This window comes from Zalophus californianus, chromosome 17, assembly GCF_009762305.2.
Source record: "Zalophus californianus isolate mZalCal1 chromosome 17, mZalCal1.pri.v2, whole genome shotgun sequence".
NCBI classification, from domain to species: domain Eukaryota; kingdom Metazoa; phylum Chordata; class Mammalia; order Carnivora; family Otariidae; genus Zalophus; species Zalophus californianus.
Genome location: NC_045611.1, coordinates 47,631,828 through 47,689,642, shown reverse-complemented (window position 1 = coordinate 47,689,642; position 57,815 = coordinate 47,631,828). Strand labels below are relative to the sequence as shown.

General features: G+C 45.7%; 2 protein-coding genes across 3 annotated transcripts; both read left to right on the top strand.

Annotated features, from left to right (window-relative positions):
- Positions 1 to 17,010: 17,010 nt before the first annotated feature.
- LOC113936131 (cytochrome P450 2G1) lies at positions 17,011 to 25,475 on the top strand. The gene is made up of 9 exons (XM_027619102.1): positions 17,011 to 17,190; positions 17,771 to 17,933; positions 19,268 to 19,417; positions 19,599 to 19,759; positions 20,010 to 20,186; positions 21,144 to 21,285; positions 22,769 to 22,956; positions 23,073 to 23,214; positions 25,294 to 25,475. Exons 1-9 carry the CDS (start codon positions 17,011 to 17,013, stop codon positions 25,473 to 25,475), a joined length of 1,485 nt encoding a protein of 494 aa, XP_027474903.1.
- A 14,990-nt stretch (positions 25,476 to 40,465) lies between these two features.
- Positions 40,466 to 53,625, top strand: LOC113908484 (cytochrome P450 2A13-like). 2 transcript variants are annotated; one of them, XM_035725101.1, is made up of 9 exons: positions 40,466 to 40,664; positions 40,945 to 41,107; positions 41,926 to 42,075; positions 42,323 to 42,483; positions 43,630 to 43,806; positions 51,378 to 51,519; positions 51,915 to 52,102; positions 52,770 to 52,911; positions 53,444 to 53,625. In XM_035725101.1, the coding sequence occupies exons 1-9, from the start codon at positions 40,485 to 40,487 to the stop codon at positions 53,623 to 53,625; spliced, it is 1,485 nt and encodes a 494-aa protein (XP_035580994.1). In that variant the 5' UTR covers positions 40,466 to 40,484. The 2 variants fall into 2 exon arrangements, with proteins under 2 accessions (XP_035580994.1, XP_035580995.1); XM_035725102.1 differs by lacking the exon at positions 40,945 to 41,107 and having other exon boundaries at positions 40,485 to 40,683.
- Positions 53,626 to 57,815: the final 4,190 nt, after the last annotated feature.

Below are 57,815 nucleotides of genomic sequence, written 5' to 3'. Positions count from 1 at the left end.
ATCGGCAAAGAGGAAGTCAAACTCTCACTCTTTGCAGATGATATGATACTTTATGTGGAAAACCCAAAAGACTCCACCCCAAAACTGCTAGAACTCATACAGGAATTCAGTAAAGTAGCAGGATATAAAATCAATGCACAGAAATCAGTGGCATTCCTATACACCAACAACAAGACAGAAGAGAGACAAATCAAGGAGTCGATCCCATTTACAATTGCACCCAAAACCATTAGATACCTAGGAATAAATTTAACCAAAGAGGCAAAGGGTCTGTACTCAGAAAACTATAAAATACTCAGGAAAGAAATTGAAGAAGACACAAAGAAATGGAAAAACGTTCCATGTTCATGGATTGGGAGAACCAACATTGTGAAGATGTCAATGCTACCTAGAGCAATCTACACATTCAATGCAATCCCCATCAAAATACCATCCACTTTTTTCAAAGAAATGGAACAAATAATCCTAAAATTTGTATGGAACCAGAAGAGACCCCGAATAGCCAGAGGAGTATTGAAAAAGAAAAGCAAAGCTGGCGGCATCACAATTCTGGACTTCCAGCTCTATTACAAAGCTGTCATCACCAAGACAGTATGGTACTGGCACAAAAACAGACACATAGATCAATGGAACAGAATCGAGAGCCCAGAAATGGACCCTCAACTCTATGGTCAACTTATCTTTGACAAAGCAGGAAAGAATGTCCAATGGAAAAAAGACAGTCTCTTCAACAAATGGTGTTGGGAAAATTGGACAGCCACATGCAGAAGAATGAAACTGGACCATTTCCTTACACCACACACAAAAATAGACTCCAAATGGTTGAAAGACCTAAATGTGAGACAGGAGTCCATCAAAATCCTAAAGGAGAACACAGGTAGCAACCTCTTCAACCTCAGCCGCAGCAACTTCTTCTTAGAAACATCGCCAAAGGCACAGGAAGCCAGGGCAAAAATGAACTATTGGGATTTCATCAAGATAAAAAGCTTTTGCACAGCAAAAGAAACAGTCCACAAAACCAAAAGACAACTGACAGAATGGGAGAAAATATTTGCAAATGACCTATCAGATAAAGGGCTAGTATCCAAAATCTATAAAGAACTTATCAAACTCAACACCCAAAGAACAAATAATCCAATCAAGAAATGGGCAGAAGACATGAACAGACATTTTTCCAAAGAAGACATCCAAATGGCCAACAGGCACATGAAAAAGTGCTCAACATCGCTCGGCATCAGGGAAATCCAAATCAAAACCTCAATGAGATACCACCTCACACCCATCAGAATGGCTAAAATTAACAAGTCAGGGAACGACAGATGTTGGCGGGGATGTGGAGAAAGGGGAACCCTCCTACACTGTTGGTGGGAATGCAAGCTGGTGCAACCCCTCTGGAAAACAGTATGGAGGTTCCTCAAACAGTTGAAATTAGAGCTACCATTCGATCCAGCAATTGCACTACTGGGTATTTACCACAAAGATACAAAGGTAGGGACCCGAAGGGGTACGTGCACCCCAATGTTTATAGCAGCAATGTCCACCATATCCAAACTGTGGAAAGAGCCAAGATGTCCATCGACAGATGAATGGATAAAGAAGAAGTGGTATATATACACAATGGAATATTATGCAGCCATCAAAAGGAATGAGATCTTGCCATTTGCAACGACGTGGATGGAACTGGAGGGTGTTATGCTGAGTGAAATAAGTCAATCAGAGAAAGACATGTATCATATGACCTCACTGATATGAGGAATTCTTAATTTCAGGAAACAAACTGAGTGTTACTGGAGTGGTTGGGGGTGGGAGGGATGGGGTGGCTGGGTGATAGACATTGGGGAGGGTATGTGCTACGGTGAGCATTGTGAATTGTGCAAGACTGTTGAATCACAGATCTGTACTTCTGAAACAAATAACGCAACATGTTTAAAGAAGAAGATAACAGGAGAGGAAGAATGAAGGGGAGTAAGTCAGAGGGGGAGAGGAACCATGAGAGATGATGGACTCTGAGAAACAAACTGAGGGTTCTAGAGGGGAGGAGGGTAGGGGGATGGGTTAGCCTGGTGATGGGTATTAAAGAGGGCACATTCTGCATGGAGCACTGGGTGTTATGAACAAACAATGAATCATGGAACACTACATCAAAAACTAATGATGTAATAATATATGGTGATTAACATAACAATAAAAAATTAAAAAAAAATAAATGGGATTTACTGATTCTATTTTCCTGCACTTGAACCTAGACAAGCAGTTGGCATTAGCTCCAAAGTAAAGGAAAACAAGGCAGTGACTGAAATAACAACATACAAACTAATATCAACATCAGTGAAATTCACTTGCCAAACTCACCCAACATAATAGTTTAAAAATTATTAGGTCCTTGAAAATAGATGTTCAAACCAAAGCTTTCCATGAATGTTTGTAGCAGCTCTATTCACAACAGCCAAGAGGTGGACACAACCTAAACAGCCATTGACAACAAACTGTGATCTATCCATACAATGGAATAGTATTCAGCCAAGAAAAGGAACAAAATTCTGATTCATGCCACAACACTGAAATGTGTCAAAAGCCTTGAAAACATGTTAAGTAAAAGAAGCCAGTCCCAGAAGATCATATATCACACTTAACCCGTGAACAACTTTGGGGTTAGGGGCACCAAACCTCTTTTGTAGTTGAAAACCCAGATATAACCTTGACTTCCCCAAACCTAACTACTGATATTTACTATTGACCAGAAGTCTTACTGATAACATAACTGATTAACACATATTTGGTGTGTTATATGCAGTATATATTGTATTCTTACAGTAAAGGAATCTAGAGAAAAGAAAATGTTAAGAAAATCATAAGGTAGAGAAAATACATATGCAGCACTGTACTATATTTATTGAAAAAAATCCACATGTAAGTGGACATGCAGTTCAAACCTGTTGTTCAAGAGTCAACTATGTATGCTTTCATTTACATGAAACGTCCAGAATAGACAAATTCATAGAGACAGAGCTTAGACTAGTGGTTACCAGCGGCTGGGGAGGGAATTGGGGAAGGGCAGCCTGATGGGTTTGGGATTTCCCCTTGGGGTGGTGCAAATATTCTGGAACAAGGCAGTGATAATGGTCGCACAGAATTGTGACTATAGTTAATGCCACTGAATTCTACACTTTTGAGTGGTTACAGTGGTAAACTTTGTGTTATGTATATTTTGCCAAAATAAAAAAATAAAATGATATTAAAAACTTACTGGGTCCTATGGTAGGTAGTCAAAGCCTCCAGCACTCGTCCCCCGCTGCCCCCCTCAGCCTCTCCCTTCTGTCTCCTCATGGCTTCCCCCCGGGTACCCAATGGCCCTATCACTTGGGGGAAGGCAGAGCCCAGAGAAAGAAGTCGGGTATGGGTCTTCTAAACATCAGGGCACCGCAAAGACGGTGGTGCTTGCTCAGGGAATTCCTGGCAGCCCAGACCACCCCCGCCACCCCCGCCACCCCCGCCACCCCCGCCACCCCCGCCACCCCCGCCTCCTCCTAGCCGCCCGGGCCCTGCGGTTGCAGCCCTCCTCCTGCAGGGGGCGCACGAACACCGCCCCCCGCCGGCCCGGAGGTCCTCCCGCCTGAGCTGCTTTCCCACGCACCTCGCCACTCCAGAATCCGCTCTCTTCCCGGCGGGCCCAGATCTGTGTGTGGGTGGGGAAGGGGCCAGCCTCGGCCAAGAATGACTGTTGTTTTGTTTCTAAAGGAAACAGTGTCGACAGCAGGAGCCAGAACTGAGATTATGAAATCAGAGGTCCTGCCTTGCCGGGAATGGGCGTGGGGGGTGGAGTAGGATGCGAAGAGATGAAGGGGGTGCGAGGGAGCAGGGAGGCGGAGCAAGGGGAGGAGGGGGAGGAGGAAAAGAGAGGGTCAACTGCCTTCACCCCCGCCCACCTCTCCAGCCCCAACTCAGGCCTCCTCACCTCTCCCCTGGAATGTTCCAGTAGCCTGCTGTCTACTTTCAAGTTGTCTGACCCTTAGTATTTATTGTGGAGCAGCGGGGACACAGCAAAGACTGAGACGGGCCGGGGTTCGTGTCCTCACAGAGCACACAGTCGGGTCGGAGGGACAAACCTGCCCTCCAGAGCAACAGTTCAGAGGGGTCAGGGCTGGGACCGGAGGCACAGGCAGAGGGCTTGGGCCCGGATAGTGAGATGGCAGGACGTTTGGACAGCCAACCTCTCCCTGTTCCTCCGTGCCCTCCTGTCTCGCGCCCTCCTGTCACTGTCCATCTCTTCCCTCCCCTGGTTTCCTCAGAGGGGTCTCCTGAGCTGAGTGGCAGTTTCACTCCCTTCCTCCCCAGCCATGCCTCTCTCAACTGGGAAATGCGAGGTTGGGAGAGCTGAGGGCTGGGATGAGAGTCCATGAGCCTGCATCAGCAGGAGCAAGACTTGGAGAGAGGGCCCCCTGCCCCGGGGAAGAGCTGTCCCCCCACCAGGAACACTGAGGGGAGGTGCTGGGCTGCCAAGGTCACTCTTGTGTTCCCAGCACCCAGCACTGTAATATTCTGGTGAAATCTAAGGAAGGAAGTTTCCCTCCCAAAAGTATTTCCAGCCTGGCATCCTTTACTCTGTTAATTCACCATATTTGGGGATCTGGTTCTTAACCTTGGTTCCGTGTTTTCCTAGCTTCTGTATTTGTGCCTGAGTTCGAATCATCCAGTGCTGCGAAGCGGAGCAAGTTTCTTAAGCTCTTTGTCCCCATCCAGTCCCCTCCTCCAAGGCCTGTGGGGAGATTAACTGCCTTAATACTTAGGAGGAAGGCAGATAGAGCCTCTCGTGGTCCAGGGGGAGCTTACACAGGAGTCTGTTGTCAATACCAATCGACAACGATTTAGTGAGCACAGACTACATACTAATGTAGGCATAGGGGCTGTAGTAAAGAACATGAAAATCAGGGGCGGCTGGGTGGCTCAGTCGGTTGGGCAGCTGGCTCTTGATTTCAGCTCCGGTCATGATCTCAGAGTTGTGAGATCTAGTCCCACATCGGGCTCTGCGCTCAGCGTGGAGTTGGCTTGAGAGTCTCTCTCTCCCTCTGCCCCTCCCCCTGCTCACAGGCATGCATACTCTCTCTTTCTCTCTCAAAAATAAATACATAAATCTTAAGAAAAAAAAACATGAAAATCAAAATCCCTCCCCTCGTGAAGGCTGTAAATGCTAGCGGGTGAGGCCGATGAAAAGCGAACAGCCCACTCAATCAGTACAATGATTCAGCTAGTGACAAACACCACGAAGAAAATTAAACAAGGAACTATGCTGGATACAGACTGATGGGGGCTGCTGGAGATTGGGTGGTCAGGGAGGGCTTCTTGGAGGAGGTGACTTCTGAGAGTCGGCTGTGGGGAGAAGCATTCCTGGCAGAGGGCACAGCAAGGGCAAAAGGCCTGAGGCACGAGCACGGGATCAGATCAATGACTCTTCCCACCCAAATAACATCTCCGAGGGCAGAGATTCTCACTGACTTATTCATTGTTGTTGCGATTGTTTGCTTTGGTCTCTGTGGACCCCCATCCTTTCAACAGTGCTCGACATGTAGTAGGGTTCACAATAACCATGTTGGGAGTCAATTAGAGCTATACCTTCTGGGGGTACCTTCTAGCTGTACCTATCCAAAGTACTTGAACTCAGTTTCTCCCAGTGGGCATGACAGATCCCCACAATGCATGATCATTTGGGGGCTTTCAGAGGCTCCTTCCATCACTCTTTGGACTCCAGGCTGAAAACTCTTCTTCAAATTTAGGGGCCACATCTTTAGGGTCCCCAGCTCTTTCTTGGGAGTGGAGAACTTAAAATGGCAGATCGGGGCCAGACTGGGTGTCGACTCCTGACTCCTAGCTGGTGACCTTGACTTAACCCTCTGCGTGCCTCAGTCTCCTCCTCTGTGAAATGGAGATCATAGCTGTCCTTACTGGGTGGGGTTGCTGTGGGACCAAATGGGTGTGTGCAGAGTGCTTAGACCATCCCGGGATGTAGTCAGGGTTCTGTAAGCGTTAGCTGGTGCCCTTGTCATTGAGGCCTGTGGTTGGGACTCCAAGGGATCTGGTCTGTCAGGGCCCGACACGTAACACGGACTAGAAAAAGAATGTCTGCTGGCTGCTCACAAGGCTTGGCCAGGGCTCCAGCCCTTTGATGGGATCATCTCTCTGGTCCCTGATGTCCCTCTGTTCCTGCTTCAGGCCGGTCTCATCCCTTCCCTGGACTCCTGCAGCTCTTTGTGTCCCTGTGTCTCTCTCCCTGACCTTCTGTCTCAGCCCCCCCCTCCCCCGTATGTGTCTGACTCTCTCCTCTGCGGCTCCACGTCTTGCTTCTCTAGATCTCTCCATGTGTCCAGCTTTCTCTCAGTCTACACATCTCTGAGTGAGTGGCCCTTAGCTCTAGCTCCTCCTTTCTCTGACTGTGTCTTTCCCTCCCAGGCTCTGTCTCTATCTTGTATGTTTTTCTGATTCCTTCTTCCTGTTGTTCTGGGTCCTAGCTGACCCCTCTCTCGGTCCCCTCCTCCCCCCATCTCTCTGATATGTTTTCTCCCCTGCTTTCTGTCACCTTAAGATCACTTTCTTTGTTCCTTTCTTACTGACACATGTCCTTTGCCCAGATCCCTCCCCTTCCGGCTCCTGCTGTTTTGGATGGGGCTGATTATGTAATTGTTTGTTACAATAGTGGCCCTTGGGGGATGAAGAGGAGGCCAGGAAGAACATTTTCTTTCTTCTCACCCTTCTTAGCTCTCTCTTTTTTTCTCAGTCCACCAACCCGGCCTCATAGATGCTCTCCCAGCTCATTCTTCCTGGATTGGGTGCAGAGATCAGATAACTGCCTCCCTTACCTAGAAACAGAATAAACAGGTCAGAGGCTGCAGTCATGGGGAGCTTCCCGGAGGAGAGAGGCAGGCACTAGGGCTCTCGCCCAGCCCCTAGAAAAAGTGCCAAGCAGTGCAAAAAAGGTGGTAATGGAAACTTCGGGGAACCATCCAATTCAGCTGAGCAGAGGACTCTGAGGACAGAAGAAAGGGTGGCTGGTGTCTACCCCAGCCCACTGATTTGGGGCTTCAGCTAGGGAGACAGTGCTTTGGATTCTCCCCCCTCCCTGGGGACTCTTGGTCACCATGGTGCTCCTGAAAATTCAGTAGATCATGGCCCCACCCACTAGAGAAAAACAGTAAGCAGCTACCCTCCCAAACCTCTGTTTCAGCAGCAGGGACTTCTCACTCCACTCAGTCTCCCTCATTCTTACCCCCTCTCTGATACCTACCAGCTGGTCTCATCCCCAAACCTTCCCCTAACATGGAGAGGACCCCCCAGACAAGTCACTGGTGGGAAAGAGTTCCTAGAGGGGCAAACAGGCATGCTAATTCTAACTTTGCCCTTGAGAGCCCAGTAACCTGGGCGAGCCTCAGTCTGTTTGTATGTAAAATGGTAATGATGCACAAAGATGTGAAGATCCCTGAGAGTATGACAGTCAGGAATTTAGCACAGAAGAGGCTCAGGAATGGGTAGCCCCCACCTCTTCTCTCTGCCAGTCCAGCACCCATTGATAGTCCATCCTGTAGTCTGCTCACGACCTGCCACCTACCGCAGCCTGCACTCAGCCTTGCTCAGCCTCCCTGCCCTAGCCATGGGCCCCACTTACAGCAAATTCCTCCCTAAGAACAGATTTCAAAGGGCTGAGGAGCCCAGGTTAGAGAGTTGGTTGTTGAATGACAGTAATGACACCATGCTGCTGATGGCTTTAAATACATTTAATCCATACCAACCTCCAGGTTTGGCAAGGGAGGTACTGTTATGGGTATTCTTATTTTATGGAAGTGGAAACCAAGGCTCAAAGAAATTAGGTGTCTTGTTCCAGATCACACTCCCCCAAAAAAGGAGCAGAGGCAGAACGCAAACCTGGTTCTCCCCCGACCCTAGAACATCCATGACCTTGGACATGTTCTTGGAGGACAAACGTGGAGGATGCAGATGTTAGTGAAGAGGGACAGAAAGGATGAAGACACCGCAGTCAACAGCGAGCTCAGAGGGGACTAGAAGTTACATAAGCTCCACAGCCATGGAGAGCTCCCACGTGGGATCCAACCCCCAGGGATTTTAATCCAAAGGTATTCAGGTTACAAGAACCTGAGTCCCAGGATCTCTGTAGCCAGGATCCATGGCCAAGGACGGTTCCTTCTTCCTGGTGACCTGGAGATCTGAGAGGTCCTCACCCTCTTCCTGTTTACCACGTGTCTGTCCTGGTGAGCTTCATCATCTGGAAGCATGTGAACAAAAGCAGCAAGATGCCCAAAGTATTCATCTCTGCCATGTCCAGGAACCTGTCTAGGACCCCACTCTCTATCCCAGACCTTCATAACAATGAGTTCGTGAGCTTGAATATCAACGGTGCTGTTTGCAGATTGTTTTTCTTTTGTTTCCTTATCAGCCCCGGGGTCGATCCCCATGGCAGATGCTGTTAATTGTTCCCTTACATCCATTTACCCCTTCTTCCTTTAGTAATAGAATCTCTGATGGGCTTGATCAAGCCCATCCAAAATAAGACTACATTTCCCAGCATCCCTTGCAGCAAGGCATGACTTTAAGACTGTGCCCAGATGAGATTTGGGCGTGAGAGGGTGATGTGTGACCACTTCCAGGTTGTGCCTTCCACTCCCGTTTCCTACTGGTCCTTTCATTTATTTGAATTTATTTGTTTTTTGGAGTGAAAATTTTGAGGTCTGATCTCCTTGTCCAATTTTAGAAGAAAAGAGGAAGGGAGGGAAGGAACAATGAGCTCGGCCCTTATGGGGAGAAGGCACAGAAGGAAAAATTAAAAATGGGCTTCTGGGAGGTTCCAGATGACCCAGGCTGGGCTCTTCATCACTCATACACTGGTCTCATCCCAACACATATGCTCACTCCCTATCACTGACTGAGCCACCACCCTATGTTCTCCACTGGAAGTGCTCCTATCCTGGGTTTCAGCCTCCAGGGCTGTGAGAGATAGAATGAGGGTAAAGAAGAAGGGGCCTCACAAGGGTCTGGTGCTGCCCCCACTCCACTCTCCCTATAGCATGGCTCGCCATGAAGCTGGACACATGAAGGAAAGAGGGAGCTCCTTAAAAGAAGGATCCAAGACATCTCCTTACATGTCTCCAGTCCTGGCCTATGAGTAAGAGGAAGCAAAACCAGACCTTAAGGTGCTAGCAGGTGCGACAGGTCAACAGGGAGCATGGGAAGATCTTGAATTTTCTGCAAGACTTAAGGTTGGGGGAAAAGAGCAGATCCAGGAAGAGGCTGGCTTCCTGTCAGAGGCATCCCAGAAGACTATGTGCATGGGGTGTATTAAGGGTGAGAAGAAGGATATGGTATTGTACTGGGTTGAATAGTATGTACCCCCCAATTCATGTTCATCCAGAGCCTCAAAATGTGACCTTATTTGGAAGCAGGGTCTTTGCAGATACAATTACTTAAGATGAGGTCCTGCCGGACTGGGGTGGGCCCTAATCCAATGGCTAGCATCCTATAAGAAGAGAAAACAGAATCACAGACACAGAGAGGAGAATGGTATGTGAAGTCACACACAGACACACAGGAAGAATGCCATGCGATGATGGAGGTGGAGATTGGGATTTCTAGAAGCCAAGGTACACCACGGACTACCAGCAATCACTAGAAGCTAGGAAGAGTTAAGCAGTAGTTATCCCCTAGCACCTTCAGAGAGAACCTGGCACTGCTAACACCTTGATTTTGGACTTCTGGCCTCCAGAACTGTGAGAGAATAAATGTCTGTTGTATTAAGCCATCTAGTTTGTAGTACTTTGTTACAGCAGCCCTAGGAAACTAATATGGGGATTATGGGTTCAGCCCTGAGAAGCTTAAACCACATGCTAGGGGTCCCATTGAGTCTGAAGTGGGTTGGTCTCCTTGGGAAGGTCTGGGCTGGTGTTCCTGGATATAAGCTAGAACCCCTGGTTGCCTCTTTATAGGAAAGGTCATTAATCTTAACCTAGGGTCCATAACTGGGATTAGAGGGTTTCTGCAAAACCCGTGAAATGGTGTGCAAAACCCCCTTAGCAGAAATATCCATGCAGTCTAGTTTGGAAATAGTGTCACATTCGGGAAGGCATAGTCCTGCTTCAAAATTAATTAAAAGCATGTTGCAACTGTTATTTGTCTTTATATCAGGACAGTAAAAAGAGATCGCAATGAAAAGAAAAAGAAGGGTGCCTGGGTGGCTCAGTCAGTTAAACATCTGACTTCGGCTTGGGTCCTGATCTCAGGGTCCTGGGATCAAGCCCCGCGTCGGGTTCAACATGGAGTCTGCTTGTCCCTCTGCCCCTCCCCTTGCTCGTGCTTTCTCTCTCAAATAAATAAATACAATCTTAAAAAAAAAAAAGAAAAGAAAAAAGGCATCGTGACAGAAACTGGCTAAGTGTTCGCCAACCCTATTTCTTTCTCCTGGGCATACAAGGTTTACATTTCCTAATAACCCTTGTAGCTAGGTTAGGACAGGAACATCAGCTTGTGTCTCATGTAAGTAAGAAATAAACCTTCTTGCATTAAGTTAATGAGATTTCAGGCTTATTTGTTAGAGCAACTAGCTGAATAACTTGCAGATCCAGGTACATAGCCCTTGGGATCAAAATTAACATTACTTCCCACATAATGGTTAAGATATTTAAAAATGTAAGTTTTTGCTCAATTAAATTGAATCATTATTCTGAAAAACTGTATTTCAATAGTAATTATGTCTTTTGTATGTCAGTTTTTAAAAATTTTTTATTTATTTGACAGAGAGAGAGACAGCGAGAGAGGGAACACAGCAGGGGGAGTGGGAGAGGGAGAAGCAGGCTTCCCGCGAAGCAGGGAGCCCAATGCGGGGCTCGATCCCAGGACCCTGGGATCATGACCTGAGCCAAAGGCAGACGCTTAACGACTGAGCCACCCAGGCACCCCTATTTGTCAGTTTGAAGTAATTTCCAAGGTCTTGAAACCTTGGACTTTATTAAAATTTAATCGATAGTCACAATCTTGCAATAGTGGTGACTAAGCATAATTGTAAACATATATAAATTTTATTTCTATTTTTACATGCTATGGAGATATCCTGACTTAGAGTCACATTAATGAACATGTTCGTTTTGTCACTTTTAATTTTTTTAAGCAGGCTCCATGCCCAGTATGGAACCCCAACGTGGGACTTAATCTCAAAACCCTGAGATCAAGACCTGAGCTGAGATCAAGAGTTGGATGCTTAACCAGCTGAGCCACCCAGGTGCCCCCATTCTGTCACTTTTTAAAAGGTGTAAAAGGGATGTACCAGTTTTGTAGGAAGTTGTACTGAAAATTTTGCTGGTCTGCTGAAATGCTGGTATGAGAGAGACAGTTCTTAACTGTCTCCTTCCCCACCACCAGTTTTCTCTGTGAAATAGATGCTAGTTACTTTGGTTAAAAATTAGAATTAGTATGAGTGGTTCGGGGCACCTGGGTGGTGCAGTCAGTTAAGCAGCTGACTCTTGGTTTGGACTCAGGTCATGATCTCCCTGTGGTGGGATCCAACCCCATGTCGGGCTCCGTGCTAAGTATGGAGTCTGCTTCAGATTCCTCCTCATTGCCCCTCAGTCTGCAACCCCCTCTCAAATAAATAAAAATCTTAAAATTTTTAAAAAAATATGAGTGGTTCAGACTAGGATAAATAATGACAGAGAAATACAATTGTGTGTGTGCTTTTGTTTTTTTAGGGAATAAAGTAATTTTGTCCAAAAGCAGTGGTTCTCAGTTTACTTTTTCTCTAGTCTTTTATTGAGGACCCCAAAGAGCTTTTGTTTATGTGGGCAAGGTCTATTTATATTTACTGTAGTGGAGGTTGAGACTGAGGAAATTTTTAAATATTTATGGATCCATTTGAAGATAACAATGATGAGAGCATGGTATATTTGCATAAATAACATCTTGGTATTGTTTTGACCTGTGGATCCTCTCAGAGAGACTTGCTGTCCTCGGGTATAGTGTCAGTTTGCTTTAAAATATGAAAAAGCAAAATAAAGGATAACACTTGGAAAGTGAATTTTACTTGCCTTCATTTATAATTGCACAGTCTTAAAGGATGCTATGAAGTGTGTTAAAATATTAGCAAAGTTCATTCAGGTTTGATGGGCTTGCTTCTTGAGCTTATTCATTAATGGCTTTGTCTACAATATAAAATGCTGTTCTTTACTTTCTGTGTAATCTGCCTAGACAGAAAAGATTCTGTTTCTTGCCAGAATAATTTTCTGTGCTGGGGCACCTGGGTGGCTCAGCTGATTAAACATCCATCTCTTAATTTCTGCTCAGGTCATGATCTTAGGATCGTGAGACCCTTATACATTATGCTATGGTCACTACATGTATAGCTACCATCTGTCACCATACATCACTATTACAATTTCTGCTTTACTTTTGAATGATGTCTTTGCTGTATATAGAATTCTTGCTTGACAGTTTTTTCTTCCAACATTTAAAAGATGTCCCTCCATTTTTTTCTTGCTTGCATAATTTCTAAGAGAAGTGTGTTTTGATACTTATCCTTGTTCCTCATAGGTAAGGTGCATTTTTTCTTCTGGTTGCCTATAAAGTTTTCTCTTTGTCTTTGGTTTCCTGAAGTTTGAATATAATATGCTTACATGTGGGTTTTTTAGTATGTACTCCATTAGTGTTCTTTGAGCTTCTTGGATCTGTGGTTTGGTGTCTGTCATGACTTTTGGAAAAAAAACCCAGCCTTTCTTTCTTGTAATATTTCCACTGTCCCATTATGTCTCTCTTCGACTTCCTCTGGCATTCCAGTCACGCACACACCATTTGATGGAAGGAGGGATGGAGGAAGGGGGAGGAGAAAGGAGGAAAAGAGAAAATACAAAATGAGGGAAGCAGTGAGATGATAGAGAGAAAGAAGGAAGAAAGAAAGGAGGGTCTTTGAAAGAGAGAAGAGCGGGGGAGAAGGGGGATAGAGAGAGAAAGAGATGAGAAGAAAAGCGAGGGGGAATAGAGGGAGGGGGTGGTGAAGAGAGACAGGAAGGAAGAGAAGAAGAAAATGAGGGAAATAAAGGAAGGATAATTCTCCAAATGATAAAAAAAATAATTCTCAGAATAGATGTATATGTGTCAAAGATTATTTAATCCATTAATGAGGGAGCCAGATATAAACAAAGCTGGTTCAAAAGACAAATGAAACAGTAGGATTTTTTTATAGGAAAAAAAAGAATTTCTGAGTTAAATACAAAACTGGCTAATGTCTGATTTAATGGCATTATTATTTTTTAAAAATTTTTGGTTGAAGACCACCTTCTCTACCAAACAGAAAAGACTTAGCAGTTTTGTAGAATTGTAAAAAGCTTAGACCCTGATTAACTGTATAAACAAAGTAACATTCCGTTTTTGGAATGAGATTATCTTTAAGTGGACCTGTTAGAAAATATGCCTAGCTTGACATGAAAAAGTCCCATAAATCATTTTTTCTTTATTTGTGTTTTGAATAATTTTTCTTAGCAGAAGGAAAGAAATTCAGAAGACCCATTCACTATATTTCCCACTGTCCAATAGAAAAATGATCCCTATGCCACATTCACCATCTAGAATTTGGATCCTAAGATTCTACAAGTTTATTTTGGTTGTGACTGAGAGCAACAGGTATGTGCCTGCTGTACCTTCCTGCTCCTGATGAAAACATCCAGAAGAAGGTGAGAGGTCATCCTGCCCCTCTCCCCACAGCTCTTCCCTCTTTTAAAGCTCACCCCCACTCCCAACTAGAAGAACCTGTAGATCCCTGAAAGCTGAAAATCGTAGAATTCTGGAATCCTCCAACATTAGAACAACAGACTCTGAGAACCACAGAATCTTAGGAAAATGCCAGCTTGGAGAGGCTGTTTAGCTCAGTCTTGGAATGATCCCATAAAACAATTCCCATAATGGGTCTTCTTAGACAATGCATAAAGATCTCCAGATCCTTATCTTGCCTTCTTAGAAAAAAAATATTCAAAATTCTAGGTATTCTCAGCTCTACTTCAGCCAAAAGAGAAGCCAGTAGACTTCTCCAGGTTTCCATGTCCTTTCTCCACTCAGCTTTTCCAGGTCCTGGCTCTGTGCCCACTGGCGCTCTACTTTTCATTTCAACTGATATTTATTAAGTGCTTGTTGTGTGCCTTAACTCACTGAATAATCCCCCAAACCCCAAAAGATCAATACAATCATTTGCCCCATTTTCCAAATGGGAAAACTGAAGCACAGATACTGTCCAAGGTGTATTCAGGGAATCTTAGGATAACAACCATCTGATGGTGCTAAAAACCTCACATTGGTTGAGCTCTTTATCCTGTGTTAAACCTCAAAAACCCTATGAGGGAGGTACTATTGTCATCTCTGAAATGCAGAGGAGGAAGGCTCCAAGAGGGAGGCTCATTTTCCTAGGGGCTTCATGTCTGTCAGTCTCCAGACATGTTAGAGTGCTGCACCCTGTATAGCATTGTCCATACGCCCTATCCTGTAAGCTGGACATTTGGTACCCTGCTTGTCAAGCACACAGCTCAGTGCCTGGCACAGAGATGACAATAAACAAATAATGACATCCCTGGTAGCATTACAGCATTTCTTGGTCCCAGAGGAGAGGTGTGTGACTAGGCATAAAATGATCCAGGCTCCATTTCATGCTCGCGCCCTGTGACGCCCAAATCATTCTCTCTCCATTTCACTTTGCTCTGGGTTTCTCTCTCTGTATCTCTTTGTATTTCTTTGCCTCTGTCTCGCTCTTCATCTCCACCTCTGAGTCAGTGGTTTTTCAGTGATGAGAGAGGGAGGAGAAGAAAGGGAGAGAGAGTGCTAGCTCTCTGGGTTCCTCTCGTCTCTTCTTCCTCGGCCATATGTCTCTTTCTCAGTCTCTAGCTCTGTCTTACTGAAGCTTTTTTTTTTTTTTCCTGTCCTGTATTTTTTTTTCTTTTCTGATTGTCTCTCCCTGTCTCTGTCTCTTTAGTCTCTTGTGTCTTCCTTGATACCTATTTTTGACTCATTTTCTCTCTCTACTCTATTTTAATCTCACTCTGGTTCTATCTCTGTGCACCTTTCTTTTCTTTTCTTTTCTTTTTTTTAAAGATTTCACTTATTTATTTATCTGAGAGAAAGCATGCACGGGGGAAGGGGGCAGGGAGCAGAGGGAGAAGGACAAGCCGACTCCACACTGAGCACAGAGCCTGACCCGGGGCTGGATCCCAGGACCCTGAAAGCATGACCTGAGCCAAAATCAAGAGTCAGATGCTTAACCAACTGAGCCACCCAGGCACCCCTGCACCCTTCTTTTCCCTTTGTTTCTCTCTAGTCTTGGTCTCTATCGCTTGGTCTCACACAACACCTGACACAATCCACCTCTCCCTGTGTTTCTCTGCAGTTATTTTTCCTCATTAACTTACTTGCACTGTTGAGTTCAAGTGCCTCCACTCCTGGCTTCTTGCCTAGAGTGGGATGGCAAGAGGGACTGTTCTAAGGACACCTCTCCTTTCCTGTCTGAATGGGAGGACCAGACTCAACCCCACCGTCACAGACAATTAAGAGACTGAATGGATGTAAGTGTGTGTGTGTCGTGGGGGAGTTCAGAATGGAAGGGAGAAGCCAGAGCTGGAAGGGTCCTAGAAGGCAGCCTAGAGCTATGTCTTTTCTTACTCCCAGAAAAGACATCTTAGCAGCCTCAAAGACCTAGAAGGTGGTGCTGTGCGAGTCACTCAGTTTTCCCAGAATCCCCATCACTTCTTTTGGACACGAGATGCCTTAACTCAGCCATCCAGACCTTACTCCAAAACTGGCAGCTTTCCTAAGGGATTTATTTTCCAAGTCTGAGAATCTGGGCACATGAGAAGGACATTTGATTTTGTTTAATAACATGTATAGTGAGGATATAATACCCTGGAATTTTGCTTCAGGACAGTAAAGATTTACAAATATTTGGTGCAAAAGGAGTTGGAAAATCATTTATTTAAATTATTACAGATAGCAATCAGTATGCCATGATTCTAGAGATGGTTTTCCTCTCTGGAGACTGGGGCTCAGAGATGGTCTCTATCTTAGACTTTGAAAATCAATGTACACACACACATACACACCAGCAAAGTCCTGATAAACCAACACAAGTAATCTTTGATTATTAGAATTTAATATCACCTTGAGTAGAAACAAGACAACTTGTTGAATAAAACCCTTTCTGGCCCCCTGAGTGGCTCAGTCGATTGAGCATACAACTCTTGGTTTAGGCTGGGGTCATGATCTCAGGGTGGTGAAATCAAGCCCAACATTGGACTCTGCACTCAGCGTGGAATCTGCTTGAGATTCTTTCCCCTCCTTCTCCCATCCCTTCTGCTCCTCCCCCTGCTTGCACTCTGTCTCTCTCTCTCTAAAAATAAATAAGTAAAATCTTAAAAAAAATAAAACCCTTACAATTGAGTTATTTCTTTTGCTATTTTAAATCTTCATCTTACTGTGTGTTTAAAAAAAAACAATTAATTGGGGTCTGGCAAAGAGAAAGGAGTCATATTTGTTCTCTACCAAGACTTTCTAAAACAGTATGGTTACCCTATTTTTGACAGATTCCAGAAACTGAGGCCAAAAGGGTTAGGTGACTCACCAATGAAGAAGAGGTAGAGTTGAAATTTGAACCCAGATTGTCTGATTCTTGAATGCAATAGTCTAGCTATAACTAAACTGCCTCCCACATTCTACCAAGATATGTTGAAATAGGGGTTGAGCTGAAAGACTAGAAATATGAAGAAAGAGGGATGGCCCCAGTGGATTTCCCTGGGTGAATTCAATCCATCTTTATTCAGGTGGGAGATTACAAGTTATATAACCACCCCCCCCAAATAAAGAAATATCCTCTCTAATGGCATCCGTACCCGGAAAATTTGAATCTCAGGGTGTTCAGATTTCTGCACAGCTGATTTCTCAGAACATATTTAAGCAGGATCTGGTTGCCTGGACACAACCCTTCAACCTGACATCATGGAGCTAGGAGGGGCCTTCACCATCTTTCTGGCACTCTCCTTGTCTTGTCTACTCATCCTCATTGCCTGGAAACGGAACAACAAGGCGGGGAAGCTGCCCCCTGGGCCCACACCAATACCCTTCCTGGGGAACGTGTTGCAGGTCCGTACTGATGCCACTTTTCAGTCTTTCATGAAGGTAAGTCTGACTACTCCTCTCACAGAGCTGGAAGCAACTAATTCCATAGACATATGTATAACCTTGTAACATCTAAAACACAGACTCTTGGAAACATAGACTTCATAAGCCATAGAATACTGAAATTCCAGAATCTTAAATGCTTGGAAACAGAGACTCCTGGCACACTGGAAATTAAGACTTTCACAATCTCAGACTTTGGGGTCACAGTACCTTACACCCTTAAACACAAGAACTCATGGGCTTAGAACTTTGACACTCAGTATCATGAAATCTTAGGGTTTTAGAAATTGAGCATTGCAAAAAGAGAAGCATAGATCTTGGAGTCCAACTCATCGAAGTCCACCATTTTACAGATGAGGAAACTAAGGCTTGTGGAGACGTTGGGGGGTCTTGCCCAGGATCACAGGAGCCAAGGCATTTGTGCCTTTTTCTCAATAGTCCTTCCAAGACCAAGACTCACCTTTATCTGTTATTCCTACATTTGTACTCTCTTAAAATTCCCACCCTAAAGTCCTCAATTGATCTGTACTTGGTGCTCCAATCAGTTCCTTCCTCTTATGTCTTCCTTCACTCCCAGCTCAAGGAGAAGTATGGCCCAGTCTTCACTGTGTACATGGGTCCCCGGCCAGTAGTTGTTTTATGTGGACATGAGGCAGTGAAGGAGGCCCTGGTAGACCGAGCAGATGAGTTCAGTGGCCGTGGAGAACTGGCTTCAATAGAGCGAAACTTCCAAGGTCATGGTAAGTAACAACAACAACAACAACAACAACAACAACAACATGATTATAATATACTTCCTATGTCCCAGGTTCTTTGATAAGTACTCTGCATGAATCATTGCATTGACTCCATTGAGAGAACTATTAATGTCCTACTAATTTTGCAAATGAAGAAGTTGAGGTTGAGAAAGTTTGGGTAATAATCACACAGTAAGTGAAACCATTTTGTTTTGAACCCAAACCATCTGACTCTTGAGTATCTGCTGCATTACTTCTGTTTTTAATGGATTAGTGACACTGTGTACCCACTGAAGCCCTTTCAGCCAACCTTACTTCTTATCTCTCTATGCATACACACACACCCAACCCATAGGTCTCTGCCACCTCCATTTGGGTAGATATCTTTCTAGTGTGTCCTATACATCCATCTCTAACTGCTCACACCCTTCAGTTCCAAGAAGCCTCATGCTATTTTTTCCATACTTCCATCCATCCATCTATCCCTGTCTATTCCATTCCATTTATCCACTTTTCCATTGATCCATATATCCACCGAAAACATCCATTTATTAATTAGCCTTTCTATACAAATATCTTTCTAATTTATCTGTACATCTATGAATTAACTCTCCATTTACCCATCTATCCATCATTCCATCCATCCATTGTTAACCCCTCTATTATTCAGCCATCAATTAATCTTCCAATCCATAAATCTTTCCAACCATTTATCCACTCATCTCAAACTATCTATTCATTAACCCTTTACTCATCCATTGAGTCTTTTATCCATCCATCTATGAGTTATTCCAGTCAAAAAACTCTTCCTTCCATTCATTAATCCACTGAAATAATTTCATTAAATTTCCAAACATTAATTATCAATCCATGCACATCTGGTAATTTCTAAATGTTTCTTACTACAAGGTAGGTATACTGATGTACAGGTGTGAGCTTTTATGTACATGTACGCATATATCTAGAGAATCCAAGTGGTATATAGAAGATAAAAGTAGTTCTTCTTTCCAAGGTACTGTAAATGGCATTCTACCTACACCTCCCTCTACCTTCCTATGCATCCAACCTTCCTATTTATCCAGTTATAGGTCTTTATCCTGTCAGAAACTCTTCTTGATCTCCCTGAATCATCCCTAGCCTGATTTCCTTTCCCTTCATCTCAATCCTAGACTGTTTTTGAGGGTCCTGTAGAGAGGGAACCATAGTCTCTCCATCAAGCCTGGGAGGTTGGGAGGGGCTTCCCTGAGACCACGGTCTAGAGTTTTCATAATTTGTCTCCATCCTTGTGTAGCACAGAGGGGAGGGGAGGCAGGAGGCTGACACGGAGATTCTGGCAGGTGTAGCTCTGGCTAATGGAGAACGATGGAGGATCCTCCGACGCTTCTCCCTGACCATTCTTCGGGACTTCGGAATGGGAAAGCGGAGCATTGAAGAGCGGATCCAGGAGGAGGCTGGCTTCTTACTAGAGGAATTACGGAAAACCAAGGGTATGGGGAGGCCACACGGGGCAGGGCTAAAGGGTGACTGAATCCAATCCCTGCCCCCAAATAAGGTCTGGAACCAATGGGATTTAGAGGAAAAAAGACAGGACTTGTATCCATGACTGAATGATTCCCAATCCTATGCTCCTAATCATTGTCTCCAACCTAGACAATTTCCACCATCCAGGTTCTCCCATCGAACCCACCTTCTTCCTGAGCCGCACTGTCTCCAACGTCATCAGTTCTGTCGTCTTTGGAAGCCGCTTTGATTATGAGGACAAGCAGTTCCTGAAGCTGCTGCAGATGATCAATGAGAGTTTCATTGAGATGAGCACACCTTGGGCACAGGTGCCCACCAACCACCTCCCTGCCCACCCCCAATCTCAGTTAACTAAGTACCTGTCTATACCTCACTTAATGCTCCCCACAACCATGGGAGGCAAGTAACAATACACCTGGAGTCTCCAAGAAACAAATGGACTCATCCAATCCTCAGACCCAGTGCTGGATGTTGAGCCCAGCTAGCTGACTCCAGACTCAGCCTATGTTGGCCCCAGGTGCCCATTGCTGACAAACCCCCTTTGTCTATTCCCCACAGCTATATGACATGTATTCTGGGATCATGCAATATTTGCCAGGAAGACACAATCGCATCTACTACTTGGTAGAAGAACTCAAGGACTTCATTGCCTCTAGGGTGAAGATCAACGAAGCATCTCTTGACCCACAAAACCCTCGGGACTTCATTGACTGCTTCCTCATCAAGATGTACCAGGTATCTCTTCCCCTTTCCCCAATCCTTTTCTCTCATCATCCTATTCCCTAGCACCTGCAACTTTAATCTGCAAACATGTTGGTGACAAAAGAGCAAGCACTGTTTCACATGGTTGACTTTTATTTATAGATGAGATATAGAAACTGTAAAGGTATACATAAACTCTTATGCTTTATTTATTTTTTAAAAGATTTTACTTATTTATTTGGCAGAGAGAGACACAGCGAGAGAGGGAACACAAGCAGGGGGCATGGGAGAGGGACAAACAGGCTTCCCACTGAGCAGGGAGCCCAATGTGGGGCTCGATCCCAGGACCCTGAGATCACGACCAAAGCCGAAGGCAGACACTTAACGACTGAGCCACCCAGGTGCCCACTCTTATGCTTTTAAAATAAACTTTGAATCTAGAAATTTTAGGAGCAAAGATGCTTAAAACTTATACCTTTTAAATCATTTGTGATTACAACTGCCAGAGACTTACAAATACAGAAAACCAGAATGAGTCTTTACAGTCTTAGAATTTGAGAAGCTTAGACTTTAAGAATTTGAGAAGCTTAAGAGTTTAAGCTTTAAACTTAAAAGTCTTAAAGATGTAGAAATTTAGAAGCTTAATACTTCTATATCATAGAGTCTTAGAATTTTAGAAATTTATGAGTTTTTTGTTATACAAACTCAGCACTTGGAATTTTACAATTGCATAGCTTAATGTCCTAGAACTTTCAAATCTCTACTTTTTTCTCCTCCCAGTCTCCCCACTGTCCACTCCAATCACACTGGCCTCCTCCTTGTTGTTCCTCTACACACCGGGCACATTCCTGCCCCAGGACCTTTGTTCTGGCTGTTTCCTCTCCCAGATAGTCACTTGGTTTAGCCATCTATTGTGTTTTCACATAGGGTGACAATAAGAAGATAAAGACAGAAGAAGGTGATTCTATGTCCTATCCCTCTTGTTTTCAGGATACAAATAATCCCCACACAGAATTCAATCTCAAGAACTTGGTCCTGACCACACTCAACCTATTTTTTGCTGGCACAGAGACTGTGAGCTCTACACTACGTTATGGATTGCTGCTAATGATGAAGTATCCTGAGGTGGAAGGTGAGTGTCCACCTGAGCTGCTTACCAGGTGACTCCCATTCCCAACAGAGAAGAAGACATAATCTTGAAACCGTAGAACCCCATGGCCTTATACTCTTCACACTTTGGAATCTCAGTCTACAGAATCTCATAATCTCTGACTCAGAAGTCCATTTAATTAATCTTCTACTTGGTGCCTGTGTTAGTTTCCTAGGCTGCTGTAAAATTACCAGAAATTTAGTAGCTTAAATTAGCATAAATCTATTATCCTACAGTTCTGGATTTCAGAAGTCCACACAGGATTTCACTGGGTGGAACCAAGGTAGAATCAGTTTCCTTGCCTTTTCAGCTTCAAGAGCTGTATTCTTTGCATTCCTGGGCTTATGACCCTTGCTCCATCTTCAAAGCCAGCAGCATAGCATCTTCAAGTCTCTCTGCCTCAGTTGTTACATCTCCTCTGACTCTGACCCTTCTGCATCCCACTTATACAGACACTTGTGATTATATTTAGGGCCAACCTGGATAATCCAGGATAATCTCCCCATCTCAAGAGCCTTAACTTGATGATGTCTTCAAAGCCCCTTTTGTCCTCTATGGTAAATGCACAGGTTCCAGGGATTAGGAGGTAGGTATCTTTGGTGGACATTATTTAGCCAACTATAGTGCTAGAATCCAGTAGAATCCATCTCCAATAAATTGCAATCTGGTCTGGTTGGGTAACTCTAGTGATGAGGAACTCCTTCCTTCCTTAAGGAAAACCCCCAATTTTGGCATCTCTCCCTTCTAATGCAGTTCAAAAAAGCCAACAAATTTTTCCTGGTATAGACAATGGGAGAAACTAACTTATTTCCACTCAGACTTTTCTAGCCACTCCTCCATTGTCCAAGTTGTGTTTTACCAAATAATAATAATAACTAAATATCTAAATAATCAGATATTTAATGGACACCTGCTATGTGCCTAGGCACTGTCGTAGTTACTTGCAAGCTGGATTTTATGTAAATTTTACCACTCTAATGAGCTTGTTGGACCATCACATCCATTTGGAAGATGAAGAAACAGAGGCTCAGAAGGTAAAGTTATTTGCCTCAGGAAGTGCAGGGAGGGGTAACTGTATGAACAGTGTTCTTAATTTCTGTTACATAATTGCTATCACTTGCTTCAATCCTGTCCTGGTTATGTATTGTACCTTTCTCCCATCCTGTCAAAAATCTGTGTATCACACCCCGTCTGGAACGAGGACACTGCCCTGCTTGTTAGTGCTTTCAAGATAAAGACCAAACATCCCAGAGGGCACTCAAGGCTCCAGGCTGCGTGCCTCCCCGTGGTCTGATGGGAGCACCCCACCAATGTGTCAGGTGTTAAGAATAAAGAAGCAGTGCAAACACACATGGTGTGCTCCCTCAGGATCCACAGGTACTAACGGCACAAACCCATAGCTGAGCCTTGGCCTCCAGAAACACCTCCTGTGTCCTTGTTCGCTATGTTTTCTGGCCCCTTCTAGCCAAGATCCATGAAGAGATTGACCAGGTGATTGGACCACACCGGATCCCGAGTGTGGACGACAGAGTCAAGATGCCCTACACGGATGCTGTGATCCATGAGATACAGAGACTGACAGATATTGTACCCATGGGTGTCCCCCATAATGTCATCCGGGACACTCGTTTCCGAGGCTACCTTCTGCCCAAGGTAGAGCTGGGTCTCATTGTTATCACTTCTCCCTCCACCTCACTCCTCTCTCCTCCTGGTTCCTTGCCCCCATCCTCCAACACAGATTTCTCCTAACTGTCGCCATTTTCACCCAGGGCACTGATGTGTTCCCCCTGCTTGGCTCTGTCCTCAAAGACCCCAAATACTTCCGCTACCCAGATGCCTTCTATCCCCAACACTTCCTGGATGAGCAGGGCCGATTCAAGAAGAATGAAGCCTTTGTACCTTTTTCCTCTGGTAGGTTTCTATGGTCTGAGTCCCCCCCACCCCCACCCCAGGAACATGCTAGATGTGACCCCCCCATCACTGGTCTGTATTTGACATTCAGGTCTGAATGGGAAGTTGAATGCTATTTCCCAGAATCCCAGAATCATGAGATATTAGAACAATTGACTCTGATAATTAGAAAAGATATAGCACTAAACAGGTATCAGCAAACTTTTTCTGTTAAGGACCGAATAGAAAATATTTTAGTTTTCATCAGCCACAGTATCTCAGTCTGAACTATGCAGTCTGAACTATTCAACTGCCCCCTTATGCCGCAGAAGTGACCATGGACAGTATGAAAATGCATGAGAATGTCTGTGATGCCAAAAGCCTTTATTGATGGACATAGAAATTTTAATTTCATCGAATTCACACATGTCACAAAATATTATTTTTCTTTTGATCATTTTCACCTATTTAAAGATGTGAAAAGCATCCTTAGTTTTGTTAAAGAACAAAAATTCAGTTGAGTAAATTTGAATATATAATTGGCTTTATTAAATGATCCATGAATCAAGCAGCATTCCATCTATAAGTAGAGGGGAGCCTCAGGAGTTGCAGAAATAGAAGGTCTGTATAGGGAGGAGAGTGGGCAAGAAGTTATTAGCAAAAGAAAAGAAAGGATTGTTATAGGCAAGGTCATCTTCCCCTAGGGGAAGGGCAGGGTTTTTTAAACTTAAATTTAATTAATTAACATATAGTATACTGTTAATTTCAGAGGTAATGTTCAGTGATTCATCAGTTGCATATAATGCCCAGGGCTAATTACATCACATGCCCTCCTAAATGCCCTTAACCCAGAGTTAAGAGTCTCTTAAGGTTTGTTTCCCTCTCTGATTTTGTCTTGTTTTATTTTTTCCTCCCTTCCCCTATGATCCTCTGTTTCTTAAATTCCACATATGAATGAAATCATGTGATATTTGTCTTTCTCTGATTGACTTATTTTGCTTCGCGTGATGCCGTCTAGTTCCATCCACGTCATTGCAAATGGCAAGTTCTTATTAGGCGGATTACCTCATCTTCCTTTAGGGGGTGGAGAGGGCCCATGTGACAGATCACCTCATTAGTGCTGATCAAAATATTTCCAACTAACTGGTTAAGACTACATTTCTGGGGGCGGTTAGATATTGAGCCTGGTTTGATGACTTGGCCTAACATAAGTGACTCCATTTGGGGCCTCTGGTTTTCTTTTCTTTTCTTTTTTTTTAAGATTTTATTTATTTGACAGAAAGAGACACAGCGAGAGAGGGAACACAAGCAGGGGGAATGGGAGAGGGAGAAGCAGGCTTCCCGTGGAGCAGGAAGCCCAATGCACCACTTGATGTGGGGCTCAATCCCAGGACCCTGGGATCATGACCTGAGCCGAAGGCAGACACTTAAGGACTGAGCCACCCAGGCGCCCCTCTGGTTTTCTTTTTTAACAGTTTGCAGGCAGTACAAAAATAGGCAGCAGGTGGATTTGCCTAATGAAAGGAGCTTGTGACCCATGACATAATACCTTAGAATAGTATTTTAAGTATAAGCCACACTGAATCAGTGCAGTGGTTAGGAAACAGGGCCCCACCCCACCACTTACAAAAGGTGGAGTCATAGGTGAGTTACTTCCATTCCCTGCCTGTAAAATGGAGACCCATCTCTCCAAACCATTGGAAGGGTGACCAACAAATAGTAAACATTATTTAAGGGTGAGCTTTCTTTTCTATTTTTTTTCCCCTCACCAGCATCTGGCTCCTAGCAGGCATTTCATAAACCTTTGAGAAATTTAAATGAACAGAAACTTCAAATTCGAGGATTTTTTAGAACCATTACATCTTGGGATCTGATGGAATCAAGCCATCAGAGAAGTAGGGGCCATGTGTTGAGACCCTTTAAGTGGAAGATCCTAGCGGAGCCCACTGAATCTTTATAGTAACCCACAAAACAGGTATTATCATGACCCCAGGGATGCTGAGGGGGGCACTCAGGGGTGATGGGACCAGAACGCACCCCACGCCCTCATGATCCCAGTACAGATATGAGCCGCCCTCCCACTCTCCCCTGTGCCCACAGGAAAGCGCATCTGCCTGGGCGAGGCCATGGCCCGCATGGAACTCTTTCTCTACTTTACATCCATCCTTCAGAACTTCTCTCTACACCCGCTGGTGCCGCCCGCTGACATCGATATCACACCCAGGGTCTCAGGCTTTGGCAACATCCCTCCAACCTACGAGCTCTGCCTCAAGGCCCGCTGAGTGCCCCCCTACTGGGTGCGGAAGGAACCGTCGAGAACAGAGTTCTGTCCACGGATACAGGTGCACCACCTCATCTCCTCTAAGGTGGAGAGGAGCTCACAACAGCTTAAATTCTCACAACAGCTCTAAGAGAAGACACTATTCCTACTGTCATGGGACTGCAGGTCAGGGAGGTTACCTGCAAATATAGAGAGTGTATCGGCTGCATCAAAAGGAAAAGCAATTGGATGAAAAGCAAAAAAATGCGCTGTCCAAGATTTCAGCAACAATCTGGAAGATTTGTGTTCTCATGTTCCCTTCTACGGGTGCTTCCCGTCTCCACCAAATTCTTGTTGTAGATTATATGTCTTTATGTGATAGTGACCCAAATGTAGTTCACCATTCTTCTCCCTGATTATCATCTTCCACACAAAATAAAATAAAAGACGCCAGGGTATCAAGGCTGTTGCGTGTAGCAGGCTTCTTATGTGTTGTGTGCACCATCACTGTAGGGCATAGAAAACTACTTAAAATGACCTTTTAGACATCCCTGTTATTAATTATCCTTCCTAGAAATCCACCACCGGAGATTTTCCACTTGATGGTCCACCTCCGTTCTCAACCATCTTGCTGGCTCCTTCCTCCAACCCCCGTCAATCGTCTCTCCCTCTAAACCTACCTTCCTGATCTAGAGGGCACTTCTTTCACAACTCCCAGTTCCAAATTCTCCCCATTCCATTTTGAAGAATAGTTCAGCCACCCTGACTTCTATTATTCTATTTCCGAACTCCATCAACTTGCTCAGTGGATGAAAGCTTTCCTTCATACTTCGTTATATTCAACCAATGTTTACTGAATACCCAACATGTACCAGTACCCTCTTCAAGTACTTGGGATCCATCAGTGAACAAAGCAGACCAAAACTCCTGCCCTGGTGGAGTTTCCTTCTAGTGGGAGAGGTAGACAATGAAGAATAAACATAATAAATAAATAAATGATATAGTATGTTAGAACATCAGAGATTCCAGGATTGGGATTATGATAGGGACAGGGTAGGTCTCACAAGGTGTTGGAGGAGCAAGTCGTGCAGGTATCTGGGAAGGGAGTGTTTCTGGCAGGGAGATAAAAAAATGGCAGAGTTGTAAAGCAGGAGGCTGTGTGTGTGTGTTCTAGAATCCACAAGAAGACTGTGACTGGGGTGGAGGAGGAAGGGTAGGGGAAATGGGAAGAAGGCATAGCATTAAAGGGCCAGATTGTGTGGGGGTTCCTGGACCTCAGTAAGGACCTGGGCTTTTAGCCTGAATGAGATGGTGGTTCCTGGTGAGCACAGGATGACATACACTGACTGACATATTTTAAATGCAAACTCTGACTGCTGCATGAAGAATAGATTGAGGGTGGGGAAGCAGAGATACCTGTTGTACAGGCAAGGAGAATTGAGTGGGTTTGGAATCTGCTATGAAGATGGAGCTGGCAGGGTTTGCTGATGAAATGGATGTGGGGTGGGAGAAAAAGAGGGTCAGGGATGAGACCTCAGCCTTTGGAATCTCTCTCTTAACCTCATATGTTCCAGGTACATGAGCCCCCATAAGAGTTGGCTTTGTAATTTTAGGGAACATGAACAGACTGTGGATACTTAAGTATATAAGGCTGCTGGCTGCTGTGAGTTTATCAATAAGTTCATATTATGTGAATTTTGGAGACCCGGGCTCAGAATATGAGTAGGGAAAAAAAGAGTTAACAGCCAGGGGCTGCTGCCGCCACTCTCCCCCCAGTGACCCCTGCAACCCTGGACACTGAATCATGGCTGTGGGACTCTTGACCCATTGCCGCCACTGTGGACAACTTCCTGATTGTGTTTGTGATTTTGTGTTGCTTCCTCACGATTCAAAGTTCCGGGCAGAACTATCCAGTCAATCGCATGTTAAAGCCTTAGGGCTCAGGATTTGGTGAGAAAGAATGAATAGTCCCTCTAGCTGCTGTGGTGCAAAGCCTTGCCCCTGACCAAGAATCTCACATTAGGAGATTCTCCCAAAATTGGAAGGGATTTTGAGATGGGGTGGGCAAGAAACAATGAATGTCATTCCTTACACACAATATGTCCATTGGGTCTTTTGGGACGCAGAGGCTGAGTTGAAGTTAAGAGGGCAAGCATTTCATGGAAGGCTAATGCTTGTGAATGATAAAACAGGGAAGAAACAGAATGGGTCAGAAAGGTCTTCAAACCCAGGTGTAGATGTGACACATTTGTGGACTGAAAAAAGAAGGAAAATTGGGTAAGAAGAGGCCCAGATCTCCATGCAGAGCTGACAGAGTCTCATTCCATCAAAAAGTACATCGAGATTGAAGATTGTCTTTTAGTGGTGTCTCATGTTGGGCACAAATTGTCATGCCCTATGTCCCAACTGTCCTCAGTCTCTGACTGGGGCTTTCTTGGAAGAGTGTGGACGCAGCTCCAAGCTGAGGTAGATCCTGATGGTGCTGCAGCTGGAGGCTGTCAGCTCACTGCTCTCTTAGCAGCTGAACATCAGGTTCCTGAAGGGGGATCTGGAGGCACGTCTCCATGCCCACCACAGACATAGACGTACAAACACACATCATATAGGCTTACTGCTCTTTCCATGAGTAGTCTTTAGAGCTCCCAATACATTTAGCAAGTATATAGCCCAATGGTCATTACACATTCTTAGCTGTGAAAATCTTATGCCGGATTTCCCTGTGTGCAAGTCCAATACATGAAATATGGAAAAGGATTGCTCATCTCCCTCTGAGTGAAGCACAGAAGAGCTCTAGACCCTCAAAGACCCTTCACTTTCTCTTATGAGGAGACATCCCCAGGGCTACAAGGCACCCAGCAATTCGAGACACATTCCTGCCCTCAGTCCTGCACCCTGTTGGGATCTGCTGACATTAAGGTGACCAGGAGCGAGTCAGTCACTGACCACAAGGCTCACAGTCCAGCATGTAAATTACCGGTATCAAGGAAAACCAGTAATTAGATGGGTTTCATCTAACAAAAACAAAAATCAGAGTTATAGAACAGAAAGATGATAGAGGCAGAAGGAAAAACTAGACAATGTGGGGACTATGAACTTCATTTTTCTTTTCTTGAGTGGGCTGCTGACAAACTGGCAGCAGAGGCTGGTTCTGCCCTTGGGCAGTTAAATGGATCATCAATAAAAACAAATCAAATTCTTTATTGGATTGTCCAGGAGATCTTGAGACTTTAAATCTGTAGTGTGTGAAAGGCTCTCTCTATCCGTATCTGTCATGTCCTTAGCAACTTCATGTTTGGTTTTTATCATTTCCTTATCAGAATTTCCCACCCTGCTCCTTCATGAGACACATGTATTGCCATTCCTTTTTTTTATTATTATTATTACATTAGTCACCATACAGTGCTTCATTAGTTCTTGATGTAGTGTTCCATGATTCATTTGCAAATAACATCCAGTGCTCATTGCAATATGTGCCCTCCTTAATACCCATCATCAGGCTAACCCATCCCCTCACCCCCACGCCTCTGAAGCCCTCAGTTTGTTTTCCAGAGTCCATGGTCTCTCATGGTTCGTCACGCCCTCTGATTTACCCCCCTTCAGTTTTTCCTTCCTCCTCCTAATGTCCTCCATTCTATTCCTTATGTTCCATATATGAGTGAAACCATATGATAATTGTCTTTCTCTGCTTGACTTATTTCACTTAGCATATATATTGTCTTTCTTCTCAAAATCTGTCAATTTAATGATCAAGAAAAGGTGACACACTACGGTTTAGGTTTTTATTTCTTTGATTAGTAATGAGACAGGACTTTTGTGTGTTTATCCTTACATTTCTACTTTAAAGGGTTGTCAGTTTATATCCCTCACCCATGTACCCACTCTATATTTAGAATTTTTCTCATTGATTCTATAAACTTGTCGTGTAGTGAAGATGCTGACCTTTATTCTTGGTTTTGGATAAAGAGATTTCATGATGCATTTGCCCTTGAATTCATGGGGTTTTTTTTAAAAAAACAATGGAATTATTACTTTTGAAGTCAAATTCTTTCCATTTTTTTGTGATTTGTCTAATTATCTCTAGTTTTAAAAATTTCTTCTCTGTACATACCTTTTGACCCAACAGTTACACTTTAGAAAAGGGTGTAAAGATGAAAACACAAGGACGTTCATTTCAACTGTGTTTATAAAGTCAAAAATAAGATTAATAATCCACATGTGCATTTTCTAGCAGAGTAGCATGCATTGGTTATCAATACCAAGGGAGCAGAACCCAATGCACTAGTTACCAATCCCAGGAAAGGACTCCAACTACATGAAGGGTGGGAAAAATCATCACCATTACAACCACCAAGAACAGAAGTCCAAATGCTTCTGCCAACTGCATTTTGGTATCAGAGTTGCTAAGAAAAATACAGTGCAGTCAAGTACTGGATGGAACAATGGTGAATTGACATAGAGGAGAGACAGCAACATCAGCTTTAATAGTGCCCATTCATCCCTCATGGCCAGCAGTTCTCTTCTAGCAGGTGACACAGAGCAATTCACCTCTGGCGCACCTCTCTTGTGCCACATGGAAAGACCCTGGCCCCATCCTGTGGGGACAGATATAGCGGTGGGGTTGGCTGGGTGCCGTATGCTTAAGCAGAACAAAGGAGTACTCATTGAACTTAAACAGGAATAGATATTCTTAGCCCAAGTGATAAGCCCAGCACAGGCTGTGTAGGCTCTTTCTCTCTTGGTAAGGAAGTGTTCCAGGCCCAAGAATCATTTGTATGTGGCTGAGCAAGGGGTCAAACGACTGTGCACTTTGAGACAGCCTCCTCCAACATCCACCTCTAGAGGGCTGATATATTTCACACAATAAGATACTAAGCAACCAATGAAAAGTAATAATTGAAATTTAGACACATAAAATTACATTATAACTTGTAGTGAAATATTTGTGTTATGAAACTATCTTCTGGAAATATTTGGACAAACAGAAGACTCCATCTTTCTTACCAAGCCCTAAGTAAAGTAATTCGTGCTTTTCCTCCAATAAGAGAAAGATCCAGAACTTGAAAAAAACATTACTAAAAAGGTTTCAGCGAAGTCTCTTTGATTTTCTACTTGATACAATATTAAGTGAAAAGCAGATGTTACCTGAGCAACTTTCTTGGTTCTCAGCAGCTGGGATTTCTTCTCTCCACTTCAAGGATCTGAGAATTGGCGAACCCTCCCAAGAGGGGTGTGCAAAACAGACTCCTTGAAGGAGAGAGGATGACCACCTCACTGCTCCCAAGGGGTAGGCTATCAAGACTCTCTTTAACCACTGAAATAAATGACTTTAATGACACCTAATTACAAACTTCCCTTTCCCATTTTGGCCAAGACAGGAGGAGTGGGGGGGGCATTTCCTCTTCCTCTAGATCTGCACCATCCAGCAGGATTGCCACTAGCCATATGTGACAAGTGAGCATTTGGAATATAGCAATTGATGAGGGAGTGTTGCTACCCTGTTATTAACTCCAGTCCATAGTTTCACTAGGGTTCACTCTAAGAAAGACAAATACTGCATGATCTCACTCACCTGTAGAATCTAAAAAAGCCTAACTTACAAAAACACAGGTTAGATTGGTGATTCCAGAAGCTGGGGCCTGGGGGTAATGGGGAGATGTTGGTCAGAAGGTACAAACTTCCTGTTATAAGACAAGTGAGTTCTGCAGATCATGTATAGCATGGTGACTATACTTAACATTATATTATATTCCATACTTGAAAATTGATAAGAAAATAAATCTTGAATGTTCTCACCACCAAAGAAAATTGTGATTATATGAAGCAATGTGTTAACTAGCCCTATCCTGGTAATCATTTTGCAATATATATGTGCACCAAAGCATCACGTTGTACACTTTCCACTTACACAGTGCTACATGTCAATTATAAATGAAGCTGGAAAAGAAAAGAAACCCTACTTTAGATGAGCTTTGAATATTATGAAGCAGCATGTCACAAGATGCCGGGGAACAAGGTTTCAGGCAAAGGGAACAGTAAATGTAATTGTGTACTAACATATGTTTATGTGCATTCAGGAAGGTCTGAAAGAGAGTTTACTTAAACAGAAAGTCTTATTTCTATGAAAGGGGATTTAAGGTTGCACTGCTTACCTTTTCCTAGGTAACAAAGTATAACATTTCATTCAACAATAAGCATTTACTGAACTTAGGTTTCTGAGGGTTAGCTGGGGGATTGCCAGCCTGGGCTCAGCTTGGCTAGGTGACTCCCCTCCCCATGGCCATCATCTTCCTCATGTCCACTGGCCCAGCCCAGCCCTGTTCTCATGGTGATGGCAGAGGTGCAAGAGTGAAAATTCAACTGTACAAGTGCATTTTGTGTCTTTGATCACTCCACATCCATGAAGCAAAGCAAGTCACTGGGCCATGCCCAAGATCAAGTTGTGAAGACATACACTCTCTACCCATGGGGATGTGGATAAGTAAACGTATCTGAAGGATAATTTACTCTGAGTTTCACTTTTTTCTTTATCCTTTTCTGTATCATTTAAATTATTTTAATAACCAGAGTGTATCATTTTAACATCAGGGGGAAAAAAGTAATAAAGCCATTCAATTTAAAACAAAAGAGAATAGGGATGCCTGGGTGGCTCAGTTCTTTGAACAACCAACTCTTGATTTCGGCTCAGGTCTTGATCTCGGGATTGTGGGATCGAGCCCTGCTGGGCCTGGAGCTTGCTTGGGATTCCCTCTCCCTCTGCCCCTCCCCACCTTGTGTGCATGCTCTCTCTCTCTCAAAAAACAAAAATTTTAAAAATAAATAAGTAAAACAAAAGAGAACAGAGCTGTCCAACTACTTATGTGTATTTATTATTGTTTAGTTTTTAAAGTTAAATTTTTGCTGCAACTTAGTGTATGAGTTTCTTAAGGCTGCCATAATGCATTGCAAGCCTCTGTCCTAGCTTCTGCCAGCTACTTGCAACCCCTGGGGTTCCCTGGCTTGTTGGCCACATCACTCCAATCTCTGCCTCTGTCTTCTCATTGCTTCCTCCTCTGTGTGTCTGTTTTCAATTCTGTCTGTCTCATCCCTCTCTCTGCCTTTCTTTTATAACGAAACTTGTCATTGGAAGTATGACCCACTCAAATAATCCACAATGTTCTCCTCATTTCAAGATCTTTAAATTAATTACACCTGAGAAGTCCTTCTTCCAAACAAGGTAACATTCACAAGGTCTGGATATTAGAACACAGACATAACTTTTGAGGGTCACCATTCAACCCACTACACGTATCATAAATACTAATGACTGTATAAAATATACAAGAACTATTTCAAGAAAAGAAAATGAACATTCACCACTTCACCTAGGAAATAAAATATTAAAACTTTGGAAATACACTCTGTCCCTTTTCAGTCATATCCCTTGCCTCCCCCGAGAAAAAATTTCCATTCTGAATTTTCTATTTATCATTCTCTTGCCCACTTTTAGAGTTTTTCCATATATGTAGCATTAGCAATTTAAGTTTTGTGAACAGATTTCACTCGAACCAGACTGTTCTTATTCCTCTTAATATTTCCAACACCTGCCTGGTAGACTACAATATTGTGTAGTGGTTAAGAGATCTAGCTCCGTGCACAGACACACCTCGATTCCAGTCTTGGCTCTGCAACTTCTGAGTTGGTGACCTCAGCTTCTTCACTTGAAAGCTATAAATAGTAACATAACCTATCGCACAGAGCTGTTGCTAGAATTAAGCAAGGGTCATGCATGCAGATCACTTAGCATACTTCTTGGCACATGGCATTCAATGATCATTAGCTGTAATAATAAATACAGCCATTATTATGCTGGTTTTTTACAAGATGCCATTTATTTCCTTTCTGCTTCCATGTCCCTTTCCTCAAGTGGGTTCCTGAGCAGAATGCCTTTGACCTAAATTCCTGGACACATTGAGATTGTAAGTTGCATAGAGTCAGATGTTGGATTGTTTGGTTGACTGCTATATCCTCAACACCTGACACAGTGCCCGGCACATAATAGGTGTTCTATTAATATCTGCTGAATAAACTGCTTGTCTAAATTTTCTGTCCATTTCCTAATCTCATTCAAAATAGGCTCTCCTCTCAAGAGCACAGCTTTCCGTAACACTCTTTCCAATGAAGGTGACCCAGTTGACCACCTCCATTGAATCTCATGGTCAAAAGGTAGGTTAATACCTTTTATTTCTGAATACCACTTGACACCCGGGAGCATAGACATAATATGTGCTTTTAAACTGTCTCAGCTAAATTCCAACATTATGGGCATGCCAAGGAAAATCTCCATCAATTGCCTTTTCTCTTGAGTATGATTATATATTCCTGTATCTTCATATGCCTAGTTATTTTGGATTTGTCCTGGATATGACAAGTGATACATTGTAAAGACTCTGGATTCTGTAATGTTCTACTGAGGAATATTAATTTGTTTTGTTCTGTTTTGTTTCAGGGAGCAGTTAACTTAGATGAACTCAAATGCACGGCTCTGAAATCTTCTCTCAGTTTTTTAGACTTACCTGTCACCACATGGAGTTTCCCAGCACATAAGTACTTCAACAACAGGTCAGAAATTTGGACACTGTTTATACAGAGATCTGGGGCTCCCCCACTCTGGCTCTCACCTTTTGGAGACCCTATCACAGCTACCACCAGGCATTGTAATCACCATGCATTCGGTCCTCTGGTTCTTCAACTCAGGAAACTTACAAAGCTTCTGCTTGGGTTTCAGCCATCCTCAAGGCACTGTCCCGATCTGCATTCAGGCCAAAAGATTTAATAACAGGAAACTCCCTTCTGACCCCCATCAGTATCTGCCTTCTTTGATCTACTCCAGTGTGGTCAGGGAATCAGGTTTGTTTTTTTTTTTTAACATTTTATTCTGAGTTGGAAGCTGTTATTTTCAGGATGCTTGATCCAGTAGGAGCTATTCAACCATTACCAGAGTCAGAAACTCCCCAGAACACTTCTAGAGTATAACCCTCCACCCTCTTATGAAAACCCTTCCTTTTTGGAGTCTTTCTCCATCATCCCTGTCTTCTGTCAAAGTTTATCCCTCTCTCTCCTCCAATACCTGTCCTGCTCCTACAAGAAGGCACACAAGTGGCCATGGGCATGAGCTGTCCTAACAACCAAAGAGAAAAAACCTTGACTTTCTTTTGCTCCCTGGCCTTCCCCTCCCTCAGCTCACCCTGATCCTTGCTGCCATCTGAAACCTGAACACAAACACTTTACTCTCTGGTCAAACCCCTCGTTCTGCTCACTTTCCACTTCACTGTGGTGACACTGCTTGGCCGGGTCTTTGGTTAATGTTCCAAAGAACGCAAACTCAACAAAGGTAAAATATCCCTCCTATTGAAAGACTGTTTTATTTGTTTTGTTTTGTTTTGTTTTTTTCACATTTGGAATCTGCTGATTTAGGCTTCCAGGGAAGTTTTTCAAGAATCACAGGATTATCAGGAACAGTCTTCCGATATTTCATAAAGAGAAAAGGTGGTAGGGCTTGGCAGTCCAGCATGGTTGTTAAGAACATGAAATCAAGAGTCAACACAAGGCCATGCGCAGGTTCTACCCTGATCAGCCATGGTGCCCAAAACAACTCACTTCCACCTCTTTGGGCCTTCCTTAACTCATCTGCAACTGGGGATGGTAAACCCAACCTCACGGGCTTGCTGTGAAGACTTAAGTAAGATCACGCCCATAAAAAGCTTCACACAGTAAGAGAATAAGCTTACTGAATGCTACCATTATCAGCAGTACTAGCATTTAAATTTACACCAAGAAGGCTAAGATACTCACTTGGGAATGTTTTGAAACTAGTTAGAGGTGGTTGGTTTCTCAACTCTGTGAATGTACGAAATGCCACTGAACTGTTTGCATTAAAAAGGGTAATTTTTTAATAAGTATTTCTTGATTTATTTTTTAAAATTTATGTATTTATTTATTTAAGCTCTACACCCAACGTGGGGCTTGAACTCATAACCCCAAGATCAAGGGTTGCATGCTCTTCCGACTGAGCCAGCCAGGTGCCCCTTCACTTCAATTAAAAACAAAAACGTGCTCATTTGGGAGAGGGTCATAGATTTCAGCCACACTTATGGGCATGAGCCAGGTGTTTTGGAGAGTTTTGGGTCAGGCTAGGAGGTAGAGGACAGCAAGTTGATTGATGAGGTGGCAGAGGGAGAAGGGGTGTAACAGTCACATGTGTCTGCTGTGTCCCACCATCTCACGTGTGCACACCTGGCCTGTGAGGCTCTCCTCCCCTCCGCCTGTGCCTTCTCACACCAGCCCTGTGCATTCCGGGCGTCACTGACTTGGGCCGCTCCGTCTCCCCTGTGGAGTGAGAGCCTCATGAGGGCAGGGCCCAGGGTCACCGCTGTGTCCTCAGCATCCCTCAGCATGGGCGGGGACGGAGTGGCGGGGTGACTGAGCACTGGGTGGATGACTGTCTTAAATGTGCTGAGTGGCTTAGGAGGCTGGGGGACGCTGTGGGAGAGAATTTTCTGAGTGGATGTTTGCGCTGATCCAATAGGAGTTGACCCACCACCGAATGCTCTCAGGACCTGCTCCCATGCAGGCTTTTTCTGCCTGGTGTGACCCTTGAAAACTGAGGGTCACAATATCCTGAAAAATAAAGGAAATACCCGTGTTTTTAAGAAAGGACGTGGAGCAGCTGGGCCAGGGTTGTGTTTGAATACAAACAGACACAAGCAGATCTCAGCCACGTGTACACAGCATGGCCCACATGTCAGAATGCACACACAAAGTGTCCGTCCACACACCCATACATAGTCACCAGTGGTACCCGCTGCACACATACACGTGTGAAAGCACAGATGGACGTCAGGGTGGACACACAGACACACATGCAGACGTCCTACAACAGGCATACTCCAAAGCATGACTCAGTTGCCCACAGACAGACACAGAGACTGGTGTGCATTCGGGCACACTGGCCTGCACACACACACCCTGTCATGTGTTCACACAGATGTACATGTCTGGACCCAACAGATATGGATACCCACTCATGCACACACACACTCCACAGACAGGTGTGTTCATAAATACATATATCGACATGGACACGCTGATACATACATGCGCTCAGATGTGCAAAGATCTCACACACGTGCCCAGAATGACACACATATACCCCTTATACATCTGATGTATAAATAAGAAGATACACAACAGAGGCCTCTAGGAGAACCCACTGCACACACTGGCATGAACAGAAAGATCCAGAAGCACACAAGAGTGTTGAAGGGCAGGCTGACTTGCAGGGAGGATAAAGAACAAGACAGACACAAAGGGAGACAGATGATGGGCAAGCTGCTGTGTGGGGGCCATGCCTCCCCACCCCCAAACAACCCCTGACCCCCCTCCTCACACAATGCCTCCTCCATCATCAATGCTGCCTCCAAGGTTAATGTTCCATTCGCAGCTGCAGGGGGAAGGCGCAGCTGTGTCAAAGAAGGAGGGACAGGCAGGTTCCCGCAAGGCTTTCTCTCCCTTCCTCCTTTACCAAAGAAAAAGGATTCGGAACTTTAGACCAGAGCATATAAAATCTGGAAAGGGGTTTAGAGAATCCCTTACTTCATCCTGAGGATCAAATAGGAACAGCTACTATTTGTTGGCACTTCAAACCCATGAATCAATGACTCCTCCCATAATAAGCTAAGAGGTACATCCTGTCATTGGCCGCAGGAGGCTCAGAGAGGTGAGGTGACCTGCTCAAAGCCCCACAACAAAGAAGCGATAAGGTATTCCAGTCCATGTCTTAACTGTGCTCTCGACTGCTCTACCATTGTCCAGAAAGGGGAACTGAGTCCCAGGGAAGGAAAGAGATTTTCCTGGGCGCTCCCCTAACTCATCCTGGAAGCTGATGGCCAGGCCCTTGCACGCTGGCCTCCCACACTCCTGCCTCTGAGGGAGAAGTCATATGATGACAGATGCTAGCCTCCCTCCATGTTGCCAGGTTACCAACAAGGCCAAGCGCACTTGACGTCTCTGCTGCTAAGTACTTCCGTCGGCCATATGCCCTACTCCTCCTCAGCTCATGGCAGCCTGTCTGAACGCTCAGTGCCCTGGCTGGTGCCAACCTCACTGACAAACAAACACTTGAAATTCTACCTCCCTCCTTGCCCAGGAACAGCAAGGGGAAGGCGGGGTTGGGGTGGGGTGCAGGCTCGTAGCCAGCCCAGGTGGAGGCTGCTGTTTGGGATTAAGGGGACTGATACCTGCCAAACCTGTGCTAATCCTTCCCTCCTGTGCTCCCTTTAAAACCAACAAACAACTTTTCTCTCTGTTTTGTTCTCTGCTCTTTGTTCCCTCCCCACAGGATTCCAGCTTAGAGGTCTAGAGCACTTTGAGCAACACGGCAGTCCTGAGAGTGCCAACCCACCCACCTGCACTCGTCCAAAGTTGGAGCTGGCCTCTGAGTGGGCAGAGGGAGGTTTCTAACCGTCAGATGCTGGGCCCCCCCATGGGGGCCCCTGTCAGGCCCACGGAAGACCAATCCAGCACCCGCATGGTGCTCATGTCACAGACGGCTGGGACCACCGAAGAGCTACATGGTGCCACCCTGATGACCCCCAGAAGCCAGCCCCGGTGGCCACCGGGGCCTACTCTCAGACCCTCCTGGCACCAGAGGTGGCTCTGTGAGTGTTCTCCTGGCATCAAGTTCAGGGTCAACTTGCTTTCAATTCCCGTGTCTAGCGAGGACGAGATGATGCCAACAGCAGAAGTTACTGGCGAATCTCTGTGTCCAGCGCCGATGCCAATCCCACATCACCCCTTGCTAAACTTGGTCTCCTCTTGGCCCTCAGGGTGGGCTAGGCCAGTCAGTGGAGGAAGGAGAGGACAGGCTTCGAATCCCAGCTCCCTTACCTGCTATCTGGGTGTGACCTCGAGCAAGTGGCAGGAGGGGAGGCCTGCTCTTCTGAACAGCAAAGGAGGATGCTATGGATGGGCGCCCCTGCTAGAAGGATTCCACGAGGCCCCATGTCCACACCCTGGCTCTGCACAATGAGTGCTCGCCAAAGGTTAGCGTCCTACAGTTAAGGAAGAAGGTCGCCCGCCGAGGGAAGGACAGCAGGGCCGCCATCTTCCCTCACTCCCACTCCGGCCTCTGGGGCCTGGCTCTCTCCCCACTCAGTTTTCCCAAACCTCTCCTGCCATCGAGAGGGGAGATCCCAGGGAGTGGATCTGAGGGTCTTGGGGTGAGGGAGGACCCCTGGCTGTGATGGGGGGTTCCCAGAAGTATACGGGAGTCCAGCAGGATCAAAGAGTCGGTACCTCCCCCAGGCTTTGACCGACCTTTGCTTCGGACACAGCACCTCCTCTGGTGCCCAGAATCCCCACTGGGACCTCAGAGCAAGGTCAGGATCAGTGTCACTGCCTGTCTGCGGTTGGGAAAGGGGTAGAAGTCCAGAGCCACGTTTAAGCGGAACTTTTCTTAGGAAGGAAGAGTAACTAGTGGTCTCTGGGGCAGAGGGCCTGGGTAGGATTTGGAAATAGTAATGACATCCACCCATATGGCGCCAAAGAGTCCCAAGTGTCTCAAGGGGCATAATTTACAGAAAGCCTCACCGGTCCTACCCAGATCCCTGGGGGAGCTCACTAGGTTCATCATTTCCATTGTTGCTGTTAGTAGTCATGCTACTAATGTTCCCATTTGGTGTGTGAGAATCCTGAGGACAGACAACAGAGGGTGGGCAGGGGCTCCTGTGTCTCCTGGTCTGCATGCGTACTCCCCCTTCCTGGGGCTGGGTTTCCCCACCAGTGGGAAGGGGGCACTTGAGAAGAGGAGCTGGGGTGGGAGGGTGTGGGAGGTCCCTCTGGGGTGATTCTGGGTTTGGCAGGGCTGCTGGCAGCACACGGAGGGAGCGATGGCGGGAGAGGTTTGGGAAAACTCCTGGGTGGGGAGAAAGCCAGGGAAACCCTTTTTATTTTTAAAGTAGGCTCCACTCCCAGCCTGGAGCCCTACGCTGGGTTTGAATTCATGACCATGAGATCAAGACCTGTGCCGAGATCAAGAGTCCAATGCTTAACTGACTGAGCCACGCAACAACCTGCTCCCCTCCTGAGACCTTTAAACATGCATTCCTCCTCATCAAAAACCCCAAATCCACAAGGACAGCCACACACGTTGTCCCATTTCAACTCATTCTTTCCTTCCTTCTTCTTTTTCTTTCTTCTTTCTTCTTTCTTTTCTTTCTTTCTTTCTTTCTTTCTTTCTTTCTTTCTTTCTTTCTTTCTTTCTTTCTTTCTTTCTTTCTTCTTTCCTTCCTTTCTTCCTCTCTTTCTTTCTCTTTTTAGAAAAAGAGTGAGGTAGCACTGGCAGGGGGCAGGGGAGTCGGGGGGACAGAGGGCAGAGGGAGGGCAGGGGCAGAAGGAGAGGGGGCTGCAGAGGGAGAAGAGGGAGAGATAGAATCTTAAGAAGGCTCCCTGCCCAGCCCAGCACAGAGCCTGATGCTGGGCTCATCTCACAACACTGAGATCATGAACTGAGCCAAAATCAAGAGTCAGAAGCTAAACTGACTGAGCCATCTGGGCACTCTCCATTCCAACAGTCTTAAACCCAGATCCCTGGATTCTTTTCTCTGGAGACCTAAAATCCACAATGTTAGGGTCCGTCTCACTCTGAGACGGAAAATCCAAAACTTAGGGGGCTCCACATACAAGTATTCTAAATTCTTCAGTTCTGGAATTTGTCTACTGCTTCAATCAATCCTAGAGCCCTGGGGTGGTCCCTCCTGAGGGGCAACACACTCTGTCTTGGGACTTACTCCTTGTTAATCCTCCTGGGGTCCCCATCTCCTGCCTCATTGGCTGTGTGCCAAGCTCAGCAGTGAGCCCAGGGTGGGGGGGGTGTACCTGGAAAGTGAAATGGTACAATTATATAATCAGCACCTAACTCTGCCTTTCTCTCCCAGTTGGTATAAAGTCAAACCAGCCCAGCCGGCACCATCTGACCGTCTCTCCCAGTGCCACCATGCTGGCCTCAGGGCTGCTTCTGGTGGCTTTGCTGGCCTGCCTGACCATAATGGTCTTGATGTCTGTCTGGAGGCAGAAGAAACTCTGGGGGAAGCTTCCTCCGGGACCCACCCCATTGCCCTTCATCGGAAACTACCTGCAGCTGAATACACAACAGATGTACAACTCTCTCATGAAGGTGTCAGGACATGGGATGGGTGGAATGGGGGTGGGGTTGGAAGTCTGCCTAAATGAGCTGGGACTTGGTGGCAGGGGATGGGCAAGGTTGGACCAGAGTCTTAAGAAAGTGGAAATTTGCAGGTTGGCCAGCAGGGTCCTAGACAAGAAAGAGCCGATTTGGGGATGTCCAGCCCCTTGAGTGTCAGAACCTGGAGGAAATGCACGCAGTAGGTGAGGGCTGGGCACAGGGCCAGTTCCCAGTGCGGGCCGCAGCCTCTAAGCACTCCCACCTCCATCAGATCAGCGAGCGATATGGCCCGGTCTTCACGGTCCACCTGGGGCCCCGGCGCATCGTGGTGCTGTGTGGACACGAGGCGGTGAAGGAGGCTCTGGTGGACCAGGCTGAGGAGTTCAGCGGGCGAGGCGAGCAGGCCACCTTCGACTATCTCTTCAAAGGCTATGGTGAGGCGCTCCAGGTGGGAGTGTGTGGTCAGGCACACTTGGCCTCAGTTTCCCCACTGTTCTTCTCCTGACTCACTGACCCAGGGCTGTGGCCGAGTTCTACCCCTGCTTCCCTCTGTGCTTATCCCTGGTTATCGTGGCCTCTCCTTGCTCTTCTCTAGCTTGACTCAGGGTGTCTGAGTCTCTATTCCCCCTGCTTCTCGGCCCACCTCTCTGTTCTCTCTCACGGATGCCTCTCCTTTCTCTGGGTCTGGGAGCAGTTCTTTGGGATTTCTGCCTTGGAGCCCCGGTCTTCAATCCCCGAGTCCTGCCCCTTACTCCTTCTCAGCTTCTGAGCTTCCCCGAGCTTCTGCCTCCCTCTGTCTGTCTTTTCCTCCTCTGTGTGAGAATCTCACCTTATTTCTGCTTCACACCCCACGCCTTCAGCTCTGGAAACATCTTCTCCTCTCTCCAGACCCTCTCTGTTGTCCTTCCGTATTTTCCTCTTTTCCAGCTCAGCGTTAGGATCCTCCGTGATTTTTATTGCCACTTCCCAGTTCTCCACGGAGGTCAGGCTCCTCCTCCCTGCCTCTCTCCCTCTGCTTATGTGTCTCCGCATGTAGCTTGGTTTCTCTGGGCATCTGACTTGCCTGTCTCCCTCTGATTCTTTTCTTCCAAGCCGGTCTCTATCTCTTTCAGTATTTCTCTGACCCTGAGTTGTATTTCTCCCCGTCTCCCTCACCCCCCAACCCATCCTCCCACTCCGGGATCCGCTCACCTCTGCCCACCTCTGTCCCCGCCCCTCCCCGCCTCACCACACCCCCACGCTCCCTCCCCAGGCGTGGCATTCAGCAACGGGGAGCGAGCCAAGCAGCTCCGGCGCTTCTCCATCACCACACTGCGGGACTTTGGAGTGGGCAAGCGCGGCATTGAGGAGCGCATCCAGGAGGAGGCGGGCTTCCTCATCGAGGCCCTCCGGGGCACACGCGGTGAGCGGCGGGGGAGGGGGTCGGGAGTGAGCAAGAAGGAAGGGTACACCCACACGGACGCACCCTTTCTCCACTGGGAAGGGGACTGGCTTGGGGGAAGGCATCAGGGCTCCAGGCTCTGGGGTCTTGTGCTGGACTTTTCGCTCCTCACTCCAGTGCCCTCCTCCAATACTCAGGATGGCATCAGACCGCCCAGTTGACGCTCCCCCAAATCCCTGTCTCTTCCCCAACTCATCCCATTCCCCAGGTGCCTTCATCGATCCCACCTTCTTCCTGAGCCGAACAGTGTCCAACGTCATCAGCTCCATTGTCTTTGGGGACCGCTTTGACTATGAGGACGAAGAGTTCCTCTCACTGCTGCGTATGATGCTGGGAAGCTTCCAGTTCACAGCTACCTCTATGGGGCAGGTAACCTGTCCCAGTCTGGCTCTACAACACCCCTATCACAACCCACCAATTGCTTTCCCCCATGGAAACGGGTGCCCCAAACTGCCATCCTCCTCCAGACCAGGTTCCATCAAAGCCACTCTTGTGACAATGCAATGGTTACACCAGAACACCCACTTTCCAAGGACACCTGGATATCTCAACAGATGCTGCCCCCAACCAAAAAAACCAAAAACCAAACCAAACAAACAATGAACAGAGCCTGCAGACAGGGTACATGTTACTGGCCCAGCCATGCCGCCTGGGGATGTGTTCCCATCCAACTTACCTACCTGTCCCTATTACGATAGTCCATCTCTTAATACCTTAACACCTGAACAAGTGACCACCTCAACCCACCTCCTGAATACCTGAACACCTGGCGCTATAAAACCCAGCCTGCCAAGTCATTTGGTAATTGCACAGGTGTCCCAAACCACCTAGAGAAGTGCCCCTATAGAGCCCGCCGAAACACCTGAACATCTGGACAGGTGACCCAACCAAGAAGACCCCTACACATGTAAACACCTGGCTAGACGTTTCCCCAAACGCCCAAATTGTGTCCCCCAACCCAGCTGACTCACTTACAGAAGTGCCCCCCATCAGCCCCTGTGAACATCTGAAACACATGAACAGGTATCTCCCCCTCCTCAACACTTGCATACCTGTCCCACTTTCACACCTCAACCCCACCTCATACAGAAGCCACCATTCTATATCCCTGAAATATCTGGGTACTTGTCTCCAACTGAGCCTACTCCACACCTAGAGATCTAAACAGGTGATCCACCATATCGGTCAGAAAACATAGGTCAACATCTGAACATGAGTCTCCCAATTCAACCACATCTGAATATCTGAACCCCCAGATGTGTTCTCCAATCCAGCCTCACCCCAATACCCGAAACCTGGATATGTGTCCCAACCCATCTCACCGACATTCTGGGAAAGAGGCCCTCACACTCACGTGAAACTTAGCTATCTCCTCCCATCATGCTCCGTATAAATCCTAAACACCTGCACAGGTGCCTTTAACCCACTGCCTTCCTTGCCCTGAGAAAGGTCACGCTCCCAGCAGGACCTGCCAGTGAACAGCTATCCTTCCCTTTCTTGTCTCCCCATCCTCAGCTCTATGAGATGTTTTCCTCAGTGATGAAGCACCTGCCAGGGCCACAGCAACAGGCATTTAAGGAGCTGCAGGGTCTGGAGGACTTCATAGCCAAGAAGGTGGAGCAGAACCAACGCACCCTGGACTCCAACTCCCCGAGGGACTTCATCGACTCCTTCCTCATCCGCATGCAGGAGGTACAGCCCAGCAGCCAGGGCGGACAGCAGCAAAGCCACGCAGAGGGAAACCAGGCTGGGATGCGGCGAGCAGAGGCCCCTTCAAATCATCGCCCTCATAACATCCTCACAATCTCAACAATAATAACCGTGGCTGCTCCATCCACCAGCACTTGTCCATGGGCAGGACCTGTGTGCAAACCATCAAGCAACACTTCCATAGCATGCACTCGTTCTCTGTATCCCTCTCCTCAATATTCCTACCTTAAAAGAGTGAACAGCAGGGCTGATGAGTAAAGGACAGGTAGGCAGCCAGGTAAAGAGTGTGGAAAGGGCATTTTGGGCAGAGCCAGCAGCCTGAACAAAACCCTGGCAGAAGTAGGGTCTCTCGGGGGGCGGAGCAAGATGGCGGAGGAGTAGGAGACCTAGATTTCGTCTGGTCTCAGGAATTCAGCTGAATAGGGATCAAACCATTCTGAACACCTACGAACTCAACAGGAGATCAAAGAGGAGAGTAGCAACAACTCTCTGAAGAGAGAAGCGACCACTTACTGGAAGGTAGGACGTGCGGAGAAGTGAATCCGAGGCGATATTCGGGAGGATAGACGGCGGGGGAGGGTCCTCCGCCGGCCGCTTCTGGCAAGTGATAGAGCCGCGGAGCACAAAATCGGACCTTTTAGAAGTCGGCTCCGCTGAGGGACGTCGCTCCAGTGGCTAAGCGGGGGTGGAACCCTCGTGGGACAGTGGGGTCTCAGGACCCTTGGGGTCACAGAAAGACCGGGGGAGCCTGAGTGCGCCAGAGCTCCCAGGTATCAGAGCGGGGAAGCCAGCTGCAGAGACGGAGCTGAGGCACGGGCTCTCAGCTTGGGGTTGCCATAAACTGTGATCCGCGGCCCAGTCGGGCCACTGCTCCTGCAGCAGGGACCCAACAGGCGGCAGATCCGGGGAGACTCCCCTTCCTTCCCGGGGAGGAGCGGCGCGGGAGCGCACCGCAGGGATCTCCTGGGTTTGGAGACTCCACACGGGGTCGGGTGCCAGAGATACAAACGCTCGGTCACAGGCCGGGTGAGCACGGAGTGCGGCCGGAGACCAGGGACAAGGGAGTGACTGCTTTTCTCTGGCGGCGCACTGAGGAGCGGGGCCCCGAGTTCTCAGCTCCTCCGGGTGGAGATTGGGAGGCCACCATTTTTGCCCTGGTCCTCCAAAGATGTACTGAGAGCTTGCAGGAACAAAAGATCCTGAGAGCAAACCCATGCAGCTTCCTTAGCCCGGACCGACAAGGGCGGGGCAATTCAGCCTCCGGCAAAGACTTTTGGAAACCACAGCAACAGGCCCCTCCCCCAGAAGATCAGCACGAACAGCCAGCAAGCCAAGACCAAGTTTACTAATCAAGGAGAACGGGAGAACTCCAGCGCTAGGGGAATACTGCACATAGAATTCATGGCTTTTTTTTTTTACCATGATTCATTATTTCATCACAGCTAATTTTTGTTAACTGTTTTTTTTTCTTTTTCTTTTTCCCTTTTTCAACCAACATCTTATCAATCTCTTTTTAAAAAAAAAAAAATTTTTTTATTTTTCATTTTTAGAGTCATATTTTATCCCTTCATAGTAGTTACCCTTATTTTTGGCATATATATATAAGTTGTTCTCTCTTTAAAATTTTGAGATACGTTTCTTCTAACAGATAAAAATATACCCTAAATCACTAGTATATGGTTCTGTTCTAGTCTCCTGCCTGATCACATTCTCTCCCTTTTTCCTTTTTTTTTTAAATCTTCTTTCTTTTTTCAAACAACTTCTTATCTTATCAAGTCCTTTTATAAAATCTTTTATAATTTTCATCTTTACAGTCATCTTCTATCCCTTCATTGTATCAACCCTTATTTTGTACATATATGTCTTTCTTCCTTTAAAATTTTAGGAGGCACTTTTTTCTAACAGACCAAAATACGCCCAAAATCTAGTGTGTGGCACTGATCTATGCACTAGCCTGATCATATTTGATCACATTCTGCTTTTTTTGTATTGTTCTGTTTTTGTTTTTATCTTTTTTCTTTTTTTTTTTTCTCTTTCTTTTTTCTTTCTTTCCCTTTCTTTTCCCCTGGTTTCAGGTCTTTTCTGATTTCTATACAGTATATTTGCTGGGAACGTTGTAAACCTGTTAGCATTTTGTTCTCTCATTCATCTATTCTCCTCTGGGCAAAATGACAAGATGAAAAAAATCACCTCAGCAAAAAGAACAAGAGGTAGTACCATCAGCCAGGGACTTACTCAATACGGACATTAGTACGATGTTGGACCTAGAGTTCAGAATCATGACTTTAAAGATACTAGCTGGGCTTGAAAAAAGCGTGGAAGTTATTAGAGAAACCCTTTCTGGAGAAATAAAAGAACTAAAATCTAACCAAGTTGAAATCAAAAAGGCTATTGATGAGGTGCAATCAAAAATGGGGGCACTAACTGCTAGGATAAATGAGGCAGAAGAGAGAATCAGTGATATAGAAGACCAAATGATGGAAAGTAAAGAGGCTGAGAAAAAGAGGGAGAAACAACTACAGGATCACGAGGGCAGAATTCGAGAGATAAGTGATTCGATAAGACGAAACAACATTAGAATAATTGGGATCCCAGAAGAAGAAGAAAGACAAAGAGGGGCAGAAGGTATATTGGAGCAAATAATAGCAGAGAACTTCCCTAATGTGAGGAAGGAAACAGGCATCAAAATCCAGGAGGCACAGAGAACCCCTCTCAAAATCAATAAAAATAGGTCAACACCCCGACATCTAATAGTAAAACTTACGAGTCTCAGAGACAAAGAGAAAATCCTGAAAGCAGCTCGGGAGAAGAGATATGTAACCTACAAAGGTAAAAATATTAGATTGGCAACAGACCTATCCACAGAGACCTGGCAGGTCAGAAAGGACTGGCAAGATACCTTCAGAGCACTAAACAAGAAAAATATGCAGCCAAGAATACTATATCCAGCTAGGCTGTCACTGAAAATAGAAGGAGAGATAAAAAGCTTCCAGAAAAAACAAAAACTAAAGGAATTTGCAAACATGAAACCAGCCCTCCAAGAAATATTGAAAGGGGTCCTCTAAGCAAAGAGAGAGCCTAAAAGCAGCAAAGATCAGAAAGGAACACAGACAACATACAGTAACAGTCACCTTACAGGCAATACAATGGCACTAAATTCATACCTTTCAATAGTTACCCTGAATGTAAATGGGCTCAATGCCCCAATCAAAAGACACAGGCTATCAGATTGGATTAAAAAACAAGACCCATCCATATGCTGTCTGCAAGAGACTCATTTTAGACCCAAAGACACCCCCAGATTGAAAGTGAGGGGGTGGAAAACCATTTACCATGCTAATGGACACCAAAAGAAAGCTGGGGTGGCAATCCTTATATCAGACAAACTAGATTTTAAAACAAAGACTGTAATAAGAGATGAGAAAGGACACTATATCTTACTTAAAGGGTCTATCCAACAAGAAGATCTAATAATTGTAAATATCTATGCCCCGAACATGGGAGCAGCCAATTATATAAGGCAATTAATAACAAAAGCAAAGAAACACATTGACAACAATACACTAATAGTGGGGGACTTTAACACCCCCCTGACTGAAATGGACAGATCATCTAAGCAAAAGATCAACAAGGAAATAAAGACTTTAAATGACACACTGGACCAAATGGACTTCACAGACATATTCAGAACATTCCATCCCAAAGCAACGGAATACACATTCTTCTCTAGTGCCCACGGAACATTCTCCAGAATTGATCACATCCTAGGTCACAAATCAGGTCTCAACCGGTACCAAAAGATTGGGATCATTCCCTGCATACTTTCAGACCACAATGCTCTGAAACTAGAACTCAATCACAAGAGGAAAGTCGGAAAGAACTCAAATACATGGAGGCTAAAGAGCATCCTACTAAAGAATGAATGGGTCAACCAGGAAATTAAAGAAGAATTAAAAAAATTCATAGAAACCAATGAAAATGAAAACACAACTGTCCAAAATCTTTGGGATACAGCAAAGGCAGTCCCGAGAGGAAAGTATATAGCAATACAAGCCTTTCTCAAGAAACAAGAAAGGTCTCAAATACACAATCTAACCCTACACCTAAAGGAGCTGGAGAAAGAACAGCAAATAAAGCCTAAACCCAGCAGGAGAAGAGAAATAATAAAGATCAGAGCAGAAATCAATGAACTAGAAACCAAAAGAACAGTAGAACAGATCAACAAAACTAGGAGCTGGTTCTTTGAAAGAATTAACAAGATTGATAAACCCCTGGCCAGACTGATTAAAAAGAAAAGAGAAATGACCCAAATCAACAAAATCATGAATGAAAGAGGAGAGATCACAACCAACACCAAAGAAATACAAACAATTATAAGAACATATTATGAGCAAATCTATGCCAGCAAATTAGATAACCTGGAAGAAATGGGTGCATTCCTAGAGATGTATCAACTACCAAAACTGAACCAGGAAGAAATAGAAAACCTGAACAGACCTATAACCACTAAGGAAATTGAAGCAGTCATCAAAAATCTCCCAAGAAACAAAAGCCCAGGGCCAGATGGCTTCCCAGGGGAATTCTATCAGACATTTAAAGAAGAATTAATACCTATTCTCCTGAAACTGTTCCAAAAAATAGAAATGGAAGGAAAACTTCCGAACTCATTTTATGAGGCCAGCATTACCTTGAACCCAAAACCAGACAAAGACCCCATCAAAAAGGAGAATTACAGACCAATATCCTTGATGAACATGGATGCAAAAATTCTCACCAAAATACTAGCCAATAGGATCCAACAGTACATTAAAAGGATTATTCACCACGACCAAGTGGGATTTATCCCTGGGCTGCAAGTCTGGTTCAACATCCGCAAATCAATCAACGTGATACAATACATTAACAAAAGAAAGAACAAGAATGATATGATCCTCTCAATAGATGCAGAAAAAGCATTTGACAAAGTACAGCATCCTTTCTTGATCAAAACTCTTCAGAGTATAGGGATAGAGGGTACATACCTCAATATCATAAAAGCCATCTACGAAAAACCTACAGCGAATATCATTCTCAATGGGGAAAAGCTGAGAGCTTTTCCCCTAAGGTCAGGAACGCGGCAGGGATGTCCACTCTCACCACTGCTATTCAACATAGTATTAGAAGTCCTAGCCACAGCAATCAGACAACAAAAAGAAATCAAAGGCATCCAAATCGGCAAAGAGGAAGTCAAACTCTCACTCTTTGCAGATGATATGATACTGTATGTGGCAAACCCAAAAGACTCCACCCCAAAACTGCTAGAACTCATACAGGAATTCAGTCAAGTAGCAGGCTATAAAATCAATGCACAGAAATCAGTGGCATTCCTATACACCAACAACAAGACAGAAGAGAGACAAATCAAGGAGTCGATCCCATTCACAATTGCACCCAAAACCATAAGATACCTAGGAATAAATCTAACCAAAGAGGCAAAGGATCTGTAATCAGAAAACTATAAAATACTCAGGAAAGAAATTGAAGAAGACACAAAGAAATGGAAAAACGTTCCATGCTCATGGATTGGAAGAACCAACATTGTGAAGATGTCAATGCTACCTAGAGCAATCTACACATTCAATGCAATCCCCATCAAAATACCATCCACTTTTTTCAAAGAAATGGAACAAATAATCCTAAAATTTGTATGGAACCAGAAGAGACCCCGAATAGCCAGAGGAATCTTGAAAAAGAAAAGCAAAGCTGGCGGCATCACAATTCTGGACTTCCAGCTCTATTACAAAGCTGTCATCATCAAGACAGTATGGTACTGGCACAAAAACAGACACATAGATCAATGGAACAGAATCGAGAGCCCAGAAATGGACCCTCAACTCTATGGTCAACTTATCTTTGACAAAGCAGGAAAGAATGTCCAATGGAAAAAAGACAGTCTCTTCAACAAATGGTGTTGGGAAAATTGGACAGCCACATGCAGAAGAATGAAACTGGACCATTTCCTTACACCACACACAAAAATAGACTCCAAATGGTTGAAAGACCTAAACGTGAGACAGGAGTCCATCAAAATCCTAAAGGAGAACACAGGTAGCAACCTCTTCGACCTCAGCCGCAACAACTTCTTCCTAGAAACATCACCAAAGGCACAGGAAGCCAGGGCAAGAATGAACTATTGGGATTTCATCAAGATAAAAAGCTTTTGCACAGGAAAAGAAACAGTCCACAAAACCAAAAGACAACCGACAGAATGGGAGAAAATATTTGCAAATGACATATCAGATAAAGGGCTAGTATCCAAAATCTATAAAGAACTTATCAAACTCAACACCCAAAGAACAAATAATCCAATCAAGAAATGGGCAGAAGACATGAACAGACATTTTTCCAAAGAAGACATCCAAATGGCCAACAGGCACATGAAAAAGTGCTCAACATCGCTCGGCATCAGGGAAATCCAAATCAAAACCTCAATGAGATACCACCTCACACCCATCAGAATGGCTAAAATTAACAAGTCAGGGAACGACAGATGTTGGCGGGGATGTGGAGAAAGGGGAACCCTCCTACACTGTTGGTGGGAATGCAAGCTGGTGCAACCCCTCTGGAAAACAGTATGGAGGTTCCTCAAACAGTTGAAATTAGAGCTACCACTCGATCCAGCAATTGCACTACTGGGTATTTACCACAAAGATACAAATGTAGGGACCCGAAGGGGTACGTGCACCCCAATGTTTATAGCAGCAATGTCCACCATATCCAAACTGTGGAAAGAGCCAAGATGTCCATCGACAGATGAATGGATAAAGAAGAAGTGGTATATATACACAATGGAATATTATGCAGCCATCAAAAGGAATGAGATCTTGCCATTTGCAACGACGTGGATGGAACTGGAGGGTGTTATGCTGAGTGAAATAAGTCAATCAGAGAAAGACATGTATCATATGACCTCACTGATATGAGGAATTCTTAATCTCAGGAACAAACTGAGGGTTGCTGGAGTTGGTCGGGGGTGGGATGGATGGGGTGGCTGGGTGATAGACATTGGGGAGGGTATGTGCTATGGTGAGCGCTGTGAATTGTGTAAGACTGTTGAATCACAGATCTGTACTTTTGAAACAAATAACGCAACATATCTTAAGAAAAAAGAAAAAGAAGAAGATAACAGGAGAGGAAGAATGAAGGGGAGTAAGTCAGAGTGGGAGAGGAACCATGAGAGATGATGGACTCTGAAAAACAAACTGAGGTTTCTGGAGGGGAGGAGGGTGGGGGGATGGGTTAGCCTGGTGATGGGTATTGAGGAGGGCACATTCTGCATGGAGCACTGGGTGTTATGAACAAACAATGAATCATGGAACACTACACCAAAACAAATTATGTAATATAGAGTAATTAACATAAGAATAAAAAATTAAAAAAAAAAAAGAAGTAGGGTCTCTCTTCCCAGCTCTGGTCTGGACCTAAGAGAGGTGGGTCCAAATGGAAAGACCCCAGAAGGGCTCTGAGAGCCCTGAGGGGGAATGGGCCTGGCCTGAACGCCTCTCTCCCTTCAGGAGCAGAACAACCCCAACACGGAGTTCCACATGAAGAACCTGGTGATGACCACACTGACCCTCTTCTCTGCGGGCACTGAGACAGTCAGCACAACCCTGCGGTATGGCTTCCTGCTGCTCATGAAGCACCCAGAGGTGGAGGGTAAGACTGTGAGGGCGGGGCAGTGAAGTGGTGGCCACAGACCCTTACACTTCCTCTGAGCACACTGCAATGTGCCCACATTTCCCAGATGTCTGGAACCTCAGACATACCCTGTTATCCAGATGCTAGCTGATATTCTGCTGATAAGCACCAGCTGAGTTGCACTGGCTGTTAAAATCCTGAAATATCTGAACCGATGGGTAAATAGCTCCTGTGCTGAGTCAAACAGCTCCCGTGTTGAGAGCAGGTGAATAGGACGCTGCACCAATCATGCTTGTGGTCAAGGTCTGTTTTGAATCATCTACGTCCATATCACACATGGATGTACACATTTGGACTATCATCTCCACCCTGAGACTGCTAGGTACCTAAACACTTTCCCCCTCCTCCCACAGCCAAGGTCCATGAGGAGACTGACCGGGTGGTTGGCACGAACCGTCAGCCCAAGTTTGAGGACAAGGCCAAGATGCCCTACACAGAGGCGGTGATCCACGAGATCCAAAGATTTGGAGACATGATCCCCATGGGCCTGGCCCGCAGAGTCACCAAGGACACCAAGTTTCGAGAGTTCCTCCTCCCCAAGGTAACTTTCCTGCCCCACGTAAGGGCACCTCCAACCTGCTCCCTGTGACCCAGCACCCCATTCCCCTTAGAAGCTTCCCAGCCCCTGTCCCACCGCCTCAGTCAAACACTTCCCCAACCACCATGACCCTTCAACCTTCCCACTCAGAGATTCTTGAATCCAGTATCTCCCCAGAGCTCGTGCTGCAAGCATTGTGCACCCCATGTCCCCAAACGTCCTCTCTCAAAAGACATGAACTTCATTTCTAGACCTCCTCCCTCAAGGACACGAGTCTCACGTCTCCCAAACATCCCGCCTAGGAGACATAAACCCAGTGTTTTTCAAAGTTCCTGTCTCTGGAAGCATCAACCCCCATGTCCTCTCAACCTCCTGCCTTGGGAGACTTGAACTGCACATCCCCCACACCTTCTGTCCTAAGAGACACAGAACCTGTGTTCTTCAAACTTCCCTGCTCGGGAGACGTAATCCCCACGTCTGCATAGCTTCCTGTCTCGGAGACATGAATCTCCTGTCTCCCAAAGCTCCTCCCTAAGAGGACCCACACTCCTCCCACGCCTCCCATTTCTCATCACCTAGGGCATCCCAATTGTCCCTCCAAGCTCCACGCATTTTCAGCATACTCTCCCCCCACTCCACCTTATCAAATACCCCTTCTCCTCCTCGCCAGGGCACTGACGTGTTCCCTATGCTGGGCTCTGTGCTGAGAGACCCCAAGTTCTTCTCCAACCCCCGAGACTTCCACCCCCAGCACTTCCTGGATGAGAACGGGCAGTTTAAGAAGAGTGATGCTTTTGTGCCCTTCTCCATTGGTAAGAGACCACTGTCTGCTGCCAAGCCACCGCTCCCACCCACAGGGGCTCCTTCATCCCAGCTCTCTTCTCTAAGGTGTAGCGTGGTGTCTTTCTCCAGCTTGGAAGTCCCTCTCATGATCTACCTTGGAACCCCTCAGCTGCCAACCCCCATAACGACTTGAGCTGAAGCAGAAGGATAAGGATGACCACAGCTGTTTCAGAGATGGGGAAAATCAAAGCCCTTAGTGAGTCAGACATTTGTTCAGAGTCATTTAAATTCTTTAGAGTCCTCGGTTGGAGGTGAGGGCCCAGCAGCCATATCTGAGTGTGTACTTGGACGGAAGGGGCATCGAAATTTCCCATTGCTACAGCTAGCTCATCCCCATCCCATGCACAAGGGAAACTGATGCTCAGAGAGGATTAGAGACGCCTCTGGAAGCCTCTCAGGCCACGCTATTCCAGCCCCTCCTCCCTGGGACAAAGCGTCTGGGGTGGGTAGAGGGGCAAGGGAGCAGGCCTCACCTCCAGCCCTCGGGTTCTGTGTCTTCAGGAAAGCGGTACTGTTTGGGAGAAGGCCTGGCTAGAATGGAGCTCTTTCTCTTCCTCACCACCATCTTGCAGAACTTCCGCTTCAAGTCCCCGCAGCTGCCCCAAGACATCGACGTGTCCCCCAAGCTCGTGGGCTTTGCCACCATCCCACGGAATTACACCATGAGCTTCCAGACCCGCTGAGAAAAGGCTGAGGGAGCCCGACACTGGTTGGGGGAGCAAACAGAGGGAGGGTCAGGGACGTGGCTATTGGGAGGGCCGGGGTTTCGGAGGGCAGAGCTCGCCGGAGGGAGGTGGCTTAGGGAAATAGGAAGAGCAAAGAGGATGGAAGAGGAAAAGAATGGGCCCTGTCAGTTCAGCTTGGTACAGATAGACCCTGCAGAGGTAGGGCGAGAGGAAGAGAAATTATTTATTGAGCAAATATTCTCTGTCAGGTCCGTGCTAAAAGCATTAACACGTTCACCTCGCTTAATGCTCACAAGCCTATGCAACAGAGAACAGTGTTTATGCCCATTTTACAGGTGGCAAATCCTGATTCCCAAGGAATCTACCACAAGGACAAAACAGAACAGAACAGAACAAAACACAACCTCCTAATAAATGAATTTAGCAAGGTCACTAAACACACCAAAATTTTTTGTTGTGTTGTTTTTTCTACATACTAGCAATGAACCCTAGGGAATCAAAATTAAGAACACAATACTATTTACAGTTACTCAAAAAAGTGAAATAGGTAACTATAATTCTAACAACACAGGTGCAGAACTTACATGCTGAAAGCTACAGAACATTGAAGAAAGGAATCAAATCATTATTAAACAGACAACCTAAATATCCTTTGGTAGATGAATGGATAAAGGAAATGTGATCTATACATGCAACGGAATATTATTCAGTCATAAAAGGAAAGGAAATCCTGCCATACGTGACAACTTGGATGAACCTTAAGGATTTTATGTTAAGTGAAATAAGCCAAGGAGAGAAGAACAAACAATGTATGAATCCACTTGTAGGATGAATCTAAAATAGTCACTCATAGAAGCAGAGAGGAGAACAGTGGTTGCCATGGGCTAGAGGGAGGGGGAAAAGGGGCGGTTGCTATTCAACGGGTATAGTTTCCACTGTGGAAGCTGAGTAAGTTCTAGAAATCTTCAGCACGACATTGTGTCTATTGTTAACAATACTGTATTGCACACTTAATTTGTTAAGAGGGTAGTTATCATGTTAAATGTTCTTTCCACCATTAAAAAAAAAGAAAAAATTTTTAAAAAGAAAAGAAAATGTATGAACTCAAAGGTGGAAGGATTTACTGACACCCTATAAGAAAGGATAAGTCACCTCAAAGTGATGAATAACCAGGCCTTTGTGATTGCTTGGGTCAACTTAATACATGGAGTAGAGTTTGGTAAGAGCATAAGGACAATTATTTTATATATATTTAATTTAGGTGACAGTGTGCATACCAATGAAAATGATTCCGTTGAAAATCATAAGAAATATGGCATAAAGGGGCGCCTGGGTGGCTTAGTCGGTTAAGCATCTGCTCAGGTCAACTAAGCCTTCTTATGGAGGTAGCTAGAGAGCACCTAGCTGGCTCAGTTGGTGGAGCGTGCGACTCTCGTCTCAGGGTTGTGAGTTCAAGCCCAATGTGGGGTGCAGAGATTACTTAAAAAATAAAATCTTAGGGGTGCCTGGGTGGCTCAGTCGTTAAGCGTCTGCCTTCGGCTCAGGTCCTGATCCCAGGGTCCTGGGATCGAGCCCCGCATCGGGCTCCCTGCTCGGTGGGAAGCCTGCTTCTCCCTCTCCCACTCCCCCTGCTTGTGTTCCCTCTCTCGCTGTGTCTCTCTCTGTCAGATAAATCCATAAAATCTTAAAATAAATAAATAAATAAATAAAATCTTTTAAAAAAATGTTGGATGTTTCCGGTCAGGGTTGAGGGGACCCGAGCACAGTCCCTGCTCTGTCTCAAAAAGACCATACGTTTCTGAGGAGAGAAACAGGTTTGTTTGTTACCCAAATAAATTTGTTAGCCAAAATAAATCAAGCCAGAGTTCGAAAAGAAAAAAAGCAACAAGTTAAAAGAAGTTAAATATAATTCTACTAACTAGTAGAGTGCCCAGCACCTATTAGTGTCCCACAAGGACACCCCCAAGGGTGATCTTTTAAATATTAACCATCCGGTATGGCAGGGTGCTGACCAATGTGAACGAATAATATTCTTGCCTTTTCCTTTTCTTCTTTTATTTATTTCTTTATTTTAGATTTTGATTTATTTGAGATAGAGAGTGAGCGAGCGAGAGAGAGCACATGAGCAGGGGCAGAGGGAGAGGGAGAAGCAGACTCCCAGCTGAGCAGGGAGCCCAATGCGGACTCGGTGCGGGACTCGATCCCAGGACCGGGATCAGGCCCTGAGCCAAGGCAGCCGCTTGATCGACTGAGCCACCCAGGCGCCCCCTTGCCTTTTCCTTTTCTATTGAGAAGCAGTGGTTAAGATCATGGACACTGGTGCCAGACAAGTTGGGTTTTTAAATCCCAGCCCTGTCTCTCCCTGGCTGCGTGACCCTGGAAGTGATTCAGTGCCTCTGTGCCTCATTTTCCCAGGCTCTAAGGGGAGATAATAATCTCAGCATCTATTTCATGAGTCTATTTTGGGACATAAATGAGTGAGTATGTGTCAAGCATTCACAATCCTAGGCGACAGGTGATTTCTTACGGGTAACACGTTACTTCTTACTCTCTTTCTCTTGCGTCAGTTTTTCGCTTGTTTCTCCCTTTCCACGTGCCTCTTTCTCTTCCCATCCCTCTGTTAGTCTCCTGTTCTATCTCTGTCCAGAATTTCTTGTAGGTTGTTGGTTTTTCCCGCCCTTCCGCCTTGATTCTTCTTTCTCTGCCCTTCCTCCTTAGTCCTGCACAGTCTTTACCCCCAAGCCTGCCTCCAGAGACTCAGAGTCTACACGGTGGGCTCCCGGAGGTGAGAGCAGAAGTTCCAGCTCAGTGTCTCCCCTCCTTGCAGCCAGAACCGGCAGAGGCGACCTCACTCTCTTTCGCAACGAACCATCCTCCTCCCTTAAACCCAGGCAGCCTATGTCGCGTTCATTTCCAAGGTAACTTTCCTAGGAAACGAAACAAAAGCTCCAGAGAAAGGGGAGAGACACGGGCAAGTTTCAGGGTCTGTAAGTGGCTAAAACATAAGGCTTCTCCTCCTTGAGGTCTTTCGTTGACTCCGGGTTGGTAGGTAGGTAACGGTGGGCGGGCGACAGAGCATGTGGAAGACTGATTGTGCGGAGGGTAGGAGGGTTTGATGGCAAGGATGATGCAGCCAAAAGAGTGTGACGACGAGAGAAATCAGCCCACGTGGGGAGGGGGGTGGGGGGGGGAAAAATCTGAGCGCTTGCGCAGGCGCATTGAGACGAGCCTAGGTGGCCTGTTGGCGGCCAGAATCAATTGGGGCCAGGTCGATGTCCTCGGGCGCCCCCAGCGGCTGCAGCGAGAAGCTCTGCAGGACGGTGGTGAGGTAGAGGAAGAGCTCCACGCGCGCCAGCAACTCGCCCGGGGCACCTCGGACTCCCTGGAGTAAGAACAGGGTGTGAGTTGAAATGATAGCTGAGAAGAGAGGTTGTGACTTGCTCAAGGCCACACAGCTAACAGTGACCGAGCCGAGATGCAGAAGCAGAGGCCTGGCTTCTGTGTCTTCTTAACCCGCCCCTGTAGTCTTTCTCGCATGTGCTAGGTGCACACCGTTGGCACTATCGTAAGTGTTACCTCTTACCATTATTCCATTTTTCTGCTACTATGTAAACATCACCATTTTCCCCCCTTCTAATGGTAGACTAAATACGAGAAACTAGAACCACTTCTCTCGCACCAGATGACAATGTTCGTGTAAGCTCTACCTCAAAGGGTTTCGTCACTCTCTGCCTACAACTGCAGAACTGGACAGCCAGAGCTGGGGGTGTCTCTGAGCCCAGGAAGCAGACACTGTTCGAAGCTTCCCGTATTTCCATAGCTGGAAAGGAGGCAGTGAGAGGGGGAGTGGGATCAGGGTCGGGGTGGAGATAGGAGAATGGGAATCTGGACATTCCAAAGCTGGGATTCCCACCCTGATCACTCTCTCCAGCTGAGAAGGGCATGAAGGCGGGGATCTTCCTGAAGGACTGGCTGGCATCCAGAAAGTGCTCGCAGTTGAACTCCTGGGGCATCAAGAATTGGCTGGGGTTGTGGCAACAGTGTTGAGGAGGGTTATGATATCTGTGCTCTGTCACAGGGGAAGAGGAAATCAGGGGTATGCCCTAGAGACACGGATTGAAAGTTTAGGGGCATGACATCTGCAAACCCCGCACCTCATGGATCTTGGGGTCCGTGTAAGGCAAGGC

Bases quoted from the DNA above. Each gene is read 5' to 3' on its own strand.
- LOC113936131 (XM_027619102.1), top strand. From the start codon at position 17,011: ATGGAGCTAGGAGGGGCCTTCACCATCTTTCTGGCACTCTCCTTGTCT. The intron at 21,286-22,768 runs GTGAGTGTCCAC...GGCCCCTTCTAG, and splicing joins GAAGTATCCTGAGGTGGAAG to CCAAGATCCATGAAGAGATT. The intron at 23,215-25,293 runs GTAGGTTTCTAT...CTGTGCCCACAG, and splicing joins CTTTGTACCTTTTTCCTCTG to GAAAGCGCATCTGCCTGGGC.
- LOC113908484 (XM_035725101.1), top strand. From the start codon at position 40,485: ATGCTGGCCTCAGGGCTGCTTCTGGTGGCTTTGCTGGCCTGCCTGACC. The intron at 40,665-40,944 runs GTGTCAGGACAT...CACCTCCATCAG, and splicing joins TGTACAACTCTCTCATGAAG to ATCAGCGAGCGATATGGCCC. The intron at 52,912-53,443 runs GTAAGAGACCAC...CTGTGTCTTCAG, and splicing joins TTTTGTGCCCTTCTCCATTG to GAAAGCGGTACTGTTTGGGA.